The sequence below is a fragment of the Triticum aestivum genome, chromosome 4A (assembly GCF_018294505.1).
Source record: "Triticum aestivum cultivar Chinese Spring chromosome 4A, IWGSC CS RefSeq v2.1, whole genome shotgun sequence".
NCBI classification, from domain to species: Eukaryota; Viridiplantae; Streptophyta; class Magnoliopsida; order Poales; family Poaceae; genus Triticum; species Triticum aestivum.
Window position 1 is genome coordinate 184,365,053 of NC_057803.1, and position 72,089 is coordinate 184,437,141.

The window sequence follows — 72,089 nt, forward strand, 5'->3', positions numbered from 1 at the left end:
GTTGCTACGGGCTTCTAGCAAGAACCGTTCTTACCTACGCATCAAAACCACAATGGTTTTTCATCAAGTGTGTTGTTTTAACCTTCAACAAGGACCTGGCGTAGTCACACTCGATTCAACAAAAGCTGGAGAAACAGACACCCACTAGCCACCTGTGTGCGAAGCACGGCGGAAGAACCAGTCTCATGAACACGGTCATGTAATGTCGGTTTGGGCCGCTTCATCCAACAATACCGCCAAATTAAAGTATGACATGCTGCTAAGCAGTATGGCTATTATCGCCCACAACTCTTTGTGTTCTACTCGTGCATATAACTTCTACGAATAGACCTGGCTCGGATGCCACTGTTGGGGAACGCAATATTTCAAAAAAATTCCTATGAACACGCAAGATCTATCTAGGAGATGCATAGCAACGAGAGGGGGAGAGTGTGTCTACGTACCCTCATAGATCGAAAGAGGAAGCGTTTAATAACGCGGTTGATGTAGTCGAATGTCTTTGTGATCCACCCGATCCAAGTACGGAACGCACAGCACCTCCGCGATCTGCACACGTTCAGCTCGGTGACGTCACTTGAACTCTTGATCCAGTTGAGGCTGAGGGAGAGTTTCGTCAGCACGATGGTGTGGTGATGGTGATGATGAAGTTACCGACGCAGGGCTTCGCCTAAGCACTACAACAATATGACCGAGGTGTAAAACTGTGGAGGGGGGGCACCACACACGGCTAAAAATCAACTTGTGTGTCTATGGGGTGCCCCCTCCCCCGTATATAAAGGAGGGGAGGAGGAGACCGGCCGGACCTAGAGGGCATGCCCAAGGGGGGAGTCCTACTCCAAGTAGGAATCGGCTCCCCCCGTTCCTAGTCCAAGTAGGAGAAGAAGGAAGGAGAGGGAGAAGGAAAGAGGGGTCGCGCCCCTCCCCTAGTCCTATTCAGACTCCCCTTGGGGGGAGGGGCGCCACCTCTTGGCTGCTGCCCTCTCTCTCCCTTGAGGACCACTAAGGCCCATTACTTCCCCGGGGGGTTCGGTAACCCTTCCGGCACTTCGGTTTTATCTGAAACTATCCGGAACACTTCCGGTGTCCGAATAACATTGTCCAATATATCAATCTTTATGTCTCGACCATTTTGAGGCTCCTCATCATGTTCGTGATCTCCTCTGGCACTCTGAACAACCTTTGGTACATCAAATCTCATAACTCATAATACAAATCATCATCAAACGTTAAGCGTGCGGACCCTACAGGTTCGAGAACTATGTAGACATAATCGAGACACATCTTCGGTCAATAACCAATAGCGGAACCCCGATGCTCATATTGGTTCCTACATATTCTACAAAGGTTTTTATCAATCAAACCGCATAACAACATATGTTGTTCCCTTTGTCATCGGTATGTTACTTGCCTGAGATTCGATCGTCGGTATCATCATACCTAGTTCAATCTCGTTACCGGCAATTCTCTTTACTCGTTCCGTAATGCATCATCATGCAACTAACTCATTAATCACTTTGCTTGCAAGGCTTATAGTGATGAGCGTTACCGAGAGGGCCCAGAGATACCTCTCCGAAACATGGAGTGACAAATCCTAATCTTGATCTATGCTAACTCAACAAACACCATCGGAGACACCTGTAGAGCATCTTTATATTCATCCACTTATGTTGTGATGTTTGATAGCACACAAGGTGTTCCTCTGGTATTCGGGAGTTGCATAATCTCATAGTCAGAGGAACATATATAAGTCATGAACAAAGCAATGGAAATAAACTAAACGATCAAAGTGCTAAGCTAACAGAGGGGTCTTGTCCATCACATCATTCTCTGATGTGATCCCATTCATAAAATGACAACACATGTCCATGGCTAGGAAACTTAACCATCTTTGATTAACGAGCTAGTCAAGTAAAGGCATACTAGGGACACTCTGTTTGTCTATGTATTCACACATGTACTAAGTTTCCGGTTAATACAATTCTAGAATGAATAATAAACATTTATCCTGATATACGGAAATATAAATAACAACTTTATTATTGCCTTTAGGGCATATTTCCTTCAGCCTCGAGCCTGGGAGGGCATCGCTCACCTCGCGAGCAAACTGTTTGAAGATACGCTGAGAGGCTGGGGCCTGAGCGTCACCCAAGATGCAAGTGATGGAGCGAGGCTCCTAGAAGCTGTAACATCCCAAAATAGCAATTTGGAATGTAATACATAGGTCATCCATGCATATCATATTTATTGCATTTTGTTATGCGATCCTCAAAATTCTAAGCAACTCAAGGACCCACAGAGAGAGTTGGGGATTTCACTGTTTTCATATTTGAATTTTTTCAAATATTGAAAAGTGGATCACTTTGGTTTTATTGTTTTTCCTCTCCAAAAATATTTCACACTAAGAAACTATATGAGAGGAGATAATATAACTTCTCCAAAATAAATGAAATATTGGAGGAAAACTATTAAAATCAAATAAATATTTTTTTTGGATTTTATTGCTATTTAATTTGAATTAGAAAAAGACATGCATTTTTCAAAATTGCATTTTTGGGCCAAGAAAATGTTCACTTTTTCTAAATATTCTATTTAGACGGTGAAAAATTTGTTTTGGCATTTTTAGATTTTTATTTTATTTTTTAGGATTTGTTTTCGGCGGAATCTGTTTAAAAAATCAACCGACCTAAACGGGTCGTGACCGACCTGGTCTCCTACCGGGCAGGCTTCATAAGCCGCCGCCCGAGGCCGCCGCACGCCACCCGCGCCGCCGCCGCCGCCTGCATCCTTTGCCTGCGCCGCTCGCCGCCGCGCCGCACGCCGGAGCCGCCGCCGCCGTTCGATGGATCTGCCGTTGTTTTTTTTCGGTTTAGGTAGAAACCGATTTTTTTACCCTAGATGCGTTTTTTTATCGGTTCGGTTTTCTCGGTTTAGTTATTTAGCGGACGTACGTCCGTTCGTTCGTTTTTACGAACGCTTTTCGCAGGTTAGGATCAGACAGCGAACGTTCATTCGTTAGTCTTTTGCTTTTATTTTATTTTCGGCCATGGACCTATCCGCGATTATTTTTATCGCAGATTAGCCCCTAATCTTCAAACGCTCGCTGTTTCTTAACTGTTTGTCCAAATCCAGTGAAACCAACGCCAAAATCTTCATCTTGAACCCCTATTTTCTGTTTAATTAATTTAAACAAGGCTTTTGACAACTGAAAATTTGGTTGCAAGTAGATTTTACTTCGAAGTTCTTTTGACTGTAGTTTCAGTTCCGTAGCTCCGATTCGATTGATTCTTTTTGTAGATCGAATCTCTTTAGTTGAGTTTTCAGATTCGGTCTTCTTATTTGAGTTTTACCAATGCATATTTGCTTGATTTCTTATGTATGCTATTGTTTGTTTGCCATAGAATTCCCGTAGTGCGCAGCGTGCTACTACGAGTCCCCAGGTTTTGCGGATCATCATCAAGGCAAGTAACACTTTGATCATACTCTTTTCTTACCCAGTTTTTATGCATTAGTTTCAACCCTAAACATTGCATGAGTAGGATCTCTTAACATGTGGGTTTTTGGGAAGTAGATGATGAGGTAGAACCTATTGCCCTTTTGTTATCAAACCATTGGGAGTTATTTCTATGTTATGCTTATATCGCCATGCTATGCTCGTAGACGTGGATTGGGTTTGAGAGTATCCATGACAGATGTGAGATTGTTCATTATTGGTTAACTTAAGGTGGCTACTTAGACACACATCTGGGTGGATTGGTTGTGGGCACATGGAGAATCCAGTGTTGTCCTAGGATATCCCGGAGTATCCGTGTGATCATCCTATGGTTCGCCACCCGGGCTCAAAGGGATCATAAGATTATTCATGCTAGAAACATCCATGTGCAACCACAAGCTATTATGTGCTCTAGCATAGTGCAGTGAGTTGCATGACCTCTTCTAGTGATAGGCTAACAGATGTAGGGGATGTAGGTTGGTACTGTCTACCCGGGGTTAGAGTTAATGCTTCTAAAAAACTGTGTCTCAGTCATCCGTTTCTCAAACACCATGTTGTGCGAGAAATCCAACGGAGGAGATCAATTCTTGTGGGGAAAAGTGCGCAAACCTCTGCAGAGTGTACAAACTAATCATGGTTAGCCGTGTCCCCGGTTATGGACATCTTGAGTATCAGGATCTTGGATTATCATATTGATCTCATCACTCTATTACTTAATTTGTTGGGTTGTTAATTACTTTCTAATTGGGATTGAGTTGGAGGAACCTTCTCAATGTTTAACAACTACCATGATAGTTAAATAAAATATATTCCTTTGTTGTAGGGAAAAATTGGCTTTTCGCAAAAACATTATAACATAGAGCCTCCACCAGCCATATATGCATGTAGTGATAGCATTTATCTGTTGATTGCTCTACTGTGTTATATTGCCAGCATATTCCATGTGCTGACCCATTTTCAGGCCGCAACATATCATGTTGTAGACTTTTCAGACGAAGAGTAAGGTGCGCTAGGTCATTTGTCGTGCACTCAGCTATGCCGTTGGAGTTGATGGACTCACTCTATCTTCCAAGTCTTCCGCTGTTATCTTATTTAGATGGCCTTAAGCCATATTTATTATAATAAGTTCTATTTTGAGACATTCGATGTAATAAGTGTGTGATTGCACTCTATTATAAATCCTTCGAGTATTGTGTGTGTCAGCATTACCGATCCAGGGATGACACTTATGCACAGAGACTTGACCATCTGAGGTCGGGTCACCACAAGATGGTATCAAAGCACATGGTGAATGTAGGACACGACCACTAAGGTGAGCCATAGGTCACTCTTCTCTACTCATTTCTGACTTATCTCCATCTTCTACTCTACAGGATGGCAGACACAAGGAATAAGTTTACATAGTCGGATGAAGACACACCTTTTGGACGACACTTGAAGGAAGTCACTAGGTACCTGAACATTGGAACGCCAAGCTTCACCGGGACCTACACTGCCACTTTACCAGAAGAGGAGCATTGGATGATTCGAGTTCAAGTTCCCGGAAGGACATTCACGCCAGTCACTGAGCCCATAGAGTTTTCCTTTGATGCACCAACCTGGAGTCTAGGCAAGAGCATGGCAGCCACATCGCCATGGGGTGCATCGGCGAAGTTTATCACAAGGAGCTTAAGGACACTATCTACCAGATATGTGGGCACTGAGATGAGCAATGGGAGATGATCAGCACCGGGAGGGACAGGTCCATTACAGCTTTCATCCAGGAGTGAAACCAGCACATTCGTCGACAGGAGAACCAAATGTGCGCAAACATGATAGATTTGAAGAAGGCGATGACCAGGAACACGGAGCTAGAAGAGGAACTCAAGTCTACACGCGATGGATATGAGGAGGAAATCGCAATACTAGTGGAGAAGAATGACGACCTGACAAGGAAGCTAGGAGTATTCATGGGAGACCCTGCGCTAGGAGGAGATGACGACCATCCCAAGGACTACATCATCATTGACGATACCGACTCCGACCCCAGTGATGATGATTATGAAGACGAAGCTGGAGCAGATATCATGGAGTCTTGCACCGATCAAAATTTCTAGATGACCCCCATATGATCAGTAGTATTCCCCTATGTAAATAGTATAGTCCCAGCACTGTAACGGCATATGGGTAGTGATTTCTCATTAGACCTCATTCTATTCTAATTTCTCCCCTCTAAACCCATCAGATGCCTCCGAGACGTGACCCCGGATTTGTCTTCCCACAGGAGCTCACTCAGTAGATCCAACAGCAGAATACACTAATGCAGTTGCTAGTTCAGAATCATGGTAACAACAACAATAACAACAACCCACCGCCACCCCCTCCAGTTGACAACTTAGCCCGCTTTCTAAGGTTACAGCCGCCGGTTGTCAGATCACGGGTTCCCGCAAATCCTTGAGGTTCAAACATTGGGGTGCGTGTGAAGGTTTTCTCCCTATCGATCCACGCCCTATCTCTCTAAGATCTCGCAGACGAACTCGACGAACTCACAACACAGAAAGACACAAGATTTATACTGGTTCGGGCCACCACTATGGTGTAATACCCTACTCTAGTGTGGTGGTGGATTACCTCTTGGGCTGAATGATCAATAGCACAAGGGGAGGAACAGCCTCCTAAGGTTGAGGTGTTCTTGTGATTGGTGAACTTGTGTGGGTGAGATGCCTCTCGATCTGTTCTCGCTCCGATTGTCTCTTCCACTTTGGTGGCTAGTTCTACTTATATAGGCCCTGGTCCTCTCCCCAAATATTGAGCGGGAAGGGAGCCAACAATGGCCAATTTGAAAGGGGACAGCTAGAACAGCTTATCCTGACAAAAGCGGTCTTTGCCTGCCAAAGGCTCTGGTGGTGACGCCGTCCTGGGCTCCATGGTGACCTCCGTCCTGCCATCCTTCTGGTCTTGGTCTCTTTGCACCAATATGGAAACCTTTGCTTGATGCCTCGGTACACCGCGCATGCGCTTGCCCCCTTGGCACCAAAGAGGAAGCAAGGACACTGCGCGCTCGCGCCCGCCTGGCGCCCGCCTGGCCTCGATCGTCATGGCTCACGTCACGAGGACCTCGTGAGGTTTGCCTTGCCTTGATCTCTCCGCCCCTCGTGAGCCTGCCTCATGAGGCCGCTCCTGAGGAGGTCTTGCGTCGTCCTCCTCGCGAGGCTTGGCCCCTTGCAAGGGTCTTGAATGCCTTGTCGATGAAGATGGGTCGTACAGACCTGCCAGCCTAGCCACACCGCGGGCCGCAGGCAGACAAGTCTAGGGACCCCCGTTCCCAGAACGCCGATAGTAGCCCCCAGGCCCATGGCGCGCTCGGGCTTGGCTTCAAGGCGAAGCCAAAGGTCAAGCGGGGAGCGCCGTGGGCCCCAAAAGCCCACGACCTCGGTTGACGCATGGCGGTTGATTGGATGTGGGCGTCTCTGCTTCTCCACGTTGCCTTGGCAATTGCCTGACTTGACAAGTCCCTGCGACATGCAAGGAGAGCCATCATTACCTGTGATCGTGGGGGGTGCTGGTTGGCCTTCTCCTACTATAAATGAGGAAGGGGCGGAGCCCCCGTCTCCCACTTCTTCCCATGTCGCCTGCTTCTTCTTCCTCTGCTCCACTTCTAGCAGCAACTTCAATGGCGCCAATCCGTAGGTTTTCAGTTGAGGAGAAGGGAAAGGTTCTCCTCGACGTGCCAGTGCTGCTCCCACCGAAGAAGAGGTCGGTCCACTGTCGCGACACCGCGGAGATATAGGTGGCGACGAGGCCTTGGTGCGACCGGCCTCCTCCTGGGTATCCACTGCCCTTGTACACCCAAGCCGGGGGCTCGGCAGGAAGGAGCAATGAGCGTCGGTGCACGCACCGCGGCCAGGGTCGACGCGCTGCGGCGACGAGTGCCGTCGCTCCTGGAGTCCATGCCACGGACTCCTCACGCGAGGTCGTGCTGTGGGCGGTGATGCCCCCAAGCTCCTGGATCCACTTCCCGCGCTTCTTCTTCGACGTGATGCCACCGAGGGGGCCTCTCGACCTCTGGTTGCAGCATGCCGACTGCGACACTCCAACGACTAGAGCAGAGGTTGAAATAGTCTCCACCGGCAAGATCTTCATGCCCCGTGGCTGGGGCGAGGTCGCGCGGGTTTGCCGTGCGGAGGGCGCCCTCGCGATCCACTTCAAGTACGACGGTGCCTCCACGCTGTTCTTCAAGTTCTTCAACACGGAGGGTCGCCGCTTGGAGTGTTGCCCCGAAGGGGAGCGCCGGGATGAGGCACGCCCCGTGTTGGGGAACGTAGTAATTTCAAAATTTTCATACGCACACGCAGGATCATGGTGATGCATAGCAACGAGAGGGAGAGTGTCGTCCACGTACCCTCGTAGACCGTTAAGTGGAAGCGTTATGACAACGCGGTTGATGTAGTCGTACGTCCTCACGATCGACCGATCCTCAATACCGAACATACGGCACCTCCGCGTTCAGCACACGTTCAGCTCGGTGACGTCCCGCAAACTCACGATCCAGTAGAGCTCGGGGAAGAGTTTCATCAGCACGATGGCGTGGTGACGATGTTGATGAAGCTACCGTGGCAGGGCTTCACCTAAGCACCGCTACAGTATGACCGATGTTGATTATGGTGGAGGGGGGCACCGCACATGGCTGGGAGAGATCTTTGTGATCAACTTGTGTGTCTAGAGGTGCCCCCTGCCCCTGTATATAAAGGAGCAAGGGGGAGTCCTGCCGGCCCTTGTTGGTGCGCCAGGAGGAGGAATCATCCTCCTAGTAGGAGTAGGATTCCCCTCTTTCCTACTCCTACTAGGAGGGGGAATGGAAGGGAGAGAAAGAGAAGGAAAGGGGGGCGCCGCCCCCCTCTCCTAATCCAATTCGGACCAGAGGGGAGGGGGCACGCTGCTTGCCCTAGGCTGGCCCCTCTCTCTTTCCCTTATGGCCCAACAAGGCCCATTAGCCCCCGTGGGGTTCTAGTAACCCCTCCGGTACTCCAGTAAAATCCATATTTTACCCAGAACCCTTCCGATGTCAAAATGTAGGCTTCCAATATATCAATCTTCATGTCTCAACCATTTCAAGACTCCTCGTCATGTCCGTGATCATATCCGGGACTTTGAACTACCTTCGGCACATCAAAACATATAAACTCATAAAACCGATTGTCACAGAACTTTAAGCGTGCGGACCCTACAGGTTCGAGAATTATGTAGACATGACCGAGACATACCTCTGGTCAATAAGCAATAGCAGAAACTAGATGCTCATATTGGTTCCTACATATTCTACGAAGATCTTTATCGGTCAAACCGCATAACACTATACGTTGTTCTCTTTCTCATCGGTATATTACTTGTCCGAGTTTCGATCGTTGGTATCCCAATACCTAGTTCAATCTCATTATCAGCAAGTCTCTTTACTCGTTTCGTAATGCACTATCCCGCAACTAACTCTTAGTTGCATTTCTTGCAAGGCTTATAGTGATGAGTATTACCGAGAGGGCCGAGAGATACCTCTCCGACAATTGGAGTGACAAATCCTAATCTTGATCTATGCCAACTCAACAAGTACCATCGAAGACACCTGTAGAGCACCTTTATAATCACCCAGTTATGTTGTGACGTTTGGTAGCACACAAAGTGTTCCTCTGGTATTCGGGAGTTGCATAATCTCATAGTCATAAGAACATGTATAAGTCATGAAGAAAGCAATAACAGTAAACAAAAACGATCAAGTGCTAAGCTAACGGAATGGGTCAAGTCAATCACTTCATTCTCCTAATGATGTGATCCCATTGATCAAATAACCACTCATGTCTATGGTTTGGAAACTTAACCATCTTTGATCAATGATCTAGTCAAGTAGAGGCATACTAGTGACACTATCTTTGTCTATGTATTCACACATGTATTGTGTTTCCGGTTAATACAATTCTAGCATGAATAATAAACATTTATCATGAAATAAGGAAATAAATAATAACTTTATTATTGCCTCTAGGGCATATTTCCTTCAGTCTCCGACTTGCACTAGAGTCAATAATCTAGATTACACAGTTATGATTTTAACACTCATGGAGCCTTGATGTTGATCATGTTTTGCTCGTGGAAGAGGCTTAGTCAACGGGTCTGCAACATTCAGATCTGTATATATCTTGCAAATCTCTTTGTCTCCCACCTGAACTTGATCTCGGATGGAGTTGAAGCGTCTCTTGATGTGCTTGGTTCTCTTGTGAAATCTGGATTCCTTTGCCAAGGCAATTGCACCAGTATTGTCACAAAAGATTTTCGTTGGACCCGATGCACTAGGTATGACACCTAGATCGGATATGAACTCCTTCATCCAGACTCCTTCATTCGCTGCTTCCGAAGCAGCAATGTACTCCGCTTCACATGTAGATCCCGCCACGATGCTTTGTTTAGAACTGCTCCAACTGACAGCTCCACTGTTCAATATAAACACGTATCCGGTTTGCGATTTAGAATCGTCCGGATCAGTGTCAAAGCTTGCATCAACGTAACCATTTACGATGAGCTCTTTGTCACCTCCATAAACGAGAAACATATCCTTGGTCCTTTTCAGGTACTTCAGGATGTTCTTGACCGCTGTCCAGTGATCCACTCCTGGATTACTTTGGTACCTCCCTGCAAGACTAATAGCAAGGCACACACCAGGTCTAGTACACAGCATTGCATACATGATGGAGCCTATGGCTGAAGCATATTGAACACTTTTCATTTTCTCTCTATCTTCTGCAGTGGTCGGGCATTGAGTCTTACTCAACTTCACACCTTGTAACACTGGCAAGAACCCTTTATTAGCTTGATCCATTTTGAACTTCTTCAAAACTTTATCAAGGTATGTGCTTTGTGAAAGTCCAATTAAGCGTATTGATCTATCTCTATAGATCTTGATGCCCAAAATATAAGCAGCCTCATCGAGGTCTTTCATTGAAAAACTCTTATACAAGTATCCTTTTATGCTATCCAGAAATTCAATATCATTTCCAATCAACAATATGTCATCCACATATAATATTAGAAATGCTACAGAGCTCCCACTCACTTTCTTGTAAATACAGGCTTCTCGAAAAGTCTGTATAAAACCATATGTTTTGATCACACTATCAGAACATTTATTACAACTCCGAGAGGCTTGCACTAGTCCATAAATGGATCGCTGGAGCTTGCACACTTTGTTAGTACCCTTTGGATCGATAAAACCTTCAGGTCGCATCATATACAACTCTTCTTCTAGAAATCCATTCAGGAATGCAGTCTTTACATCCATTTGCCAAATTTCATAATCATAAAATGCGGCAATTGCTAACATGATTCGAACGGACTTAAGCATCGCTACAGGTGAGAAGGTCTCATCGTAGTCAACTCCTTGAACTTGTCGAAAACCTTTCGCAACAAGTTGAGCTTTATAGACAGTATGATTACTGTCAGCGTCAGTCTTCTTCTTGAAGATCCATTTATTCTCAATGGCTTACCGATCATCGGTCAAGTCAACCAAAGTCCAGATTTGTTCTCATACATGGATCCCATCTCAGATTTCATGGCCTCAAGCCATTTTGCGGAATCTGGGCTCATCATCGCTACCTCATAGTTTGTAGGTTCGTCATGGTCAAGTAGCATGACCTCCAGAACAGGATTACCGTACCACTCTGGTGCGGATCTTGCTCTGCTTGACCTACGAGGTTCGGTAGTAACTTGATCTGAAGTTTCATGATCATCATCATTAGCTTCCTCACTAATTGGTGTAGGTGTCACAGGAACCGGTTTCTGTGACGAACTACTTTTCAATAAGGGAGCAGGTACAGTTACCTCATCAAGTTCTACTTTTCTCGCACTCACTTGTTTCGAGACAAACTCCTTCTCTAGAAAGGATCCATTCTTAGCACCGAATGTCTTCCCTTCGGATCTATGATAGAAGGTGTACCCAACAGTTTCATTTGGGTATCCTATGAAGACATGTTTCTCCGATTTGGGTTCGAGCTTATCAGGTTGAAGCTTTTTCACATAAGCATCGCAGCCCCAAACTTTAAGAAATGACAACTTTGGTTTCTTGCGAAACCATAGTTCATAAGGCGTCGTCTCAACAGATTTTGATGGTGCCCTATTTAACGTGAATGCAACCATCTCTAAAGCATAACCCCAAAAAGATAGAGGTAAATTAGTAGGAGACATCATAGATCGCACCATATCTAGTAAAATACGATTACGACGTTCGGACACACCATTACGCTGTGGTGTTCCAGGTGGTGTGAGTTGCGAAACTATTTCGCATTGTTTCAAATGTAGACCAAACTCATAACTCAAATACTCTCCTCCACGATCAGATCATAGAAACTTTATTTTCTTGTTATGATGATTTTCCACTTCACTCTCAAATTGTTTGAACTTTTTAAATATTTCAAACTTATGTTTCATTAAGTAGATATACCCATATCTGCTCAAATCATCTGTGAAGGTGAGAAAATAACGATACCCACCGCGAGCTTCAATATTCATCGGACCACATACATCAGTATGTATGATTTCCAACAAGTCTGTTGCTCGCTCCATTGTTCCGGAGAATGGTGTTTTAGTCATCTTGCCCATAAGGCATGGTTCACAAGTACCAAGTGATTCATAATCAAGTGATTCCAAAAGTCCATCAGTATGGAGTTTCTTCATGCGCTTTACACCAATATGACCCAAACGGTAGTGCCACTAATAAGTTGCACTATCATTATCAACTCTGCATCTTTTGGCTTCAGCATTATGAATATGTGTATCACTACTATCGAGATTCAACAAAAATAGACCACTATTCAAGGGTGCATGACCATAAAAGATATTACTAATATAAATAGAACAACCATTATTCTCAGATTTAAATGAATAACCGTCTCGCATCAAAGAAGATCCAGATATAATGTTCATTCTTAACACTGGCACCAAATAACAATTATTTAGGTCTAAAACTAATCCCGAAGGTAGATGTAGAGGTAGCATGCCGACGGTGATCACATCGACTTTGGAACCATTTCCCACGCGCATCGTCACCTTGTCCTTAGCCAGTCTTCGCTTAATCCGTAGTCCCTGTTTCGAGTTGCAAATATTAGCAACAGATTTAATATCAAATACCCAGGTGCTACTGCGAGCTCTAGTAAGGTACACATCAATAACATGTATATCACATATACCTTTGTTCACCTTGCCATCCTTCTTATCCGCCAAATACTAGGGGCAGTTTCGCTTCCAGTGACCAAACTGTTTGCAGTAGAAGCACTCAGTCTCAGGCTTAGGTCCGGATTTGGGTTTCTTCTCTTGAGAAACAACTTGTTTGCCATTGTTCTTGAAGTTCCCCTTCTTCCCTTTACCCTTTTTCTTGAAACTGGTGGTTTTCTTAACCATCAACACTTGATGCTCCTTTTTGATTTCTACCTCCACAGCCTTTAGCATCGCGAAGAGATCGGGAATTGTCTTATTCATCCCTTGCATATTATAGTTCATCATGAAGCTTTTGTAGCTTGGTGGCAGTGATTGAAGAACTCTGTCAATGACACTATCAACAGGAAGATTAACTCCCAGTTGAGTTAAGTGATTATGATACCCAGACATTTTGAGTATATGCTCACTAACAGAACTATTCTCCTCCATCTTGCAGCTATAGAACTTATTGGAGACTTCATATCTCTCAATCCAGGCATTTGCTTGAAATATGAACTTCAACTCCTAGAATATCTCATATGTTGCATGACGTCCAAAATGTCGTTGAAGTCACGGTTCTAAGCTGTAAAGCATGGCACACTGAACTATCGAGTAGTCATCAGCTTTACTCTGCCAGACGTTGTTAATGTCATCAGCAGCATCTGCAGTAGGCTGGCACCCAGTCGTGCTTCCAGGATGTAATTCTTCTGTGAAGCAATGGGATAATCCTCAAGTTACATACCCAGTCCGTGTAATTGCTACCATCATCTTTCAACTTTCCTTTCTCAAGGAACGCATTAAAATTCAACGGAACAACAGCACGGGCCGTCTATCTACAAAAACATAGATAAGCAAAATACTATCAGCTACTAAGTTCATGATAAATATAAGTTCAATTAATCATATTACTTAAGAACTCCCACTTAGATAGACATCCCTCTAATCATCTAAGTGATCACGTGATCCATATCAACTAAACCATAACCGATCATCACGTGAAATGGAGTAGTTTTCAATGGTGAACATCACTATGTTGATCATATCTACTATATGATTCACGCTCGACCTTTCAGTCTCAGTGTTCCGAGGCCATATCTGCATATGCTAGGCTCGTCAAGTTTAACCTAAGTATTTTGCATGTGCAAAACTGGCCTGCGCCCGATGTAGATGGACATAGAGCTTATCACACCCGATCATCACGTGGTGTCTCGGCAGATGAACTTTGGCAATGGTGCATACTCAGGGAGAACACTTTTATCTTAAAAGTTAGTGAGAGATCATCTTATAATGCCACCGTTAAGCAAAGTAAAATAAGATGAATAAAGGATAAACATAACATGCAATCAATATAAGTGATATGATATGGCCATCATCATCTTGTGCTTGTGATCTCCATCTTCGAAGCACCGTCATGATCACCATCGTCCCCGATGCGACACCTTGATCTCCATCGTAGCATCGTTGTCGTCTCGCCAACTATTGCTTCTATGACTATTGCTATCGCTTAGTGATAAAGTAAAGCAATTATAGGGCGATTGCATTGCATACAATAAAGCGACAACCATATGGCTCTTGCCAGTTGCCGATAACTCCGTTACAAAACATGATCATCTCATACAATAAATATAGCATCATGTCTTGACCATATCACATCACAACATGCCCTGCAAAAACAAGTTAGAGGTCCTCTACTTTGTTGTTGCAAGTTTTACGTGGCTGCTACGGGCTGAGCAAGAACCGTTCTTACCTACGCATCAAAACCACAACGATAGTTCGTCAAGTTAGTGCTGTTTTAACCTTCAACAAGGACCAGGCATAGTCACACTCAGTTCAACTAAACTTGGAGAAACTAACACCCGCGAGCCACCTGTGTGCAAAGGACGTCGGTAGAACCAGTCTCCCGTAAGCGTACACGTAATGTCGGTCCAGGCCGCTTCATCCAACAATATCGCTGAACCAAAGTATGACATGCTGGTAAGCAGTATGATTTGTATCGTCCACAACTCACATGTGTTCTAGTCGTGCATATAACATCTACACATAAAACCAGGATCGGATGCCACTGTTGGGGAACGTAGTAATTTCAAAATTTTCCTACGCACATGCAGGATCATGGTGATGCATACCAACGAGAGGGGAGAGTGTCGTCCACATACCCTCGTAGACCGTTAAGCAGAAGCATTATGAAAACACAGTTGATGTAGTCGTACGTCTTCACGATTGACCGATCCTCAGTACCGAACATACGGCACCTCCACGTTCAGCACACGTTCAGCTCGGTGACGTCCCACGAACTCATGATCCAGTAGAGCTCGGGGAAGAGTTTCATCAGCACGACGGCATGGTGACAATGTTGATGAAGCTACTGTGGCAGGGATTCGCCTAAGCACAGCCACAACATGATCGAGGTGGATTATGGTGGAGGGGGGCACCGCACACGGCCGGGAGACATCTTTGTGATCAACTTGTGTGTCTAGAGGTGCCCCCTGCCCCTGTATATAAAGGAGCAAGGGGGAGGCCTGCTGGCCCTTGTTGGTGCGCCAAGAGGAGGAATCCTCCTCCTAGTAGGAGTAGGATTCCCCTGTTTCCTACTCCTACTAGGAGGGGGAAATGATGGGAGAGAAAGATAAGGAAAGGGGGGCGCCGCCCCCCTTATCCTAGTCTAATTCGGACCAGAGGGGAGGGCGTGCGCTGCCTACCCTAGGCCGGCCCCTCTCTCTTTCCCTTATGGCCCAACAAGGCCCATTAGCCCCCGGGGGGTTCCGGTAACCCCTCCGATACTCCAGTAAAATCCCGATTTTACCCGGAACTCTTCATATGTCCAAATGTAGGCTTCCAATATATCAATCTTCATGTCTCGACCACTTCGAGACTCCTCGTCATGTCCGTGATCATATTCGGGGCTCTGAACTACCTTAGGTACATATAAACTCATAAAATCGATTGTCACATAACTTTAAGCGTGCGGACCCTACGGGTTCGAGAACTATGTAGACATGACCGAGACATGTCTCCTGTCAATAACCAATAGCGGAACCTGGATGCTCATATTGGTTCCTACATATTCTATGAAAATCTTTATCAGTCAAACCGCATAACACTATACGTTGTTCTCTTTGTCATTGGTATATTACTTGCCCGAGATTCGATCATCGGTATCCCAATACCTAGTTCAATCTCGTTATCGGAAAGTCTCTTTACTCGTTTCGTAATGCACTATCCCGCCACTAACTCATTAGTTGCATTGCTTGCAAGGCTTATAGTGATGTGTATTACCGAGAGGGCCCAAAGATACCTCTCCGACAATCAGAGTGACAAATCCTAATCTTGATCTATGCCAACTCAACAAGTACCATCGGAGACACCTGTAGAGCACCTTTATAATCACCCAGTTATGTTGTGACGTTTGGTAGCACACAAAGTGTTCCTCCGGTATTTGGGAGTTGCATAATATCATAGTCATAAGAACATGTATAAGTCATGAAGAAAGCAATAGCAGTAAACAAAAATGATCAAGTGCTAAGCTAACGGAATGGGTCAAGTCAATCACATCATTCTCCTAATGATGTGATCCCATTGAACAAATAACAACTCATGTCTATGGTTCGGAAACTTAACCATCTTTGATCAATGAGCTAGTCAAGTAGAGGCATACTAGTGACACTATGTTTGTCTACGTATTCACACATGTATTATGTTCCCGGTTAATACAATTATAGAATGAATAATAAACATTTATCTTGAAATAAGGAAATAAATAATAACTTTATTATTGCCTCTAGGGCATATTTCCTTCACCCCGCTGCGGCTGCTCCAGCAGCAGCGGCTCTCCCGAGCTATAAGAGACTCTGGAGACGAGCGACGACATCTACATGCCCTGAGCTCTCGCCGCTCTTGGAGCAGGGCCACAACGTCCGGGCACCGTCGTCGCTGATCTAGATGGGGTTGGCGCCGGCCTCCCGCGGCCCACTATTGATGATGGCGTCGGTCGCGGGGGTATGTAGATAGGATTCTCCTAGGTTCTCGTCCTTTGTTCCCTGTGAGGAATCGAGAAGTACCCCGTGGGGGAGTGTAAAGAGTCTGCAATGTATTTTATTGATGTTATCCCAATTAAGGAAGCCTTGTGAGCGCAAGTCCTGTTTAGGCTCTGTCTTCCCTTTCAAATCTCGCGACAGCTTGTTGCTCTACGCTGATAGGTCCCGGTCCCCAGGCAAGCTTCAGCCGTCGCTGGTATGCCAGGTCGCGTGCCATGGTCAAGGCCAGGAGGTGAGTGGCCCGAGGTCCAGTAAGAGCTCCTGAGGCACGATGCTCAGGGGGTCCCCTTTAGTGCTCAAGTAGCCGTGGTAAGATAAGAAAAGGTAGCAACATTGCCGCAACAGGGCTGTCGTGAGCGTGTCCCCTAGGTCCCAACGATTAGTTGATCTGAGCTTGTGACTTATCTTGGCGGTCCGGGGTCGATTCTTCGTGATGCGCCAGGCCTGTGCGCGAACATCCGTAGCGTAGCTAGGTCAGGCCCATACGAGTCGTCCCCCTTCATATGCTCTCCTTTGTGCTCTACGTCCTCAGGCCCCGGCCCTCGAGCGAGCCCAGCCACCGCTGGTATACCAGGCCGCATGTCGTAGTCAAGCCCAGGGTGTGCGGGCTGGAGAGCCAGTAAGAGCTCCTGAGTAGCGATGCTCAGGAGCCCCCTTTTAACGTGCAAGTGGATTACTTGGAAGAGGTGGGAGCTCATGGTGCCGCCTGGTGTTATCCTTGTGAGATTCCTGCGAGCCAGCACAAGGAAGAACATGATCTGCCGTTATGGTTACCAGCCTGCCGCTGGTTGCTCCGTGAGGGGGTGAAGGCACTGAGGTCCTGGTGAGGTGACGTGCACGGGGCGTGCTGCGAGCTAGAGCTCGACCACTCAGGTTTATCGACGTGGTAGGGACGGACGTGTACACCAGCGTCGTGCCGGCATGAGGAGTCCTCGTGGGAGGCGACAATTGAGCAGGTAGTAATCATAGGTCGATCAAACATGAGAATAGCAGGCTTAAGTAAGTGCACGAGGGATACGTGCCACTGGGTCAGGCCCGAGCGGCTTGGGGGTGATGCAGCCCGAGGGGCGCTCCCAACAAGGTAAGCTAAAGACATAAAAAGAGATACATGCCACAGGGATGGACCCACGCGGCCTGGGAATGATGCAGCCCGAGGGGCGCTCCCAGCTATATGAACTTGGAAATATGTCACCTGGTTATGTTGACAAAGGAGAGTTGGGGCAGCTGAAGGTGCACGGCGAAGGGGTTGCTCCTCACGAGCCTCCGAAGCTCTGAGCCTCGGGAGGCTCTGGGGGCTCAGGTGGTTCCTTGAGGACCGTCTCCTTCTCCACCAGGACGGCGTGGTGCATGGCCTCCTAAGCCGCTAGGATGCGCTGCAAGTTGCGCTGGTAGGCGGATGATACACTTGGCAGGCCAAAGGGCATGCGAACGTAGCTGTGCGGTGGGCCCTCGCAGCGTCCCACGCGTGAAGGCTAGAAAAACCTCCTGAGAAGTGGCCCTATTGAGCACTGGAACGTCGATGCAGACACGCAGCCCGGCATCCTCGCCTAGATGGGAAGCTGCATCTCGTGAGCGTCGGTCAGTGTGCATGGCCCTTGCGTCTTGCAATTCCTGGGTGGTCTTGGTGATGAACTCCTGAACGGTGGGCAATCCTTGCCCTGTGCCATCCTGAGGGAAACGTGCCGCGAAGCACGCCTCTAGGTGGTGCCCAAGCACCTCCCTCATGATGTGAGCAATGTCCGAGGCCTTCTAGAAGAAAGCCCCTGAGCCCTTCCCGAGAAGGGCGTCGGGCACGCCTTCCTATGCGATGGAGGGAGGCGCCCCTGGAGAGGGCGCTGATCCTGACGAGGCTCTGGCTGTGATGCCACCCTCCTGAGGTCCTGCACGTCACAGCTGCTTCTTCTTCTTGGGGATGGCCTCGGGAGGGCCCTCGCCCTTGCTATCAGTGTCGTCGATTGCTGCAGCTTGGAAGGCACGCTCGAGGGAGCACACCACATCTCTTTCTTCACATGGGACCGTGATGATACCGTTGCTTCCCGGCATCTTGAGGACATTGTAGCCGTGATTGGTCACCGCCATGAACTTGGCCAGGGCTGGATACCCGAGGATGGCATTGTACGGCAGACGATTGTGCACGACGTCGAAGTTGATGAGCTTGGTGCGGTTGTTCTTGCGTTCCACGAAGGTGACAGGGAGGCGGACTTGCCCTATTGGTGTGGTGGAACCATCGGTCACTCCTGAGAAAGGCTTGGTGGGCTGAAGCTGGTCATACAACACTTGGAGGCTGTCGAACGTGTCGACGGACAGGACGTTGAGCCCTGCGCCGTCGTCGATGAGGGTCTTGGTAACTTGCACATTGCTGATGACTGGGGAGCAAAGCATTGGGAGGTCGCCAGCGGTAGCTGCTCACTTGAACTGGTCTGCTGAGTTGAACGTGATGGGGCACTGGGACCATCTGAGCGGGCATGTGGCCTCGAGCTTGGGGAGGACTGCACTCACTTCACGAGCAAACTGCTTGAAGATACACTGCGAGGCAGGGGCCTGGGCTCCGCCCAAGATGCAGGCGATAACACGCGGTTCCTAGAACCCCCAGCCCCCCAGTCCTAATGGTGTTCGTCATTCCTTCTTGGCGGTGGCGGCAGCGGAGGGAGTCCGGCGTTCCCTTGAGGACGATCCTCGCGAGGCTGATCCCTCCAGGCACCCTCGCGAGGCTAATCCTGCCAGTGGTCCTCGCGAGGCCGGTCACGCCACTCCTGGCATGGGCCACAATCGTCCCAGCGTCCGCCACCACATCCTCCTCCTCGACCGTAGCCCCAGTCGTCGCGCTTAGGGCGCCGACCGAAGCATCCTTCGCAAATGGCTCTAAGCTCTTGACAGTTGTTGGTGTTGTGGGTGTTCAGGTTGTGGAAGGCGCAGAATGGACGGCTGCTCTTGGATGACTCCGGTTGGTCTCTGCCACGCTTGGTATCTGGTTCCACTGCGAGCACGGCTGCTCCCTTGCGCTTCACGTCCTTGGCCTTGGTAATCTTCTCCTCTGAGTCTGCAACAGGGAGCTCGATGAGGGAGAGGTGCCCCTCCTCAGCTCTAGCACACTTGGTCGCGATGTTGAACAGCTCCAGGGTCGTGCTCAACTCTTCATGGATGGTGAGCTCCTCCTTCATCTTGAAGTCGCGGACACCGTCGGAGAATGCTGAGATGATGGCCTCGTCGGTCACCTTGGGGATCTTGATCCATGCGCTGTTGAAGCGCTGAATGTACTTCTGCGGGGTCTCTCCTAGTTGTTGCTTGATGCGGCGCAGGTCGCCCACGACCCGGGGGGTGGTCGCGACTGCCCTGGAAGTTGGCAATGAAGCAGGTGCGCATTTCGTCCCAGGAGGAAATTGAGATTGGAGGCAGGTTCAGAAGCCAGGAGCGGGCGCCCTCCTTGAGAGCCATGGGAAACCTGTTCGCAATGACTTTCTCGTCGCTATTGGCCGCTTCGATTCTTAGCTCGTAGAGCTGCAAGAACTCCTCGGGGTCGGGGCTGTCATCATAGCAAGGAGGAAGATCCGGCTTGAACTTGCCCGGCCAGGCGACGCTATGCAGCTCGGGGGTGAAAGCACGGCAGCCAGCTGTGGTCTCCGGGACCCGCCTTGGGGTGGAACTTGGTCTTGATGGGGTCCACGCCCTGCCGCTACGGGTGGCGCGCGATCTTGCCTCAGCAGCCGGTCCCGGTGTTGTGGCGCGAGGAGCGGCGGAGCATTTTCTTGCGGTTGAGGGACTTCTTGATAGCTTCTTTCTTCACGCGCAGGCGCAGGGCGTGGCGGGTCGCGCCATGGAGTCGTGCACCTTGGCACCAGGGCGCCGTCTTGGGGCAGAGGTGGTAGTGGCGCTCCGTGAGCTACGTTGCCCGTAGCTGGCGGAGGGCGAGGCGGAGAGAGGGACGGCGCAGGGGAGCCCCCTACGACGTGGACAAGCTCGGCGATGCGGTCGAGCCAGTCCTCGTAGAGGTCGTCGACCGGGCAGTAGCGCAGGAGATCATGCGCCATGAGGAGCGCAGCCCATGCATCCATGGGAGGGCGACGTGCATGGGAAGAAGAACCGGCCGAGGTCAGCGATGGAGTGGTGGTGCGGCCGTCCCACCGCATCGAGGGGTGCAGTGAGGATGCTTGCTGCTCATACCCCGCCGGGCTGGTGGCGGCATTGGCGGCAGGTGATGGGGAACGACGAGGCGGCCTGCCAACGGGAGACGTCTAAGCGATGTGGGCGGCGAGGGCAGCCCGGCGCTCAGCACGAGTGCGGCGCGTGACTACCATGGAGACGATGAAGCAACGGGGCGCGGAGCGATGGAAGGAAGCTTCAGCGCACCCCTACCTGGAGCGACAAATGTCAGATCACGGGTTCCGGCAAACCCTTGAGGTTCGAACACTGGGGTGCGCGTGAAGGTTTTCTCCCTATCAATCCACGCCCTAGCTCTCTAAGATCTCACAGACGAACTCGACGAACTCACAACACAGAAAGACACAAGATTTATACTGGTTCGGGGCACCGTTGCGGTGTAATACCCTACTCCAGTGTGGTGGTGGATTACCTCTTGGGCTGAATGATGAACAGTACAAGGTGAAGAACAGCATCCTGAGGTTGAGGTATTCTTGTGCTTGGTGAACTTGTGTGGGTGAGATGCCTCTCGATCTGTTCTCGATCCAATTGTCTCGTCCACTGTGGTGGCTAGTTCTACTTATATAGGCCCTGGTCCTCTCCCCAAATATTGAGCGGGAAGGGAGCCAACAATGACCAATTTGAAAGGGGACAACTAGTACAACTTATCCTGACAAAAAGCGGTCTTCGCCTGCCAAAGGCTCTGGTGGTGACGCCGTCCTGGGCTCCATGGTGACCTCCGTCCTACCGTCCTTCTGGTCTTGGTCTCGTTGCACCAACATGGAAACCTTTGCTTGATGCCTCGGTACTCCTCGCCTGCGCTTGCCCCTTGGCACCAAAGAGGAAGCAAGGACACTGCACACGCTGGTTCCCGCCTGGCCTCAATCATCGTGGCTCACGTCACGAGGACCTCGCGAGGTTTGCCTTGCCTTGATCTCTCTGCCCCTCGTGAGCCTGCCTAGCGAGGCCACTCCTGAGGAGGTCTTGCATCGTCTGCCTCGTGAGGCTTGGCCCCTCGTGAGGGTCTTGAATGCCTTGTCGATTAAGATGGGCCGTACAGACCTGCCAGCCCAGCTACGCCGCGGGCCGCAGGCAGGCAAGTCTGGGGACCCCCGTTCCCAGAACATCGACACCGTTGTTTTCCAGTAGCACCGAGCCGATAGTTGCTGATGATTGGCTACGCATGATAGGAAGAGAGTTGACCACTTTAGGTTGCACAGATGCTGAGAAGGTGCGATTTGCCGCACACCAATTGGATGGACCTGCAGCCTCATGGTGGGAGAATTACACAGCCACTTTTCCTATAGCCAATGTCACATGGGAGCAGTTTCAGCAAGCATTCCGCACTGCTCATGTTTCAACTGGAGCTATGTGCATGAAGAAGCGTGAGTTTAGCAACTTATGCCAGGGCAACCGTATTGTGGGGCAGTACGTGGGTGAGTTTAGCAAGTTAGCTCGATATGCCCCAGATGACGTGGCCATCGATGGCGCGAAATGGGAGAAGTTTATGGAAGGGCTAAATGATGAGATGAGTATGCAGTTAATGGTGGCAACATTTAACAACTACCAGGAGTTGGTAGATAAGGCTCTTATGATTGAAGGGAAGCAGTAGCAGATTGAGAGCCACAAAAGGAAGAATGGACAAGGGAGGTGCAATTCAGGAGCTCAGCAGAAACCTCGTTTCACCCCGAACTCGGGAGGATATACCCGTAACCATGGAGGACATAACCACAATGGAGGAAGTTCGCATAACCACAGTGACCCCAAGAATGGAAACGGGAATGGATCAGGCAGTAATCAGAATCGCTCTAACCCAGCCACACCCCCCAAGAGGGATCTATGTCATGTTACTTGCTTCAAGTGTGGGAAGACTGGACATTACGCTACCGGATGTCCTGAAGCAAAGAATGGAAATGGCAATGGAAGCTTTGGGAAGAAGCCCAACCCTTTCAACAAGGGACAAGTGAACCACGTGAACATGGAGGAGGTTGAAGAGCAGCCAGATGCAGTTATCGGTAAGTTTTTGGTTAAGTCATTTACCGCTCTCGTTCTTTTTGATACTGGTGCATCACATTCATACATTTCAAGGGGATTTGTGGACAAGTTTAAGTTACCCACCTTAGCCCTTAGGACACCCTTGTTAGTAAGCTCACCGGGAGCAGAATATATGGCCAGCCGATGGTGTGAACGGTTACCCCTAAACATTGGCAGCCATGTTTTCCCCTCAGACCTAATAATTCTGGAGTCACAAGGATCAGACGTGATAATTGGTATGTATTGGCTATCGAAGTATGGAGGACACATTGATTGTCCTAGTAGGTCAATTCTGCTCACCACCCTGGAGGGTAAAAGGATTAAGTATGTATCCAGGCATACACCAAAGAGGACTCACGTAAACTTCCTCACGGGCGTTGTTCAAGATGAGGTGCCTATAGTGAAGGATTACCCGAATGTATTTCCAGAGGAACTACCAGACATGCCACCGGATCGATACATTGAGTTTTTGATAGAGCTATTGCCAGGCACTGGACCAATATCAAAGAGACCATACCGGATCCCCGCAAATGATCCAGAGGAGATTAAGAAACAGATTAAGTAGTTATTGGAGAAAGGTTACATTCGATGAAGCTCGTCACCATGGGGAGCCCCAGTGCTCTTGGTTGAGAAGAAGGATAAATCTCTGAGAATGGTGGTTGACTATCGTGCATTGAATGAAGTGATGATCAAGAACAAGTACCCACTGCCGATGATCAATTATTTGTTTTACCAACTACAAGGAGCGAAAGTATTTTCCAAGATCGATCTACAATCAGGGTGCCACTAGCTAAAGATCCGAGAACACGATATACCTAAGACAGCTTTCACCACAAGGTACGGGCTATACGAGTACACGGTTATGTCATTTGGATTGACTAACGCCCCTTCCTATTTCATGAGTATGATGAATAAGGTGTTCATGGAGTTCTTGGATAAGTTTGTCGTGGTATTCATTGATGATATTATGGTATACTCGAAGAATGAAGAGGAACACAAGGAGCACTTGCATTTAGTTCTCGAGAAGCTCAAAGAACATCAGTTATATGCCAAGTTCAGCAAATGTGAGTTTTGGTTGAAGGAAGTTGGATTCCTTGGACATGTTATATTAGGAGAAGGTATAGCAGTAGACCCTACAAAGGTTCAGTCAGTCACTAAGTAGTTGGCACCCACTTCAGTTGGAGAGATCTGCAATTTTCTGGGACTCGCGGGATATTATAGGAGATTCATTGAGAATTTCTCAAAGATTGCGAAGCTCATGACAGAGTTGTTGAAGAAGGACACCAAGTTCAAATGGACGGAAGAATCTGAGGCTAGTTTTCAGGAGTTGAAGAAACGTTTGACTACAGCCCCAGTGCTGATTCTGGCAGATATACGCAAGGATTTCCATGTGTATTGCGACGCGTCTCTCTTAGGACTTGGAGGTGTACTTATGCAAGATAAAAGAGTTGTTTCGTATCCCTCATGTCAGCTTCGACCACATGAGTTGAATTATGCCACGCATGATTTGGAGTTAGCAGCAGTAGTGCATGCGCTCAAGACCTGGAGGAATTTTTTATTGGAAATCATTGTGACGTGTACACGGATCATAAGAGTTTGAAGTACATTTTCACACAGAACGAGTTGAATCTCAGGCAAAGGAGATGGTTGGAGCTTATAAAGGATTATGATATGAAGTTGCACTATCATCCAGGAAAGGCCAATGTCGTAGGAGATGCTTTGAGCCGGAAGAGTTATGCCAATACCCTCGTAAACGGAGGATTACCAGGGGAGTTAGCTGAGGATCTCCGGGAACTTCATTTGGAGATAGTTCCTAGAGGTTTTATTGCAGCATTGGAGGTTCAGTCAACATTATTGGGAAAGATTCGAGAAGCTCAGAAGGACGACAAAGAAATTGCCGAGATAAAGAAGAAAATGAGCAAGGGAAAGGCCAAAGGTTTTCGTGAGGATGAGCACGACACCTTGTGGTTTGAGGACCGTGTTTATGTACCCAATAATGCAGAGATCAGGAAGTTGATACTTCAGGAGGCTCATGACTCGCCATACTCGATACACCCCGGAAACACCAAGATGTATTTGGATTTGAAGGAGCGTTTCTGGTGGACTGGTATGAAGAAGGATATTGCCGAGTATGTAGCCGTATGTGATGAATGTCAGAGAGTGAAGGCAGAACATCAGAAGCCAGCAGGACTACTGCAACCTATGTCGATACCTGAATGGAAGTCGGATAAGCTTGGCACGGATTTTATCACCGGATTACCTAGGACTCGATCGGGATATGACTCTATCTGGGTAATAGTTGATCGGTTGACCAAAGTGGCTCACTTTGTCCCAGTGAAAACCACCTATACAATCGCGAAGTTGGCCAAGATATATATGACTAGGATCGTATGTCTACGTGGAGTTCCGAGGACTATCGTATCAGATAGAGGAACACAGTTTACTTCAAAGTTTTGGCACCAGCTGCACTAGACTTTGGGAACCACGCTAGAGTTTAGTACTGCCTTTCATCCACAGATAGATGGACAGATCGAGAGAGTCAATCAGATTCTGGAGGACATGCTGAGAGCTTGTGCGCTTGATTATGGATCTAGTTGGGATGAAAATTTGCCTTACGCGGAGTTCTCATACAACAATAGCTACCAGGCCAGTTTGAAGATGGCACCTTTCGAAGCTTTATATGGACAGAGGTGCAGGACACCGTTGATGCGGAATGAAGTTGGAGACTGTCAGTTGTTTGGACCAGATTTAATTAAAGAGTCAGAAGAGAAGGTTAAACTGATTCGAGACAGATTGAAGGTAGCTCAGTCCAGTCACTGAGTGGTTGGCACCCACTTTACTTGGAGAGATCCGCAGTTTTCTGGGACTCGTGGGATATTATAGGATATTCATTGAGAATTTCTCAATGATTGCGAAACCCATGATGGAGTTGTTGAAGAAGGACACCAAGTTCAAATGGACGGAAGAATGTGAGGCTAGTTTTCAGGAGTTGAAGAAACGTTTGACTACAGCCCCAGTGTTGATTCTGCCAGATATACGCAAGGACTTCCAAGTGTATTGTGACGCGTCTCTCTTAGGACTTGGAGGTGTACTTATTCAAGACAAAAGAGTTGTTTCGTATCCCTCACGTCAGCTTCGGCCGCATGAGTTGTGTTATGCCACGCATCATTTGGAGTTAGCAGCAGTAGTGCATGCGCTCAAGACCTGGAGGCATTTTTTATTGGAAATCATTGTGACGTGTACACGGATCATAAGAGTTTGGAGTACATTTTCACACAGAAGGAGTTGAATCTCAGGCAAAGGAGATGGTTGGAGCTTATAAATAATTATGATATGAAGTTGCACTATCATCCAGGCAATTCCAATGTCATAGCAGACGCTTTGAGCCGGAAGAGTTATGCCAATACCCTCGTAAACAGAGGATTACCAGAGGAGTTAGCTGAGGATCTCCGGGAACTTTGTTTGGAGATAGTTCCTAGAGGTTTTGTTGCAGCATTGGAGGTTCAGTCAGCATTATTGGGGAAGATTTGAGAAGCTCAGAAGGATGACAAAGAAATTGCCGAGATAAAGTAGAAAATGAGCAAGGGAAAGGCCAAAGGTTTTCGTGAGGATGAGCACGACACCTTGTGGTTTGAGGACCGTGTTTATGTACCCAATAATGCAGAGATCAGGAAGTTGATACTTCAGGAGGCTCATGACTCGCCATACTCGATACACCCCGGAAACACCAAGATGTATTTGGATTTGAAGGAGCATTTCTGGTGGACTGGTATGAAGAAGGATATTGCCGAGTATGTAGCCATATGTGATGTATGTCAGAGAGTGAAGGCAGAACATCAGCAGCTAGTAGGACTACTGCAGCCTATGCCGATACCTGAATGGAAGTCGGATAAGCTTGGCACGGATTTTGTCACCGGATTACCTAGGACCCAATCGGGATATGACTCTATCTGGGTAGTAGTTGATCGGTTGACCAAAGTGGCTCACTTTATCCCAGTGAAAACCACCTATACAAGTGCGAAGTTGGCCAAGATATTATATGACTAGGATTGTATGTCTGTGTGGAGTTCCGAGGACTATCACATCAGATAGAGGAACATAGTTTACTTCAATGTTTTGGCACCAGCTGCACTAGACTTTGGGAACCAGGCTAGAGTTTAGTACTGCCTTTCATCCACAGACAGATGGACAGACCGAGAGAGTCAATCAGATTCTGGAGGACATGCTGAGAGCTTGTGCACTTGATTATGGAATTAATCGGGATGAAAATTTGCCTTACGTGGAGTTCTCATACAACAATAGCTACCAGGCCAGTTTCAAGATGGCACCTTTCGAAGCTTTATATGGACAGAGGTGCAGGACACCATTGATGTGGGATGAAGTTGGAGACTGTCAGTTGTTTGGACCAGATTTAATTAAAGAGTCAGAAGAGAAGGTTAAACTGATTGGAGATAGACTGAAGGTAGCTCAGTCCAGGAAGAAAAGTTATGCAGACTGAAAACGTAAGGAGGTAGTTTATGAAATCGGAGATATAGCCTATCTTCGTGTGTCACCTCAGCGAGGAGTTAAACGTTTTGGAGTCAAGGGAAAGTTAGCCCCAAGATTTGTAGGACCATACCGAGTTTTGGGACGTATGGGAGAAGTAGCCTACAAGTTGGAGTTACCCGAAGGACTGTCAGGAGTTCATGATGTGTTTCACATTTCCCAGTTGAAGAAGTGCCATGCAGAGATGGCTGATATTCCTCTGAGAGATACAGTGCCCCTGGAAGCAATTCAGCTGGATAGTGATCTAACCTATGAGGAGAAACCTGTCAAGATTCTTGAGTTTGCCAGCCGGATCACACGCAGTAAGGTTATCAAGTTTTGCAAAGTTCAGTGGAGCCACCATACCGAGGATGAAGCCACCTAGGAATGAGAGGATGATCTATGGAAAGACCACCCACACCTATTTCCTAGCCAACCCAAATCTCGAGGGCGAGATTCATCTTAAGGGGGGTAGGTTTGTACCATCCCAAATTTCCAATTTGGAATGTTATACATAGGTCATCCATGCATATCATATTTTATTGCCTTTGTTTTGCGATCCTCGAAATTCCAAGCAACTCAAGGACCCACGGAGGAAGATGGGGATTTCACTGTTTTCATATTTGAATTTTCTCAAATATTGAAAAGTGGAACACTTTGGTTTTATTGTTTTTCCTCTCCAAAAATATTTCATCTTAAAAAACTATATGAGAGGAGATAATATGACTTCCAAAATAAATGAAACATTGGAGGAAAAATATTAAAATCAAATAATTTTTTTTGGATTTTATTGCTATTTTATTTGAATTAGAAAAAAACATGCATTTTTCAAAATTGCATTTTTAGGCCAAGAAAATGTTCACTTTGTTCTAAATATTCTATTTAGACGGTGAAAATTTTGTTTTGGCATTTTTAGATTTTTATTTTAATTTTTAGGATTCTTTTCGGTGAAATCTGTTTTTTTAAGACAACCGACCTGGCCTCCTGCCGGGCAGGCTTTATAAGCCGCCGCCCGAGGCCGCCCCAACCCACCAAGCCGCCCCGCCCCGCAAACCCTAACCCTAGCGCCGCCGCCGCCGCGCACGCCGCCTGCGCCGCCCCCCGTGCCGCACGCCACCCGCGCAGCCACGCCGCATGTCGGAGCCGCCGCCGCCATTCGCCACACCCGCCATTGGTTTTTTTCCTGTTTAGGTAAATATCGACCAGTTTTTTTAAAACTGTAGATGCGTTTTTTTATTGGTTCGGTTTTCTCGGTTTACTTATTTAGCGGACGTCCGTCCATTCGCTCGTTTTTATGAACGCTTTACGCCGGTTAGGATCAGACAGCGAACGTTCATTCGTTAGTCTTTTCCTTTTATTTCATTTTCGGCCAGGGACCTATCTGCGATTATTTTTATGGCAGATTAGCCCCTGATCTTCAAACGCTCGCTGTTTCTTAACCGTTTGTCCAAATCCAGTGAAACCAACGCCAAAATTTTCGTCTCGAACCCCTCTTTCTGTTTAATCAACATGAACAACGTTTTTGACAACTTAAAATTTGGTTGCAAGCAGTTTCGATTTCGAAGTTCTTTTGACCATAGTTTCAGTTCCGTAGCTCCGACTCGATTGATTCTTTTTGCAGATCGAATCTCTTTAGTTGAGTTTTTAGATTCGGTCTTATTATTTGAGTTTTACCCGTGCATCTTTGCTTGATTGCCTATGTATGCTATTGTTTGTTTGCGATAGAATTCTCGGAGTGCGTAGCATGCTACTACGAGTCCCTAGGTTTTGCGGATCATCAGCAAGGCAAGTAACACTTTGATCATACTCTTTTCTTACCCAGTTTTTATGCATTAGTTTCAACCCCAAACATTGCATGAGTAGGATCTCTTAACATGTCGGTTTTTGGGAAGTAGATGATGAGGTAGAACCTATTTCCCTTTTATTATCAAACCCTTGGGAGTTACTTCTATGTTATGCTTATATCGCCATGCTATGCTCGTAGACGTGTATTGGGTTTGAGAGTATCCATGACAGATGTGAGATTGTTAATTAATGGTTAACTTAAGGTGGCTACTTAAACACACATCTGGGTGGATTGGTTGCGGGCACCTGGAGAATCCAGTGTTGTCCTAGGATATCTCGGAGTGCCAGTGTGATCATCATATGGTTCTCCACCAAGGCTCAAAGAGATCATAAGATTATTCATGCTAGAAACATCTGTGTGAAGCCACAAGCTATTATGGGCTCTAGCATAGTGGAGTAAGTTGCATGACCTCTTCCAGTGGTAGGCTAGCAGATGTAGGGGATGTAGGTTGGTACTGTCTACCCAGTGTTAGAGTTAATGCTTCTGAAAAACTGTGTCTCGGTCATCCATTTCTCAAACACCATGTAGTGCGAGAAATCCAACGGAGGAGATCGAGTCTTGTGGGGAAAAGTGCGCAAACCTCTGCAGAGTGTACAAACTAATCATGGTTAGCCGTGTCCCTGGTTATGGACATCTTGAGTATCAGGATCTTGGATTATCATATTGATCTCATCACTCTATTACTTAATTTGTTGGGTTGTTAATTACTTTCTAATTGGGGTTGAGTTGGAGGAACCTTCTCAATGTTTAACAACTACCATGATAGTTAAATAAAATATATTCCTTTGTTGTAGGAAAAAATTGGCTTTTCGCAAAAACATTATAACCATAGAGCCTCCACCAACCATATATGCATGTAGTGATAGCCTTTATCTGTTGATTGCTCTACTGTGTTATATTGCCAGCATATTCCATGTGCTGACCCGTTTTCGGGCTGCAACATATCATGTCGCAGACTTTTCAGACGAAGAGTAAGGTGCGCTAGGTTGTTTGTCATGCACTTAGCTATGCCGTTGGAGTTGATGGACTCACTCTATCTTCCAAGTCTTCTGCTGTTATCTTATTTAGATGACCTTAAGCCATATTTATTGTAATAAGTTCTCTTTTGAGACATTGGATGTAATAAGTGTGTGATTGCACTCTGTTATAAATCCTTCGAGTACTGTGTGTGTCAGCATTACCGATCGAGGGATGACACTTATGCACAGAGACTTGACCATCTGAGGTCGGGTCGCCACAGAAGCCCCCAGCCCCATCGTCCTGATGATGGTCATCATTCCTTCTTGGTGGTGGCATCAGCGGAGGGAGGTGAGCGTTGCCCTGAGGGCGGTCCTCATGAGGCTGGTCTCTCCAGGCGCCCTCGCGAGGCTGGTCCTGCCAGTGATCCTCACGAGGCCGGTCATGCCACTCCTGACGGGGGCCGCGGTCGTCCCAGCGTCCTCCACTTCGTCCTCCTCCTCGGTCGTTGCCTCGGTCATTGCGCTCGGGGCATCGGCCAAAGCGCCCATCGCGGATGGCCCCGAGCTCTTGACAATCGTTGGTGTTGTGGATGTGCACGTTGTGGAAGGCGTAGAATGGGAGGTTGGCCTTGGATGACTCGGGATGATCACAGCCACGCTTCATCTCCAGCTCCACCGCGAGCACAGCAGCCCCCTTGCGCTTCACGTCCTTGGTCTTGGTCTTCTTGTCTTCTGGGTCGGCTGCTGGAAGCTCTAGGAGGGAGAGGCGTCCCTCCTCAGCCCTTGTGCACTAGGTTGCCATGTTGACATCTGCAGAGCTATGCACATGTCTTCGTGTATGGCGACCTCCTCCTTCATCTTGACATTGTGGACGCCATCGGAGAACGCCGAGATGATGGCCTCATTCGTCACCTTGGGAATCTTGAGGCGAACACTGTTGAAAAGCTAGACGTACTTCTGCAGGGTCTCCCTTGGCTGCTGCTTGATGCGTCGCAGGTCACCAGCGGTAGGCAGGCGGTCGCGTGTGCCTTGGAAGTTGGCGATGAAGTGCTCACGCATCTCGCCCCAGGAGGAGATCGATACCTTAGGCAGGTTCATGAGCCACGAGCGCGCGCCATCCTTGAGAGCCATGGGGAACCAGTTCACAATGACCTTCTCGTCGCCATTGGCCGCCTCAATGCTCAGATCATAGAGCTGCAAGAACTCAACAGGGTCGGGGGTGCCATCATAGCGCGGAGGCAGGTCGGGCTTGAACTTGTCGGGCCAGACGATGCTGCGCAGCTCGGGGGTGAAGGCACGTCAACCCGCCGTTGAGGCGGAGCCCGGTCTTGGTACCCAGGCACCACCACCGCAAGCGGCGCACGATCCTGACATGGTGGTGCAGGGAGTGTAGGAGCATCTTCTTGCGGCCGAGGGATCTCTTGGCAGCTTCTCTCTTCATGTGCGGGGGCCCTGCACGGCGGGTCGCGCCGCAGGGCCGCGTGTCTCGGGGCAAGGGCGACATCTTGATGTTGAGGTGGTGGAGGCGCTCCATGGGCTACATCGCACGCAGATGGAGGTGGGTGAGACAGCGAGAGATACGGTGCAGGGGAGCCTCCAGCGGCGCTGACGAGCTCGGCGATGTGGTCCAGCCAGTCTTCGTAGAGGTCGTCGACTGGGGGGTAACGCAGGAGCTCGCGTGCCATGAGCATGGGACGACGAGCCGGCCGGAGTCAGCGACGGGGTGGCGGTGTGTCCATCCCGCCTGATATGTCTCCATCGTATCTATAATTTTTGATTGTTTCATGCCAATATTATACAAGTTTTACATACTTTTGACAACTATTTATATGATTTCTTGTACTAACCTATTGATCCACCACCAAGTGCCAGTTCCTATTTTCCGCATGTTTTTTGTGTCGCAGAGTATCCATATCAAACGAAGTCCAAATGCAAGAAAACTTTACAGAGAATTATTTTGGAATATATGTGATTTTTGGGAGTCGGAATCACCGCAAACGGAGGCCCACACAGACCACAAGGCACCAGGGCACGCCAGAGGCACCTGGCGCGCGGTGGTGGGTTGTGCCCACCTCGTACGTCGGTTGGACCTCTACTTCGGGTGCAAGGAAGCTTATATCCGGAAAACAAATCATGTTAAAATCTCAGCGCAATCAGAGTTACGGATCTCCAGGAATATAAGAAACCGTTTTTGGCCAGATCTGAGAACGCGAAACAGAAGAGAACAGAGAGGGAAATCCAATCTCGGAGGGGCTCCCTCCCCTCCTCCGCCATGGAGACCAAGGACTAGAGGGTGAACTCTCCTCCCCATCTGGGGGGGCAAGGATTAATAAGACGTAGGGGGGCTCTCTCCCCCTCGCTTTCGATGGCGCCGGAGTGTCACCAGGGCAACGATCGGGACGGCGATCTACATCAACAATCTTGCTACCATCAACACCAACTCTCTCCCCCTCATTGCAGCGGTGTAACACCTCTTCCCCCCACTGTAATCTCTACTAAAACATGGTGCTCAACTCCATATATTATTTCCCAATGATCTATGGTTATCCTGTGATGTTTGAGTAGATCTGTTTTGTCCTATGGGTTAATCGTGATCTTGGTTGGTATTATTGTATATTTTATTTATGGTGCTATCCTACGGTGCCCTCCATTCTTGAGCAAATGTGAGGGCCCCGCGCTGTAGGGTGTTGCAATATGTTGATGGTTTGCTTACGGTGGGTTGCGAGAGTGACAGAAACTTAAACCTGAGTAGGTGGGGTATGACGTATGGGAATAAAGAGGACTTGATACTTAATGCCATGGTTGGGTTTCATGACCTTAATGATCTTTAGTAGTTATGGATGCTTGCTAGAGTTCCAATCATAAGTGCATATGATCCAAGTAGAGAAAGTATGTTAGCTCATGCATATCCCTCTTGTAAAATTGCAAGAATGATTACCAGTACTTGTCATCGATTACCTAGGGACAAATGACTTTCTTGTTGACAAAAGCTATCCACTTTTATTACCTTGCAATTTATTCGTAGTTTTATTCCCGCAAAGTACTCATAGATTTATTCTTGCCAAATAGTGTCCTACTTGTTTCCGGTAAATCAAACATCAAGTGTGCATAGAGTTGTACCGGTGGTCGACAGAACTTGAGGGAATATTTGTTCTTCCTTTAGGTCCTCATTGGGCTTGACACTCTTATTTATCGAAGAAGGCTACGAACGATACCCTATACTTGTGGGTTATTAAGACCTTTTCTGGCGCTGTTGCCGGGGAGCAATATCATGGGGTGAATATTCTCGTGCGTGCTTGTTTGCTTTATCACTAAGTAGTTTTTATTTCCTGTTCTAAGTTGTTCGCTATCTTTAGTTATGGATATGGAACACGAAACACCAAAAAAATTAGTGGTACTTGCTGCTCATGGAGATGGGGAACCTCCTAAAACCCTCGATGCTTGTTATGTGAAAAATATTATGCACTATTTTGATAATCCTAAGAAAACCCCATTCAACTTGATAATGGGAGTAATGTTGGATCAACGTGAATACTTTAGGGATTATCGCTTGACTCAAAAGGGAAAACGTTTATGGGATCAAATTGAAATGTTGAAATGGTATGCTTGGGATTTATGCTAGAGATATGATTATACTTGTTGCTCTAGGATGAATGCTCCACATCTTCCCTTTTCATGTGAATTTAATAATAATGAAACCTTGGCTTCTTATGCTAGAGGTATATATGAATGCTCCACATCTTCCCTTTCCCTTTTCAGAACGAATAGAAGAATTTGTTGCTTTTAAGGGTGCATGTGAAATTGAATCTTTGCTTAAAAAGTTTGAAGATTTTGATAATTCAGTTTATAGACCTGAAAATCTTGCTATCCTTAAATATTGCTATGGTAATTATAAATACAATCCGATATTGATGCATTTATTGAGAAAGTCTCCGCTGTGCGAGAAGAGACTAATATTTTGCAGGAGTCTATGGAAGAAGGAATTGATGAAACTGTGAGCTCATTGGATGAAAAAGATAATGAGGAGAGCGAAGAACCAGCGAAGGAAGAGCGGATTGATCACCTGTGTCTACCTTCTAATGAGAGTAACCCTCCAACTCATACATTGTTTAATGTTCCTTCGTTCTTACCGAAGGATGAATGCTATGATAATTGCTATGATCCCGTTGATTCATTTGAAATATCCCTTTTTGATGATTGCTATGCTTGTGGCCAAGATACCAATATAAATGATGCTTATGGAGATGAACTTGCTATAGTTCCTTATGTTAAGAATGAAATTGTTTCTATTGCACCCACAAATGATAGTCCTATTATCTTTTTGAATTCTCCAAACTACACTATATTGGAGAAGTTTGCTCTTGTTAAGGATTATATTGATGGGTTGCCTTTTACCGTTGCACATGATGATTTTGATGAATATAATATGCATGCGCTTGCTGCTCCTACTTGCACTTATTATGAGAGAGGAACTATGTGTCCACCTCTCTATGGTTCCAACACAATAAAATTGCAAGAAACTGCTTATGCTATGTATTGGCCTTTACTTGATGTGCATGAATTGTTCTTGTATGACAAGCCGATGCATACAAAGAGAGTTAGACTTCGTCATTGCTTGATATATGTTGCTTTGTGCTCACTACTAAATGCCAAATCATTTCTAATTAAAATTGGCTTTGATAGACCTTGGGATCTGGGTGGATCCATTACTTGAGCACTTTATGCCTAGCTTAATGGATTTAAAGAAAGCACTATCAGGGAGACAAACCGAAAGTTTTAGAGAGTCACTTATTTCTGTTGAGTGATTTTATAAAGTTCAAAAACAAAAAATATAGTGGGGAACACAAAACGTTTCAAAAAGGAATGTGAAAGTGAAAGAGACAAGCATTGTTGAAGTGGGGGAGCTCCTTGAACTTTGTTCATGCTCACGGAAACTTTGTGAATCTTAATTACAGAAACTTTTCAACAAAAATAATTATCCCCTTGTAAAATTCCATTGTATTATAAAAATAATGTGCCAAGATTTGCCTTTAGGATGTATACATTGCTTGTTGGTTTGTGTGGTGCAAAATAGAAACTTTAGCTGGAGTGCGCGATTTTACATTTTTTACTGGAACGTGAAATGGTTCTGAAACTTTTTTCACTGTCTTTATATACAAATTTTTTGTTTTTCCTATTTTTTAGAATTTTTGGAGTACTATGGGTATGGTGAATGTTCAGATTACTACAGACTGTCCTGTTTAAGACAGATTATGTTTTTGATGCATTGTTTTGCTCGTTTTGATGGAACTATCGATTTTTATCAGTAGTATATGAAGGAAATATGCCTTAGAAGAAATAATAAAGTTGTTATTTATATTTCCTTATATCATGATAAATTTTTATTATTCATGCTAGAAGCCTAGAATTGTATTAACCGGAAACATAATACATGTGTGAATACATAGACAAACGAGTGTCACTAGTATGCCCCTACTTGACTAGCTCGTTGATCAAAGATGGTTATGTTTCCTAACAATAGACGTGAGTTGTCATTTGATAAACGGGACCACATAATTAGGAGAATGATGTGATTGACTTGACCCATTCCGTTAGCTTAGCACTTGATCGTCTTAGTTTACTGCTATTCCATTCTTCATGACTTATACATGTTCCTATGACTATGAGATTATGCAACTCCCGATTACCGGAGGAACACTTTTTGTGCTACCAAATGGCACAACGTAACTGGGTGATTATAAAGGCGCTCTACAGGTGTCTCCAATGGTACTTGTTGAGTTGGCATAGATCGAGATTAGGATTTGTCACTCCGATTGTCGGAGAGGTTCTCTGGGCCCTCTCGGTAATGCACATCACTATAAGCCTTGCAAGCATTGTGACTAATGAGTTAGTTGCGGGATGATGCATTACGGAACGAGTAAAGAGACTTGCCGGTAATGAGATTGAACTAGGTATTGAGATACGACGGTCGAATCTCCGGCAAGTAACATACCGATGACAAAGGGAACAACGTATGTTGTTATGTGGTTTGACCGATAAAGATGTTCGTAGAATATGTAGGAGCCAATATGGGCATCTAGGTTCCTCTATTGGTTACTGACCAGAGAAGTGTCTCGGTCATGTCCACATAGTTCTCAAACCCGTAGGGTTTGCACGCTTAATGTTCGTTGACGATATAGTATTTATGAGTTATGTATGTTGGTAAACGAATGTTGTTCGGAGTTCCAGATAAGATCACGGAAATGAAAAGGAACTCCGGAATGGTCCAGAGATAAAGTTTGATATATGGGATAATAGTGTTTGGTCTCCGCAAGGGTTCCGGAATTCACCAGAAGGGGTTCCGGATGTTTCCCGAAATGTTTGGGTACGAGAACACTTTATTTTGGCCAAAGGGGAAAGCCCAAAAGGTTTTTGGAAAGCGCAAAAGGAAGTTTTGTGCGTCTGGGTCTAGATGCCGGGAACCCTGGCGTCTGGCCCTGGAGTCCGAGAAGGACTCTTGCCTTTTGGGTGAAACCGACTTTCTGGAGGCTTTTACTCCAAGTTTCGACCCCAAGGCTCAACATATAAATAGAGGGGTAGGGTTAGCACCCAAGACACATCAAGAAACACCAAGCCATGTGCCGGCAACCCTGTCCCCTCTAGTTTATCCTCCGTAATAGTTTTCATAGTGCTTAGGCGAAGCCCTGCGGAGATTGTTCTTCACCAACACCGTCACCACGCCGTCGTGCTACCGGAACTAATCTACTACTTCGCCCCTCTTGCTGGATCAAGAAGGCGAGGACGTCATCGAGCTGAATGTGGAGGTGTCGTATGTTTGGTACTTGATCGGGACGGATCGTGAAGGTGTACAACTACATCAACCGCGTTGACAAATGCTTCCGCTTACGGTCTACGAGGGTACGTAGACGATACTCTCCCCTCTCGTTGCTATGCATCACCATGATCTTATGTGTGCGTAGGGAAAATTTGAAATTACTGCGTTCCCCAACAATATAAGCTGTGGAAAAGTTATATTACAGTAGCTACAATGCGAAATCAAAATATGAATTGGTTTGCAATAGTACTTAGAGTAGTGATTTGCTTTATTATACTAACAGATCTTACCGAGTTTTCTGTTGAGTTTTGTGTGAATGAAGTGATCAAAGATCGAGGAGGTCTCGATATGAGGAGAAGGAGGAGAGGCAAGAGCTCAAGCTTGGGGATGCCCAAGGCACCCCAAGTAAATATTCAAGGAGACTCAAGCGTCTAAGCTTGGGGATGCCCCGGAAGGCATCCCATCTTTCTTCAACAAGTATCGCTATGTTTTCGGTTTCGTTTCATTCGCGTGACATGTGCACATCTTGGAGCGTCTTTTTTGCTTATTTTTCATTTTTCTTTTATGCACCATGCTGGTATGAGATAGTCCATGGTTGACTTATAGAATTCTCATTGCACTTCACTTATATATTTTGAGTGTGGCTTTATAGAATGCTTCATGTGCTTCACTTATATCATTTGACGTTTGGATTGCCTGTTTCTCTTCACATAAAAAAACAATTGTTTGAAGAATGCTCTTTCTCTTCACTTATATTTGTTAGAGCATGGTATTTTATAGAAAGAATTAAACTCTCGTGATTCACTTATATCTATTTAGAGAATCAGCAGGAATTGGTCAATTTCATGGTTAGTCATAAAATCCTACATAGAACTTGTGGATCACTGAATATGATATGTTTGATTTCTTGCAATAGTTTTGCGATATAGAGATGGAATATGTGGGAGGTACAAGTAAATGGTTATGTTTAGTAAGAATATTGGTGTTAAGGTTTGTGATTCCCGAAGCATGCACGTATAGTCTCTCTTTATGCTATGATGTTGGAGCATGATTTATTATTGATTGTCCTCCTTGTGAGTGGCGTTCGGGGACGAGCGATGGTCTTTTCCTACCAATATATCCCCCTAGGGGCATGCATAGTAGTACTTTTCTTCCAGGGCTAATAAACTTTTGTAATAAGTATATGAGTTCTTTATGATGTGAGTCCATGGATTATACACACTCTTACCTTTCCGCAATTTGCTAGCCTCTACGGTACCGTGCATTGCCCTTTCTCACATCGAGACGTGGTGCAAACTTCGTAGGTGCATCCAAACCCCGTGATATGATACACTCTATCACACATAAGACTTATTATATCTTCCTCAAAACAGCCACCATACCTACCTATTATGGCTTTTCCATGGCCATTCCGAGATATATTGCCATGCAATTTCCACCGCTTCCGTTTGATGACTTGAGCATTCATTGTCATATTGCTTTGCATGATCATATAGCTGACATAGTAGTTGTGGCTCAGCCACCGTTCATCATTTTTCATACATGTTACGCTAGAGCATTGCCAAAGGCATTCATATAGAGTCATACTTTGTCATAGGTATCGAGTTGTAATTTTTATTTTCTTTTGAGTTATAAGTAAATAGAAGTGTGATGATCATCATTATTCATTCTTACAGCAGTGCCCCAGTGAGGAAAGGATGATGGAGACTAGGATTCCCAAAACAAGTCGTGATGAGACTCCGGACAATGAGAGAGAAAATAGAAAAGAAAAAAAAACAAAAAAAGAAATAGCAAAAGAAGAAAGAAAAAAAGGAAAAGAAAAAAAGAAAAAAATAAATAAAAAGAGAGAAGGGGCATTGTTAGTATCCTTTACCACACTCGTGCTTCAAAGTAGCACCAAGTTTTTCATTTGGAGAGTCTCCTATGTTGTCACTTTCATATACTAGTGGGAATATTTCATTATAGGATTATATGCACACCCACTTAGTTTTCATACTGACCTTTCATACACTTATAGCTCTTAGTGCATTCATTGCATGGCAATCCCTACTCCTCAAGTTGATATCAATTGATGGGCATCTCCATAGCCCGTTGGTTAGCCGCATCGATGTGAGACTTTCTACTTTTTTGTCTTCTCTATATTTACCCCTATCATTATACTCTATTCCACCCATAGTGCTATATCCATGGATTACGCTCATGTATTGCGTGAGAGTTGAAAAAGCTGAAGCGCGTTAAAAAGTATGAACCAATTTCTCGGCTTGTCATTGGGGTTGTGCATGATAAATACTTTGTGTTAAGAAGACAGAGCATGACAAATATGATTTTGTAGGGATAGCTTCCTTTAGCATTGATATTTTGAAAGACATGATTGTTTGTTGGGATGCCTGAGTATTGATATCTTTATGTCAAATTATAGATTATTGCTTCGAATCACTTATCTCTTAATATTCATGCCACTATTAGATATATTATCAAGTTTATGCTAGGTAGCATTCCACATCAAAAATTATCTTTTTTACCATTTACCTGCTCGAGGACGAGCAGGAATTAAGCTTGGGGATGCTGATACGTCTCTGTCGTATCTATAATTTTTATTGTTTCATGCCAATACTGTACAAGTTTAACATACTTTTGGCAACTTTTTATATGATTTATTGGACTAACCTATTGATCCAGTGCCAAGTGCCAGTTCCTGTTTTCTACATGTTTTTTGTATCACAGAGTATCTATATCAAACGAAGTCCAAATGCAATAAAATTTCATGGAGAATTATTTTGGAATATATGTGATTTTTGGGACTTGGAGTCACCGCAAACGGAGGCCCACACAAACCACAAGCCACCAGGGCGCGCCAGAGGCCCCTGGCGCGTGGTGGTGGATTGTGCCCACCTCGTACGTCAGTTGGACCTCTACTTCAGGCGCAAGGAAGCTTATATCTGAAAAAAACGTGTTCACATCTCAGCGCAATCGGAGTTACGGATCTCCGGGAATATAAGAAACAGTTTTCGGCCGGATCTGAGAACACAACATAGAAGAGAACAAAGAGGGAGATCCAATCTCGGAGGGGCTCCCGCCCCTCCTCTGCCATAGAGACCAAGGACCAGAGGGGGAACTCTCCTCCCCATCTAGGGGGAGGCCAAGGATGAAGAAGATGTAGGGGGGCTCTCTCCCCCTCGCTTCCGGTGGCGCCGGAGTGCCACCAGGGAAACGATCGGGACGACAATCTACATCAACAATCTTGCTACCATCAACACCAACTCTCTCCCCCTCATTGCAGCGGTGTAACACCTCTTCCCCCTACTGTAATCTCTAATTAAACATGGTGCTCAACTCCATATATTATTTCCCAATGATCTATGGTTATCCTACGATGTTTGAGTAGATCCGTTTTGTCCTATTGGTTAATCGTGATCTTCGTTGGTATGATTGTATATTTTATTTATGGTGTTGTCCTACGGTGCCCTCCGTTCTCGTGCAAACGTGAGGGTCCCCCACTGTAGGGTGTTGCAATATGTTCATGGTTTGCTTACGGTGGGTTGCAAGAGTGACAGAAACTTAAACCCGAGTAGGTGGGGTATGACGTATGGGAATAAAGAGGACATGATACTTAATTCTATGGTTGGGTTTCATGACCTTAATGATCTTTATTACTTGTGGATGCTTGCTAGAGTTCCAATCATATGTGCATATGATCCAAGTAGAAGTATGTTAGCTCATGCCTCTCCCTCATGTAAAATTGCAAGAATGATTACCGGTACTTGTTATCGTTTACCTAGGGACAAATGACTTTCTTGTTGACACAAGCTATCCACTTTTATTACCGTGCAATTTATTCGTAGTTTTATTCCCGCAAAGTACTTATAGATTTACTCTTGTCAAATAGTGTCATACTTGTTTCCGGTAAAGCAAACATCAAGTGTGCGTAGAGTTGTATCGGTGGTCGATAGAACTTGAGGGAATATTTGTTCTACCTTTAGGTCCTCGTTGGGTTCGACACTCTTATTTATTGAAGAAGGCTACAAATGATCCCCTATACTTGTGGGTTATCACCGCCGCACAGAGGGGTGCAGCGGCGAAGCTTGCTACTCGTTTCCCGCCGAGCCGGTGGCGGCGTTGGCAGCGGGTGATGGAGAACGGCTGGGAGGTCCACCAATGGGTGTCGTATGAGCGACATGACCGGCGAGGGCAGCCCGGCGCTCAGCATGGGCTCGGCGAGCTTCGGCCATGGATGCGGCGGAGCAGTGGTATGTCAATCGACGGAAGAAAGGCTTCAGCGCACCCCTACCTGGTGCGCCAAATGTCCGATTGTGGGTTCCGGCTAAACCCTTGAGGTTTGAACTCTGGGGTGCACATGAAGAACACTCTCTCCCTAGTTCGCTCGCTCAACGATCTCACGGCCTAGCTCGACGAACCCAAGGAACAAGAGACACAAGGGTTTATACTGGTTCGGGCCACCTTGCGGTGTAATACCCTACTCCAGTGTGGTGTTGGTGGATTGCCTCCGAGCAAAGGATGAACTAGTACAGTGGGTGAACAGCCTCAGGAGGAGAGGTGTTCTTGAGCTCGGCGAGCTGGTGGATGTGAGGACGGAATTGATCCGATCCAACATGAGTCCCTCCCCTATGGTGGTGGCTAGTCCTATTTATAGAGTCCCTGGTCCTCTTCCCAAATGTTAGGCGGGAAGGGATCCCACAACGGGCAAGTTTGAATGCAGACAACTAGTACAAGCTGTCCTGACAAAAGGTGGTCTTCGCCTTCCAAAGACTCTAGTGGTGACGCTGTTGTGGGCTCCATGGTGACCTCCGTGCTGCCGTCCTACTGGTCTTGGTCTTGTTGCACCGATATGGAAACATTTGCCTGATATCTTGGGACTCCCCACCTGCGCCTGCCTCTTAAGCACGAAAGAGGAAACTGGTACACTGTGCCCACTGGCGCCCGCCTAGCCTTGGTCGTCACGGCTCACGTCACGTGAACCTCACGAGGTGCCCCTTGCATAGAGATCTCCGCTCCTCGGGAGCCAGCCTAGTGAGGCCGCTCCACGGGAGGCCTTGGTGTCGTCCGCCTTGCCAGGCTTGGCCCCTCGCGAGGGTCTTGAGTAGTTGCTGCTGAAGATGGGCCGTACTAGGCCATTGGTGGAGCCATGCACAAGCCCGCAAGTAGGCAAGTCTGGGGACCCCCGGTCCTAGAACGCCGACACTCCGAATACCATCAGCTTAAAATGAAGGAGTCTGACCAGGATGCAACGGTGTTCATTACCCCGCATGGGCCTTTCTATTTCAACACCATGCCTTTTGGGCTAAAAAATGCTAGTGCCACTTACCAACGCATGATTCAAACATGCTTGGAAAAACCAATCGGCAAGGCGGTTGAAGCATATGTGGACGACGTGGTCATCAAGACTAAACATGTCGAATCGTTGGTGGATGATCTCCGCCTCACATTTGACAACCTCGGAACATACGACATACAGCTCAATCTAAAAATATGCATTTTTGGCATCCCAGCCGGAAAGCTACTAGGGTTCATCGTCTCCAATAGAGGACTTGAAGCAAACCCAGCCAAAATCCGAGCCTTGTTGCAACTAGCCATACCTACAGACTTAAAACAGGTCCAAAAACTAGCAGGGTGCGTGGCAGCTTTGAGCCGCTTCATCTCCAGATTAGGAGAAAAAACACTACCACTTTATAGAATGCTCAGACGCACCAACAACTTCAAGTGGACGGATGCGGTTATAGCCGGATTGGAAGAAATAAAAACCTTAATAGCAGGCATACCAATCCTAGCCGCCCCAAGTGCTGGCAAGCCCATGTTGCTTTATATATCCGCAACTCATCAGGTAGTGAGCGATGTACTCGTCATTGAGCGAGGGGAAGAGGGACATAAATTCCTCATCCAGAAAGCAGTGTATTACGTATCCGACGTCCTCACACCATGCAAATCCCGATACCCTATGTAACACCAACAATGCGGCTATATCTCCCACGTGTCAGGGCACGACTTAGAGGCATAGCCGCATGGTAGGCATGTCGCAAGAGGGGTAATGTTTACACATCCCATGTACTGAATAAGAAAGGGATAAAGAGTTCACTTCCAATCGCCACTTCACACAATACATGAATATATCATCCAGAATACAATCAAGGTCCGACTACGGAACCAAATAAAGAAGGACAACCCCAAATGCTAGATCCCCGATTGTTCCAACTAGGCTCCACTACTGATCAAAAGGAAACTAAACAACACAACGAACAAGATCTTCATCGAGCTCCCACTTGAGCTCAGTTGCGTCATCTGCACTGGTATCATCGACACCAGCAACTGTTTGGAAGTATCTATGAGTCACGAGGACTCAGCAATCTCACACCCGCGAGATCAAGACTATATAAGCTTATGGGTAGGAAATGGTAGTAAGGTGGAGCTGCAGCAAGCACTAAGCATATATGGTGGCTAACATACGCAAATAAGAGCGAGAAGAGAAGCAATGAAACGGTCGTGAACTAGAAGTGATCAAGAAGTGATCCTGAAACTACTTACGTTCAAACATAACTCCAAAGCCGTGTTAACTTCCCGGACTCCGCCAGAAAGAGACCATCACGGCTACACACGCAGTTGATGCTTTTTAATTAAGTTAAGTGTCAAGTTCTCTACAACCGGATATTAACAAATTCCCATGTGCGCATAACCGCGGGTATGGCTTTTGAAAGTTCAAATCCCTGCAGGGGTGTCCCAACTTAGCCCATCACAAGCTCTCACGATCAATGATGGATATTCCTTCTCCCAAGACGACCTGATCAGACTGGGAATCCCGGTTACAAGACATTTCGACAATGGTAAAACAAGACCAGCAAAGCCGCCCGATGCGCCGACATCCCAATAGGAGCTGCACATATCTCGTTCTCAGGGCAACACCGGATAGGTCAAGCTACGAGTAAAATCAGCCCTCGAGTTTCCTCGAGGTGGCCCTGCAGGCTGCCCGGTTCAGACCAACACTTAGACAAGCACTGGCCTGCGGAGGTTAAAATAAAGATGACCCTTGGGAGTGCGATTCCCAAGGGAAAAGTAGGTGGTGGTGAGGCAAATGGTAAAACCAAGGTTGGGCCTTGCTGGAGGAGTTTTATTCAAAGCGAACTATCAAGGGGTTCCCATAACACCCAACCGCGTAAGGAACGCAAAATCAAGGAACATAACACCGGTATGACAGAAACTAGGGCGGCATGAGTGGAACAAAACACCAGGCATAAGGCCGAGCCTTGCACCCTTTACCAAATATATAGATGCATTAATTAAATAAGAGGTATTGTGATATCCCAACATATCCATGTTCCAACATGGAACAAACTTCATCTAGCACCTGCAACATAGCCAAACAACTGTTTGCTAGGAAAGGTGGGTTAGAGGCTAGACATGGCAATATGGGAGGCATGATATAGCCAGTGGTAGGTATCGCGGCATAGCAATAGAGCGAACAACTAGCAAGCAAAGATAGAAGTGATTTCAAGGGTATGGTCATCTTGCCTGAGATCCCGCAAGGAAGAAGAACGAGTCCATGAAGAAGACAAACGGACGTAGTCGAATGGATCCTTACACACGCGACGTTGTCGGAACAAACAAGAAGAAGCAACACCGGAAAGGAGCAAACAACATGGTGAACAACCCTCACATGAACATGGTATGATGCACAACCAAGTATGATGCATGTCCGTTTTCAATATGCATGGCATGGCAAAGTGCAACAAACAACACTACAAATTAAGTGGAGCTCAATATGCAACGAGTTGCATATTGACGAAACACCACGTGACTTATTTAGTTCTGTCCTGTTTATGTACCCAACAAGGTTAAATGTTATTAAACATGGCAAGAGGAGAAGCATAAAGAAATTATCTATTTAGGCAAGTTTAAATGAGGCCGGAACGCCAAACAGCAACTCCGGTAAAACCCCATATGAATTTAGCAATTTAAGGCAAACAACAACTTTAAACATTTTAAATGTTATTATCATGATGCGGATGACATGTGCAAGTTTTATGCAAGTTTATGAAAATGTTGATAAGAGCATGTTATGAAGCATTTGTCATCATGGCGGAAACGAAAGGGCTGCCACGGCAACGATAACGGGAATGGTGCCACGGCGGCGAAACGGAAATGATGCCACGACAACATTCCGATGATCCGGTAGCTCACGGGGATACCAGTGCAAAAGGAAATGAGTGTGACGGGAGCGCGTCATGTAAGATGGTGGGGTGATCCCAATAACCGTGTTCCCACGGGTTAGCGGCAAGCGAGGAGGACCGAGCAAGTGACAACTTGGACACGGTGCAAACATAGGGTGCAACTCATACATCACACAACATGCATTCATTCCGCGGGTCATCGTCTCGGCGGTTATACCTTCGAAGCGTGTAATCAGGATGGTTCAGGTTCGTCGAGGGAAGTAGAGGAAGTAGTGGTACTCTCGGCCCTCGACGGTAGTTGTACGCAGTTTGTGGTTGTTCGAGTCGCCGGTAGAGGTACTTGGCATAGCGTTACAAGGTCGGTCTCGCTGGTCTCGGTCTCGGCAGCGTAGTTGTACAAGCGCGACATCGGACTTGTCGAATCCGAACTCTTCGGGGGGGCGTCATGGTACTTGGCGAATCCCGTAGTTGTGCATGTTCCAACATCAAACTTGGAGGGGCACCGACGGTGTTGTACTTGGCGAATCCTGGACGGTCTTGGCGGTGTAGTCGAACTTGACGAATCCGAAGGGGTACTCAGCGAATCTGCATAGTTGTACACACGTTGAAGTAGTGGTACTCCGATGTCGATGGTTCTTGAATTTGGAGGGACATCGGTAGTTTCCTGACTTGGATCTCCGTGTGCACGTCTTGACGGGTCCGGGGGGTCTCGGTGGTGGCCATGGTCTCCATGATGGCACCGTGGTGGTCTAGCAGCAACAGCAACAAGGGCGTCGAGGCCCATGGGCGCAAAGGAGATGGCGAGGAGGTGGTCCAGAGGTGAGCAACCATGGCGGGGGCGAGCGAGCGCCTCGTCCTCTGCTCGCACGTAGCAAAGGCGTGGCTGGAGGAGGAGGCAGCAGGGGCGCCGGGGTTGGCGCCGTCGGAGGCCAGGGCCACGAGGCAGAGCAGCGGGCTTCGTCCTCCTTGCTCCCCTGCGTGATGCAGGAGCAGGCGCCGACGAGACTTGGGGTGCCGGAGAAGGGCGCCGGCGGCGGAGAAGCTCCAGGGCGGTGGCTTGGACCAAGGCGACGGGGACAGCGTGAGATAAGAAGACGCGGGAGACGTGGCCCTCGAGCTCGAGCGGCGAGACGGTGAAGGCGGCCGAGCGGGAGCCAGGCGTCGCTTGGCGGTAGGGCCAGCGCTGGTCGCGGCTGCTAGAGGGAGATGGGGCGCGGGCATGGACGGAAGGAGCGGCGCTGTGGGATCGGGATCGAGCACGGGGGCTCCTGCGTGTGTGCGAGAGAGAAGGTGAGGGAGAGAGCAAGGGGGATCGAGGAGATGGGGGTTCGAACGGGGCTCTCTGGTGGCGGCGCTAGGAGGAGAGCAAGGTGCGGGCTAGGGTTTAGGATTAGATGGGCTGGGGGAATGGATGGGCCGGCCTGGGCTGCAGGATTCCGGCTGGGCTGTCTCTCTCCTCTCTCTCTCTCTCTCTCATACTTTCTTTAACAGAAAAGAATTAGAGAGAAGAAAAGAAAGAGAGGGTTAGGGAAAGAAGTTGGACATGGGGATTATTTTCTCGGACTCACAACAATGCAAGGAATTTGAAAAAATAGACTAAGGATTTTAGAGGAAGTAAAATCCACACCTGTTGGATTTAACTCAGACAAGTTTGACTTTCAAAACCCATTTGAATGGACTCTAAATGGGTTGAGATTATAGGGGGTGACCCTACACACCAAATGTGATTTATGGGCAGATTTGGAACATTTATGGAGAAGTAAAATTTGCAACTCAAATTTACTAAATGGTCAAAAAGGAAGGATAGAAAATTGAGTCAGATAAAGGAAGAGTCGAAGAATAATGCAAATGTGTTATGGGTGATCTCTAGTTAATGGAATATTTATTATAGCTCCCTAATAATATTGGGACTGTAAGTTCTAAAGAGAAATCACCATTGTGAATATCCCTCGATTTAAATGGACCGAAAATCCATACGGTTTATTTAGTAGAGTTTTACAAAATTAAATGGCATGATAACATGATGCAATGCAAAATATGCAAAGAGGAATGCAACAAGCAAAACAAAAACACACGACGAAACCCGGAAAACATGGAAGGCATCTGAAACTCCGGTCTTGGGGTGTCACAACACTCCACCACTACGAGAGGATCTCATCCCGAGATCTAGAATGGCACCGGAGAGAAACAGAAAAGGAAGAGGAGAGGTAAACTAAGTTGCTTCTTGGACAAACGAGTGAAACCACTAACCTTGAGAGGTTGAACAATTGAAAGAAAGAATACAACAGAGATGAACGAAGTAGAAAACACTCCGTTAGAAAAAAGAGGAAAAAGGAACATTACTAGAACCTTGTAGGCTGAAAGACATAAGAAAAAGGTTGCAATGGACAAGACGTACATGCAAGCACTCCGGTAGAAACGAGATGCACAAGGAATGATAAGGATCAATTACGACAACACTCGGTTAAAACAAGATAGAGAGGGAAAAAAGAATGATATAAATTGGGCAGCACTCCGAATGTAAATGGAAAGAATACAACATGAACTTGGGAAGATTGGATGATACTTGATGAAATCAACAACACACTGCCTCCGGAACAAATGTAAGAATAGAATCAACAGAATGGAGGAGAAAACAACATATTCTACCTCAAATGAGCTTGAAAAAAGCATCTTTAGGAGAAGGGTCGAATGGAGTTATTGAAAACCAACAACGAAAAGAGTAAGCTTGTAGTGGGCTTGTGGAAAACTTCTGAAAACTATGAGGTGAAATTCTGCCACTAACGGAAACAATAGATTGGATTGATATGAACAAGGAGACGAGAAGCTTATCTCACCGGGAGGATAAATGAAGAACTTGGGTCATTTAACCACCATAAATAGCAACAATCCTTAGGGAAAGCTTTAGGTGAAATATAACTCAAGATAACTCCAATGAAGAGATTGATGGATTGAAGAGATGTCTTGAGCGAATAGAAAATGATGTATTTAGATATGTCACTCTTGAGAACTAGTGAATCATGAGCATGAAGGGAAATTGTCAAGAATGACATAACACCACCTAAAAAGATAAGATAGAAAGAATTGCACTTCGGAAGGCAAGCTGAAGAATGCTTGAACTCCTCAAACAAAACATGTGTTGGGCACCATGTTAATTTTAGAGTATATCTTGGCAGATCTTAGCTCCGAGAGAAATCTTGAAGAACAATTGAAGAATGAAAAATATCCTTGCAAACCATCATGTTGTGCTTTCGTGAAGAACTCCGATAATAAAAGAATGATCAAAAGGAAGTGAAGGATGAAAAGAATAAAATTGAAGCCTTGCAATGATTGGATGGAGCTTTGCGATGAGATAAAGTGGAAACTTGGAACTCCGGAAGAAAAGAATTGAATCACCTCAAGGAAACAAAAATAAGATTAACTGTATGTTTATCCTTCAGCAATTAAATTGATGACGAGCAACGGATTTGACCTACTACTTATTCTCGTAGAAAGGATTAAGAGAGATATAGCGCAAACTTGAGAAAAGACTTCAACAAACCACCGGTAGGATTTGGAAACAACGAATGAATCGGTATGATACCAAGATAAGAGGAATCTTGAATGAACCACTGTAAGAATTGAAAATGAAAGAAGAAAAGATAAAGAAACACCAGGAAGAATTAGAAAATGAATGAAGGTACTTGAGGGAATTTGATACATGAGAACGAATAGATCACGAACTGATTAGAGAACATTTGAATGATGCACCGGTAAGATTTGGAGAATGAGAGCTGAAAGCTAGAATCAATAAATATGAGATGATGGGCTCCGAAGAATCAAACTAAAAAGACTCCTGAATTGCTTCGGATCAATGAAGAGAATTCTCACAATCGGAAATAATTATGAGAGGATGGCAGAGCATGGAGCAAGATTTAAGAGAAACTCTTCTTCGGTCTTCACAAACCCAAGAATGACGATGAGAAACACCACCATGAATTTTGAGGCACTCCAAAATGAAAAATAGAAAGGTTGAACCAACGATGAAAAGAATTTGAAAGATCTGGGAGAAAGGCATCTGACTAATGATAACTCATTGTTATGTCAAACTTGGAAAAGAATTTTAGAGTAACTCCGTAAAAAAATAGAAGAGTCTGGTAAGATCTTTGGAAAAGACCTGTGGGTTAGGGCCCACTCGAAGATACACCGTTGAACGATTGCTTGAAAAGAGAGATTGTACCGGTTGAATTAAATGGCTTGAATGAGATAACAACCTCGAAATAGGATGAACGGATCTTGAATGAAAAGACGAGCCTTCTGAGATATCTTCAGCACTCCGAAACAAATGAACAGTGAGAGATGAATGATTAAAAGGTGCACCGATATGAGAAAGCATTGTGAAAAAAAGGGAAAGGGATAAGATTAACACCGAAATCTTGGATTGAATCCACCGGTGAAGAAAAAGAACGAAGAATGATAAAATCGTAGAGCATCTTCATGAGAACCACCGGGTAAAAACATTGAGGAAAAGAATGAAAAAACTTCAGCTCTGTAAGATGGATACTTGATTCAGAAATCTGAGTCCTTGAAGAAAAAGAAAGGGTGGGAGGGCCGGAAAACAAAAGACGGCTTGGGAAGGATGAAACGAACACCATTGAGAAAGCTGAGATTGGATCTTGCAAATGGGAAAATGATAGGATCAACTTGAAGAGGAACGCACCAGTTGGAAATAGAAATGAGATGACAATCTCGATAAGTAAGAAGGGTTAGTATTCACATAGGAATATGAGAACACCGCTTAGGAAAGGTATGGAATCAACACTTGACATTGAAGCAACTTGAATACCACAACTAAAAACAAAAACAAACGATTGGCTTGCAAAATAAGCCGGAAACAAACATATGATAGATCCCATATCGTATCATGTGTCTGTTGGAAAGATATCCTATGAGCTACTTGAATTCCCACTTATAAACTCCCGAAACTTTTTGGTTATGCAATCAGGTGTTGGGGATACAGGGGAAGTGTCAAGACCCCGACTCGATGTCACATCGATCTAGCTTGTAACACCTCATATCACTTTGCGGCCTCACGCACGGTATACCCACGGGTGTCGCCTTACCTTTGCCCGGGACCGTTTGCGCCTTTTGGCTCGCGTATATGATAGTGTCGCTAGCATCCATATGATAAGGAGCCCGGGCTGACATGACTAGTCGTAAACCCAAAGTGGCACAGACCTACAGGGACAGGCATCCATGACCCAGCTTCGAACGTGTCGGTCATCAGCAAGTGGGTCCGGGCTGTAGCACTGGGCTAGCAGGACTCCGGTAAACCGGGCTGTAGCGGGCTAACAGGACTCCGGTACTCAATGCGTGACATTTCCCCGAAGGGACAGACACAGGAATGAAGAAGGACACATGCCGGCCAGCCTAAGTGTTCCAGAGCAGTAGCAAGCTACCATGGCTCAGCGGAAACACTAGGAGACATTTCCCGGTAAGAGAGGCTACTAAAGATAAACAACTAGATAGTCAGATCCCACACATACCAAGCATTTCAATAACATACACACAATATGCTCGATATGTGCAAATACAACATGGCATCACAACATGACTCTACGACACAAGTACTTTATTTAAGGCTCAGAGAGCCATACATAGCATACACATAGATACGGGTCACACGACCCAGCATTCAAGTCATACAGCCATACAAACCAGCAGCGGAAGTAGCTTGTCTGGGTACAGACAACTAGTAAAATAAAAGAGGCTTGGAAAGCCTAGCTATACTACGTGGTCCTTCACAAGCTCGGGATCACCACCTGGGCCTTAGCCTACTCATTGATGTCAACGTCTACGAAGAACCCATCAGAAGGGGTTGCAGCGTCTTCTGTAAAAATGTAAATTATAGCAACATGAGTACAAAGGTACTCAGCAAGACTTACATCAAATCCTACATACATGCACATTATCAAGAAGGGTTGGTGGAGTTATTGCAGCAAGCCAGCTTTGACTCTTGGCTAGACTATCCTACGAGACTTCAACTTGAAATGGTTTTGCGTACACGAGTCCACTACTCACCACTTCAATACACTACCGAGGATCCACCTCCGTCTTCCTACGGAAGAGCCATCCTCGGCACTCACACTTATCTTGAGGCTTTTAGTAGTTTCCATTTACTTGTCTATGAACTGTATAGGCAACCAAGTAGTCCTTTACCGCGGACGCGGCTATTCGAATAGATCATGATAACCCTGCAGGGGTGTACTTCTTCATACACGCTCTCACCACTTACCATCGTTTACACGACATGTACTCGGCAACCTTCAAGCGGAATCCCAACGTGGGTGTCGGCCACGACCTACCTAATCACCTAAGTTTCCAATCCAGGTTTATCGCCTATCCAGGTTCCATCCGCAGGGAGTCCAGCCGAGGTTTCCCATACGGCCCCGAACGATGTGTATAGGGGACCGTGACACCTAACGGGTGCCCGGTATCCCCGGCCACGTACCTACCGCATCACAGCCCACCCCTCCGGTCAGCGCTGTCCACTGCCTCCAGTAGGCTACAAACACCAGAAACTACTTGCAACTCCTGGACGGAGAACTAGGGTGAATAAGAAGCCGAGAGGGTCCATTGGTTTCGGGCCCAATGCATGGTAGTAGCTGATTCTTAAATCACACATACAGATCTCAGTGCTTAAGGTCGGCTTCAATGAAACAACCCACCATGTACTCCTACATGGCCTCTCATCGATACCTTTACCAAATCGTGTTCACCACACTACTCTCATTACTGACATAATCATTTCACTCTAGCCCATCACCCAGATGAACCAGACCTGACACGACTCTAAGCATAGCAGGCATAGCAAGGTAGGAACAACACATACATATGGGTCAATCAACTCCTACACATGCTAGTGGGTTTCATCTAGTTACTGTGGCAAGGACAGGTCATGCAGAGGAAGTGGGTTCAACTACTGTAGCACACAGCAGTTTGAACGCGTTGTCTTAATGCAGTAAAAGAGAGCAGGAGCGAGATCATGGGATTGTATCGATATGATCAAATGGTTGGTTGCTTGCCTGATGGTTCGATGCACTGATACGGTTCTTCGTTAGGGTAATCACGGTACTCCTCGGAGACAGAACCTGCCGTAAAGAACACCGATACACAACCATCACCAAACAATGTGCAACAATATGATGCATGCATGAAACATGGCAATATGAGTGTGTTGGGCTAATGCAACTATGACCAGAAGGGTTTGAACCAATTTGAATCAAAGATTCAAATTTCAAACTCAAACATGGCCCTTTAAAGTGTTTTTCCTCATTCTGCATTAAACATCAAGTTAACTTGTTTAATCATGCATGAAAACAGTACAGATGGATAGATTGAATTTTTCTGATCATTTTTCATATATAATTTGTCTGATTTGGAGTTACAGAATAAAAGTTATGAATTTTTGAAGTTTAAATTATATTCTGGAATTTCCTATATTAGATTAAATCCAGAAAATCAATTACTGCATCAGCCTGACGTCAGTGTGACGTCAGCAGGTCAACGGGGCACGTCCGGGTCAAACCTGACAGTGGGTCCCGCGTGTCAGTGTGATTAATTAAACTAAAATTAATTTAAACTAATCCTAATTAGTTAGCAGGGCTGGGCCCCACCTGTCATAGACTCAGGGGAGTCAACCAGGGCCCACCCGTGGTCAAACCTGGGTCGGCTGCACCGGCGTTTAGCCGCCGGCGAGCCTGACGCGGCGGCGGAAGTGGTTTTGGCCGTTTCGGCCACCAAATGGGTCGCGGAGACCACCGGAGTGGAGCTGAGGACGAGCCGCAGCTCTTGGTGGAGTCCGTTGGGGTCGGGGTGGCCGGAGTTGGCGCCGGCGATGACTTTGGCGGCCACCGGAGTTCGGCCGAAGTCGAACTTGTCGCTAGGGGGGTCAGTGAGGTGCGGGGAGTAACTAGTTAGGTGCTACGTGACGCGGTGAGCATGATGGACACCGTGGAGTGGCCGGAGGGCGACCGGGAGCACGTCGGCGACGAGCTCCATGGTGGTGGGTGCGGTTGAGCTCCGGGAGGTCGCTACACGGCTCGGGAGCAAGAAAAGGAGGGAGGGGAAGATGGCTAAGCTCACAGGGAGTTCGACGAAGCCCTTGGTGCGGCCGGGGACGGACCGGAGCGACGACGGCGTTGAAGGGGATCTCCGGCGATGGCGGTTCGGGTGAGGTTGTTGCGGTGGACTCGGGCGTTGCGAGCGCTCGGGGCTCGGCTTGCTCGATGAAGTGGACAGCGGCGGAGCTCCTGGACACGACGAGAGGATGCACGGGCGGCGGGGAGCGCGGCTACGACGTAGGCACGGCGGCGGTAGCGTCGGCCATGGCTGGGGGGTGCGAGGGGGAGGAGCTGGAGAGGAGAGGGGGTGTCTGGGGGGTTCGGGGGAGAGAGGGGGAGCGATCCACGACGTCACCGGGCGAGGGGAGCGGCGAGGCGGCGAGCAGGTGCGTGGCGCGCGCTGCGGTCGCCGTCGGGCACCTGCCTGCCTACCTGGCCGGCAAGCAGCTCGCTGGAGCGGCGCTGGGCTGGGTCGGTAGGTGGGCCGGGTGCTGGCGCCAGGTAAGTTTTTCCATTTTTCTCTGTTTTCTGTATTTTTAATACTTCTGCAACTTTGTTGAATTATTAAAAATACTTAGGCAACTCCTAAAATCACCAAACTACTCCTGGTCCATAGTTGGATTATTTCCAACATGAAACATTTTAGTTTGGAGATATTTGAGCATTTAAATATTTTATATAATTTTAAATGCCCAAATTCAAATATTTATGATTTAATTCACAAACCCTAAGATGGCCTAGGAAAATGTGCATCACTTTTGGCAGAGGTTCTGAACCAAGACAAAAATGATGGGCATTTTAGAAGGGCATTTCAGGTTCATTGAAAAAGTTTTTAGTAAACCCTAGTTGGTTTCAAAGGGGGCTGGGGGTTCTGTCATCCCCATTTCAGGTTTCTGATGAAAGAGTAAATATGATGCAACACTCTAATGCATGAACTAGCTAGGGTGTGACAACTCACCCCCACTCAAAAGAATCTCGTCCCGAGATTTAGGTTCTTCCGGAAAGAGGGCGGGATACTCGAGTCGAAGACGATCCTCCCTTTCCCAAGTTGCTTCATCCTCAGAATGGTGCGACCATTGAACTTTGAGAAACTTGATATTATGACGTCGAGTGGTACGCTCGGCCTGATCGAGGATACGAATGGGGTACTCTCGATATGTGAGATTATCTTGGAGATCAAGCATTTCGTGGTCCACTCCACGGATAGGATCCGAGAAGCAACGCCTGAGTTGAGAAACGTGGAAGACATCGTGGACTTTGGAGAGATGCGGAGGTAGTTCCAACTGGTAGGCAACTTCTCCTCGTTTAGCGAGAATGCGAAAAGGTCCAATGTAACGAGGAGCCAATTTGCCTTTGATACCGAAACGATGGGTTCCCTTCAGAGGAGTAACCCGAAGGTAAGCCTTCTCGTCAACCTCGAAAGTCATAGCCTTATGTTTTCGGTCATATTGACTCTTTTGACGAGATTGGGCTGTTTTCAACTTTTCACGAACGATGCGAACTTGCTCTTCTGCTTCCTGAATCATATCCGGGCCAAAGAATTGTCTTTCCCCAGTTTCTGACCAGTTAAGGGGTGTTCGACAACGTCGTCCATAGAGAACTTCGAAAGGGGCTTTACCCAAGCTAGATTGATAGCTGTTGTTATAAGCAAATTCGGCAAATGGAAGGCATTTCTCCCATTCCATTCCGAATGAGATAACAGAGGCTCGAAGCATGTCTTCTAGGATCTGGTTGACGCGTTCTACCTGACCACTCGATTGAGGGTGAAAAGCGGTGCTAAAAGAGAGACGGGTTCCCATAGCATTTTGGAAACTTTCCCAAAATCGAGAGGTGAACAGACTTCCTCGATCCGAGTTAATTTCCAAAGGAACACCATGGAGAGACACTATTCGGGAGATGTATAAGTCTGCCAACTGACTAGCAGTTATACTCTCACGAACAGGTAAGAAATTGGCCACTTTGGAAAGACGATCGACAACGACGAAGATAGCATTATTCCCTCTCTTGGTCCTGGGAAAACCGGTAATGAAATCCATACCAATTTTATCCCATTTCCATTCAGGAATAACTAAGGGTTGAAGGGTGCCAGCAGGCCGTTGATGCTCTGCTTTTACACGACGGCAGACGTCGCAATTAGCAATGTACTGAGCAATTTCTCTTTTCATCCTAGTCCACCAGAACCTCTGGCGTAGGTCCTGATACATCTTAGTACTACCCGGATGAATGGTGAGAGGAGATTCATGAGCTTCCTTAAGGATCAATCATCTCAGGTTTCGCACCTTGGGAACCACTAGTCGATTCCCAAAGTATACGACTCCTTGATCATCAATGGAGAAGCAATTTGCAACTCCTTTCTTGATGTTTCTCTTGATGCGGGAAATTCCCGGATCTACCTTCTGTGCTTTGATGATCTGATCCGTAAGGGTAGGTTTTGCCACCAAGGTGGAAAGAAAACCTTGAGGAACAATGTGAAGGTTAAGCTTCCGAAATTCCTCATGGAGAAGCGGTTGACTTTGTTGTAACATCAGGTTGTTACAATAAGATTTACGACTTAGCGCATCAGCCATGACGTTGGCTTTCCCTGGGGTGTAAGTTATTCCTAAGTCGAAATCTGTGATCAACTCGACCCAACGTCTTTGCCTGAGATTCAAATCCGGTTGGGTGAAGATGTATTTCAGACTTTGGTGATCAGTGAATATTTCGCAACGATTACCGAGGAGGTAATGTCGCCAGGTCTTAAGTGCATAGACTACGGCTGCAAGCTCTAGATCATGAGTAGGATAATTCTCCTCATGTGGGTGCAATTGCCGTGAGGCGTAAGCAATTACGTGTCGATCTTGCATGAGAATGCAACCTAGTCCTTGTCGCGAGGCGTCGCAGTAGATAACAAAGTCCTTAAAGAAATCTGGCGGTACCAGTACGGGAGCAGAAGTCAGGCGTCTTTTCAGTTCCTGAAAGCTGTGCTCACATTGTGGAGTCCATTCGAACTTCTTATCTTTCTTGAGGAGTTCGGTTAGAGGTTTAGCAACTTTAGAGAAATTTTCGGCAAAGCGACGGCAATAGCTCGCTAAGCCCAGAAAACTCCGAACTTGCTTGACCGATTCAGGTGGAGTCCAATCAAGGACGGCTTGAACTCGCTCAGGGTTAACAGCAATACCTTTACCAGATATTACATGACCCAGATAGGTCACTTCTGACAACCAAAATTCACATTTAGAAAACTTGGCATAAAGGCGATGCTCTCGAAGTTTCTTCAACACTAGCCTTAGATGTTCGGCATGTTCTTCCTCATTCTTGGAGTAGATGAGTATATCATCGAGGTAAACAACGACGAATTTATCCAAATACTCCATGAAGATTGAGTTCATTAACCGAGAAAAGGTGGCTGGAGCGTTAGTTAAACCGAAGGACATGGCGGTGTACTCGTATTGGCCATAACGAGTAACAAAGGCCGTTTTAGGGATGTCCCCGTTTCTGATTTTGATTTGATGGTAGCCCAACCTCGGATCCATTTTGGAGAAGACTGAGGATCCAGCGAGCTGATCATATAGGTCGTTGATCCTGGGGAGCAGATATTTGTTCTTGATTGTGACCAAATTGACAGGTCGATAATCTACAACCATCCGGTCCGTACCATCCTTCTTCTTGACGAAGAGGACGGGGCAAGCCCACGGAGATGAACTAGGTCGGATGAAACCCTTTTTCAAGGACTCATCGAGTTGTTTCTTAAGCTCGGCTAGTTCTAGTGGTGCCATCTTATAGGGTCTTCTAGCAATCGGAACGGTTCCTGGAATGAGGTCTATTACGAACTCAACATCCCTGTCAGGTGGTACACCTGGCAATTCCTCTGGGAAGACATCCGGGAAGTCACGGACTACCGGAACGTCCTCAAGGTCGGGCAAAGGGCTGGTGTAAGAGAATATAACTGTCGCTTGGCTATTCGGGTCAAGACATTGACTATCTTCCCCGAAGGATGAGTGAGTTGAACAGTCCTAGAGAAGCAATCAATTTTGGCATGATGAGCTGACATCCAGTCCATACCCAAAATGATATTAATATCTGAAAATTTGAGAGCTATCAAAGATGCAAGGAAAACAAGTCTGTCGACTTGGATTTCATTTCCATAACTTACCCTGGAGGTTTGCCATCTAGAACCGGGAGTAGAAATTTCCATAGTGGATGGCATGTCACAGAATGCGGTGTTATGCAAACGAGCATAGTTCTCGGATATAAATGAATGAGATGCTCCTATATCGAAAAGAACAGATGCCGGGTGGCAATTAACAAGGAGCGTACTGAGAACGACGTTGGGATCCTCTTGAGCTTCTTCGGCAGAGATACAGTTGACATGGCCACGTGTAGCAGTGGCCGGCTTGGCGTGGAACACTTTCCCTGTCGGCTTGCCACGGCCAACAGCTTTAGCAGGTTGGTTTGGGTTGGTCTGGGGACACTCACGCATATAGTGGCCAGATTCCCCACACTTGAAACAAGTCATGGAACTAGTACGTGGAGGAGCACTGTTGGTTGGACCACCGTAGGGCTTGGCTGGTGCAGACTGTTGAACGGGGCGAGGCGCCTGGAAGGATGGCCTCGGTGTGAACCTGGGTGGCAGGGCAGTGTTGGGCACCCACACGCAGCGCTTCTGAGGACCAGCACCGGAAGAGGAACCCACGTCACGGCCATGCTTGCGTGTTGCGTCATAATCAGTCTGACCAGTCTCAGCACTGATGGCCTTGTTAACAAGCTTCTGAAAAGATGTGCACTCATGCAGACGGAGGTCGCGGCGAAGCTCAGGACTAAGTCCCTTACGGAACCTTGCTTGCTTCTTAGCATCAGTAGAAACTCCCTCAGTTGCATATCGTGCGAGGTTACCAAACTCCCTGCTGTAAGCATCCACAGAGAGTCGGCCTTGGGTGAAATTGCAAAATTCCTCACGTTTACGGTCCATGAGACCCTCCAGAATGTGATGTTCACGGAAAGCCTCACTGAATTCAGCCCAAGTAGTGACATGGCCCGCTGGGCGCATAGCTCCATATTTCTCCCACCATAGACTGGCGGGGCCTTCAAGATGATATGCAGCAAAGGTGACCTTGTCAGCCTCAGCTACTAACGCGGAACGCAGTTTGTGAGAGATACTGCGAAGCCAGTCATCAGCGTCGAGAGGCTCGACGGAGTGGTGGAACGTGGGTGGATGTAACTTGATGAAATCACTGAGTGACACCACGTTAGTCCTCTGATGGTGTGCTGTGTTCTGTTCAATACGCTCCAACAAACGGTTGGTCTCCCGCTTGTTTCTCTCAGCTTCCATCATAACCTCGACTAGGGAAGGAGGATGAGGCAGATTTGCATTCCTGACTTCACTGCCTTCGGCCTGCTCTTGAGGAGCAGGGTTAGTGCGCGTGTTGACCATCCTAGGTAAACAAGACAATGATTTAGTCAGAATGATAAAATTCCGACATAGGATACAGAATGTAAGGAATAACTCGGAATGCAAGATGATCATCCGTATGACATGGTAGATACAGAAACTGCTTCTTTATTCCATCGTCATACACACCATACAGGGTTTAGTACAAGACCAAACAAAGTACTATTACGGTGATAAGAGGATTACATCTCATCGGAGGCATCCCAAGCTCCTATACATTATTTTTCTACACCTCCGGAAGTGGTACAAACTAGGTCATAACCCACGAGTCACGCAGGACGATAAACGACACAACTGGTACGAACTAGTGATACTACCACTAACTCAGACCGATCCGTAGTAGTCCTCGTAGAAGTCACCTCCATAGCCTGGAAGCTCAACATGATCATCCGGAAACAGACGATCTCGCGGAGCTTGTGGACCATAGGGGCTAGGATGAGGTCTTGGACCAACAGACGGTGGCCTGCGGGGACCGCGAGGTGGGGTGATGCCTCCTACATCACGCCAACTCATCACGTCTGGCAGAGTAGATCTCACAGGATAGAGATCGCGCATATCCGAATATCCAGCTTGCACCGCCGGTGCAAACCGAGTCAACGTGGCCCAATGGTCAGCACGGGTATTGAAAAGCTCTAGCCTCAAGGCCCGATTTTCACGGTCCTTATCCTCGAGCATCTCAGCAGTGGTGCGAGTCCGTGATTCCTCCTGAGTGGGGTCAGCATAGATAGCCTGGAGATACCCTTGTGCTCCCGGAAGTGATCCTGGCATATACCGGAAATCAGAGTCCCGAAATAGGCCAGACCTGACTCGCATGATGGTCATCATAGAGTAGGCGGCGTCCTGCACAGCCATCTCAATAGTAACCCCGAGTCCATAGGAGCAGTGAAGGGGCTCGGTGGATCCAGAATAAGATGGAAATATCCTGACAGTGCAGAGATACTGGCTTTGATTAAAGTCTTGAAATTGCTCTTCGACCGTGTACTCAGGATACCAACGGTATCCAGCCTCAGTCATTACCCTGACCAACATGGTGGTATGACCGGGTACATCTAGGCATCGAGTCAGGTGAACCACTTGATTGAGGTCGCGAGTGGCCATCTGAAAGCACAATCATAATGCAAAGGCATTAGAATTCCTAGCAAAATTTCGGCAGCATAACAGCTGTAAATGCTCAAGAAGGCTTTTGAGACATTTGACAAAGGATTTCATACACACTCAACATCATCATATCAAAGTTCTGAGTCCATCCTAACAACATAATGTGGTAGTAGAACTGAACTAGGCTTGTATCCATCAAACCTATAAGGTACTACTGATTAGTAACATGTGATCCTGATAGAGAGTATAGATCCTAATTCCTTAACCCCCGGTGGAAGAATAGACTGACTCAGATCAGAATGTCATAAGATAAAGAAGTAAAAAGAGCCTTACGTTCCAACCCACAAACAATTCCCCTACATATAACTAAAGAATTTCTAGACTCAACATCGACCAGTTTGGCTTGGAGAACCTACAGGCAGTCCGGCTCTGATGCCAACGCTGTCAGGACCCCGACTCGATGTCACATCGATCTAGCTTGTAACACCTCATATCACTTTGCGGCCTCACGCACGGTATACCCACGGGTGTCGCCTTACCTTTGCCCGGGACCGTTTGCGCCTTTTGGCTCGCGTATATGATAGTGTCGCTAGCATCCATATGATAAGGAGCCCGGGCTGACATGACTAGTCGTAAACCCAAAGTGGCACAGACCTACAGGGACAGGCATCCATGACCCAGCTTCGAACGTGTCGGTCATCAGCAAGTGGGTCCGGGCTGTAGCACTGGGCTAGCAGGACTCCGGTAAACCGGGCTGTAGCGGGCTAGCAGGACTCTGGTACTCAATGTGTGACATTTCCCCGAAGGGACAGACACAGGAACGAAGAAGGACACATGCCGGCCAGCCTAAGTGTTCCAGAGTAGTAGCAAGCTACCATGGCTCAGCGGAAACACTAGGAGACATTTCCCGGTAAGAGAGGCTACTAAAGATAAACAACTAGATAGTCAGATCCCACACATACCAAGCATTTCAATAACATACACACAATATGCTCGATATGTGCAAATACAACATGGCATCACAACATGACTCTACGACACAAGTACTTTATTTAAGGCTCAGAGAGCCATACATAGCATACACATAGATACGGGTCAAATGACCCAGCATTCAAGTCATACAGCCATACAAACCAGTAGCGGAAGTAGCTTGTCTGGGTACAGACAACTCGTAAAATAAAAGAGGCTTGGAAAGCCTAGCTATACTACGTGGTCCTTCACAAGCTCAGGATCACCACCTGGGCCTTAGCCTACTCATTGATGTCAACGTCTACGAAGAACCCATCAGAAGGGGTTGCAGCGTCTTCTGTAAAAATGTAAATTATAGCAACATGAGTACAAAGGTACTCAGCAAGACTTACATCAGATCCTACATACATGCACATTATCAAGAAGGGTTGGTGGAGTTATTGCAGCAAGCCAGCTTTGACTCTTGGCTAGACTATCCTACGAGACTTCAACTTGAAATGGTTTTGCGTACACGAGTCCACTACTCACCACTTCAATACACTACCGAGGATCCACCTCCGTCTTCCTACGGAAGAGCCATCCTCGGCACTCACACTTATCTTGAGGCTTTTAGTAGTTTCCATTTACTTGTCTATGAACTGTATAGGCAACCAAGTAGTCCTTTACCGCGGACGCGGCTATTCGAATAGATCATGATAACCCTGCAGGGGTGTACTTCTTCATACACGCTCTCACCACTTACCGTCGTTTACACGACATGTACTCAGCAACCTTCAAGCGGAAGCCCAACGTGGGTGTCGGCCACGACCTACCTAATCACCTAAGTTTCCAATCCAGGTTTATCGCCTATCCAGGTTCCATCCGCAGGGAGTCCGGCCGAGGTTTCCCATACGGCCCCGAACGATGTGTACAGGGGACCATGACACCTAACGGGTGCCCGGTATCCCCGGCCACGTACCTACCGCATCACAGCCCACCCCTCCGGTCAGCGCTGTCCACGGCCTCCAGTAGGCTACAAACACCAGAAACTACTTGCAACTCCTGGACGGAGAACTAGGGTGAATAAGAAGCCGAGAGGGTCCATTGGTTTCGGGCCCAATGCATGGTAGTAGCTGATTCTTAAATCACACATACAGATCTCAGTGCTTAAGGTCGGCTTCAATGAAACAACCCACCATGTACTCCTACATGGCCTCTCATCGATACCTTTACCAAATCGTGTTCACCACACCACTCTCATTACTGACATAATCATTTCACTCTAGCCCATCACCCAGATGAACCAGACCTGACACGACTCTAAGCATAGCAGGCATAGCAAGGTAGGAACAACACATACATATGGGTCAATCAACTCCTACACATGCTAGTGGGTTTCATCTAGTTACTGTGGCAAGGACAGGTCATGCAGAGGAAGTGGGTTCAACTACCGTAGCACACAGCAGTTTGAACGCGTTGTCTTAATGCAGTAAAAGAGAGCAGGAGCGAGATCATGGGATTGTATCGATATGATCAAATGGTTGGTTGCTTGCCTGATGGTTCGATGCACTGATACGGTTCTTCGTTAGGGTAATCACGGTACTCCTCGGAGACAGAACCTGCCGTAAAGAACACCGATACACAACCATCACCAAACAATGTGCAACAATATGATGCATGCATGAAACATGGCAATATGAGTGTGTTGGGCTAATGCAACTAAGACCAGAAGGGTTTGAACCAATTTGAATCAAAGATTCAAATTTCAAACTCAAACATGGCCCTTTAAAGTGTTTTTCCTTGTTCTGCATTAAACATCAAGTTAACTTGTTTAATCATGCATGAAAACAGTACAGATGGATAGATTGAATTTTTCTGATCATTTTTCATATATAATTTGTCTGATTTGGAGTTACAGAATAAAAGTTATGAAATTTTTGAAGTTTAAATTATATTCTGGAATTTCCTATATTAGATTAAATCCAGAAAATCAATTACTGCGTCAGCCTGACGTCAGTGTGACGTCAGCAGGTCAACGGGGCACGTCCGGGTCAAACCTGACAGTGGGTCCCGCGTGTCAGTGTGATTAATTAAACTAAAATTAATTTAAACTAATCCTAATTAGTTAGCAGGGCTGGGCCCCACCTGTCATAGACTCAGGGGAGTCAACCAGGGCCCACCCGTGGTCAAACCCGGGTCGGCTGCACCGGTGTTTAGCCGCCGGTGAGCCCGACGCGGCGGCGGAAGTGGTTTTGGCCGTTTCGGCCGCCAAATGGGTCGCGGAGACCACCGGAGTGGAGCTGAGGACGAGCCGCAGCTCTTGGTGGAGTCCGTTGGGGTCGGGGTGGCCGGAGTTGGCGCCGGCGACGACTTTGGCGGCCACCGGAGTTCGGCCGAAGTCGAACTTGTCGCTAGGGGGGTCAGTGAGGTGCAGGGAGTAACTAGTTAGGTGCTACGTGACGCGGTGAGCATGATGGACACCGTGGAGTGGCCGGAGGGCGACCGGGAGCACGTCGGCGACGAGCTCCACGGTGGTGGGTGCAGTTGAGCTCTGGGAGGTCGCTACACGGCTCGGGAGCAAGAAAAGGAGGGAGGCGAAGATGGCTAAGCTCACAGGGAGTTCGACGAAGCCCTTGGTGCGGCCGGGGACGGACCGGGGCGACGACGGCGTTGAAGGGGATCTCCGGCGACGGCGGTTCGGGCGAGGTTGTTGCGGTGGACTCGGGCGTTGCGAGCGCTCGGGGCTCGGCTTGCTCGATGAAGTGGACAGAGGCGGAGCTCCTGGACACGACGAGAGGACGCACAGGCGGCGGGGAGCGCGGCTACGACGTAGGCACGGCGGCGGTAGCGTCGGCCATGGCTAGGGGGCGCGAGGGGGAGGAGCTGGAGAGGAGAGGGGGTGTCTAGGGGGTTCGGGGAAGAGAGGGGGAGCGATCCACGACGTCACCGGGCGAGGGGAGCGGCGAGGCGGCGAGCAGGTGCGTGGCGCGCGCTGCGGTCGCCGTCGGGCACCTGCCTGCCTGCCTGGCCAGCAAGCAGCTCGCTGGAGCGGCGCTGGGCTGGGCCGGCAGGTGGGCCGGGTGCTGGCGCCAGGTAAGTTTTTCCATTTTTCTCTGTTTTCTGTATTTTTAATACTTCTGCAACTTTGTTGAATTATTAAAAATACTTAGGCAACTCCTAAAATCACCAAACTACTCCTGGTCCATAGTTGGATTATTTCCAACATGAAACATTTTAGTTTGGAGATATTTGAGCATTTAAATATTTTATATAATTTTAAATGCCCAAATTCAAATATTTATGATTTAATTCACAAACCCTAAGATGGCCTAGGAAAATGTGCATCACTTTTGGCAGAGGTTCTGAACCAAGACAAAAATGATGGGCATTTTAGAAGGGCATTTCAGATTCATTGAAAACGTTTTTAGTAAACCCTAGTTGGTTTCAGAGGGGGCTGGGGGTTCTGTCATCCCCATTTCAGGTTTCTGATGAAAGAGTAAATATGATGCAACACTCTAATTCATGAACTAGCTAGGGTGTGACAGGAAGCATAATATCTCACCCAAACTAACAATACCTACATCCAGCTGTATCCATCCTTCAACACATAACCAAGAAACCTTCGGAAATCATGTACCTCAACCTTCGAAAAGCATCCACTATATGAGTTATGGCAATACTCCCGAACTCCCGCCCCAGTACTGGGTGGCGTCGAGGTTATCTCACCAATAACTGCATAAAAGAGATTTTCGATGTTGGCGAACTCAGGTATTCCAGAACTGCAACGATAAAATTGTGACGACAACACCTCGGAGCTCAACTCCCCGGGACACTGCCACAACCCCTAAATGTCAGGAGGCACCAAGAACAATGTTCTCGTCACAAAAACATCGGAACGATTCCAAGATACCCGCATGATCCTATTTTTTTGCGTGAAATTTGAGGAGCAAAGAGTCAAAACTCTACGTCAAGAGGCCTCACTAGAGGGATGAAGGGACTAAGGAGTAAAAAGAATCCTACTCTCTGATATATATATAATCCTAAGACTCAAAACATTTTGTTCTAGACTCAACAACGTCAGCGATTCCATCAAGCAGGGGCTCCTAAGTCGGGGAAGGCTCTGATACCAACTTGTAACACCCATAATGCGGCTATATATCCCACGTGTCAGGGCATGACTTAGAGGCATAGCCGCATGGTAGGCATGTCGCAAGAGGGGTAATCTTTACACATCCCATGTACTGAATAAGAAAGGGATAAAGAGTTGGCTTACAACCGCCACTTCACACAATCCATGAATATATCATCCAGAATATAATCAAGGTCCGACTACGGAACCAAATAAAGAAGGACAACCCCAAATGCTAGATCCCGATCATCCCAACTGGGCTCCAAACTGATTAAAAGGAAACTAAACAACACAACGAACAAGATCTTCATCGAGCTCCCACTTGAGCTCAGTTGTGTTATCTACACTGGTATCATCGGCACCTGCAACTGTTTGGAAGTATCTATGAGTCACGAGGACTCAGCAATCTCACACCCACGAGATCAAGACTATATAAGCTTATGGGTAGGAAATGGTAGTGAGGTGGAGCTGCAGCAAGCACTAAGCATATATGGTGGCTAACATACGCAAATAAGAGCGAGAAGAGAAGCAATGCAACGGTCGTGAACTAGAAGTGATCAAGAAGTGATCCTGAAACTACTTACGTTCAAACATAACTCCAAAGCCATGTTCACTTCCCGGACTAAGCCGGAAAGAGACCATAATGGCTACACACACGGTTGATGATTTTTAATTAAGTTAAGTGTCAAGTTCTCTACAACCGGATATTAACAAATTCCCATCTGCCCATAACTGCGGGCACAACTTTTGAAAGTTCAAAACCCTGCAGGGGTGTCCCAACTTAGCCCATCACAAGCTCTCACGGTCAACAAAGGATATTCCTTCTCCCAGGACGACCCGATCAGACTCGGAATCCCGGTTACAAGACATTTTGACAATGGTAAAGCAGGACCAGCAAAGCCGCCCAATGCGCCGACATCTCGATAGGAGCTGCAAATATCTCATTCTCAGGGCAACACCGGATAGGTCAAGCTACGAGTAAAACCATCCCTCGAGTTTCCCCAAGGTGGCCCCACAGGCTGCCCAGTTTAGACCAACACTTAGACAAGCACTGGCCCGGGGGGGTTAAAATAAAGAAGACCCTTGGGAGCACGACTCCCAAGGGAAAAGTAGGTGGTGGTGAGGCAAATGGTAAAACCAAGGTTGGGCCTTACTGGAGGAGTTTTATTCAAAGCGAACTGTCAAGGGGTTACCATAACACCCAACCGCGTAAGGAACGCAAAATCAAGGAACATAACACCAGTATGACGGAAACTAGGACGGCAAGAGTGGAACAAAACACCAGGTATAAGGTCGAGCCTTCCACCCTTTACCAAATATATAGATGCATTAATTAAATAAAAGGTATTGTGATATCCCAACATATCCATGTTCCAACATGGAACAAACTTCATCTGCACCTGCAACTAGCAACACTATAAGAGGGGCTGAGAAAAAGCGGCAACATAGCCAAACAACGGTTTGCTAGGAAATGTGGGTTAGAGGCTTGACATGGCAATATTGGAGGCATGATATAGCAAGTGGTAGGTATCGCAGCATAGCAATAGAGCGAACAACTAGCAAGCAAAGATAGAAGTGATTTCGAGGGTATGGTCATCTTGCCTGAGATCCCGCAAGGAAGAAGAACGAGTCCATGAAGAAGACAAACGGACATAGTCGAACGGATCCTCACACACGCGACGTTACCGGAACTAACAAGAAGAAGCAACACCGGAAAGGAGCAAACAACATGGTGAACAACCCTCACATAAACATGGCATGATGCACAACCAAGTATGATGCATGTCCGGTTTAAATATGCATGCCATGGCAAAGTGCAACAAACAACACTACAAATTAATTGGAGCTCAATATGCAACGAGTTGCATATTGATGAAACACCACGTGACTTATTCAGTTCTCTCCTGTTTATGTACCCAACAAGGTTAAATGTTATTAAACATGGCAAGAGGAGAAGCATAAATAAATTATCTATTTAGGCAATTTTAAATGAGGCCAGAATGCCAAACAACAATTCCGGTAAAACCCCATATGAATTTAGCAATTTAAGGAAAACAACAATTTTAAACATTTTAAATGTTATTATCATGATGCGGATGACATGTGCAAGTTTTATGCAAGTTTATGAAAATGTTAATAAGAGCATGTTATGAAGCATTTGTCATCGTGGCGGAAACGAAAGGGGTGCCATGGCAACGATAACGGGAATGGTGCCACGGCGGCGAAACAGAAATGATGCTACGGCAACATTCCGATGATCCGGTAGCTCACGGGGATACCGGTGCAAAAAAAATGGGTGTGACGGGAGCGCGTCATGTAAGATGGTGGGGTGATCCCGGTAACCGGGTTCCCACGGGTTAGCGGCAAACGAGGAGGACCGAGCAAGTGACAACTTGGACATGGTGCAAACATAGTGTGCAACTCATACATCACACAACATGCATTCGTTCCGCGGGTCATCGTCTCGGCGGTTATACCTTCGAAGCGTGTAATCAGGATGGTTCGGGTTCGTCGAGGGAAGTAGAGGAAGTAGTGGTACTATCGTCCCTCGACGGTAGTTGTACATGGTTCGTGGATGTTCAAGTCGCCGGTAGAGGTACTTGGCATAGCGTTACAAGGTCGGTCTCGCCGGTCTCGGTCTCGGCAGCGTAGTTGTACAAGCGCGACATCGGACTTGTCGAACCCGAACTCTTAGGGGGGGTCGTCGTGGTACTTGGCGAATCCCATAGTAGTGCATGTTCCAACATCAAACTTGGAGGGGCACCGACGGCGTTGTACTTGGCGAATCCTGGACGGTCTTGGCGGTGTAGTCGAACTTGACGAATCCGAAGGGGTACTTAGCGAATCCGCATAGTTGTACACACATTGAAGTAGTGGTACTCCTATGTCGACGGTTGTTGAACTTGGAGGGCCATCGGTAGTTTGCTGACTTGGGTCTCCATGTCCATGTCTTGACGGGTCCGGGTGGCCATAGTCTCCATGATGGTGCCATGGTGGTCTAGCAGCAGCAACAACAAGGGCATCGAGGCCCATGGGCGCAGAGGAGATGGCGGGGAGGTGGGTCCAGAGGTGAGCAACCATGGCAGGGGCGAGCGAGTGCCTCGTCCTTTGCACGCACGTAGCAGACGCGTGGCTGGAGGAGGAGGCAGCAGGGGCGCCGAGGTTGGCGCGTTTGGAGGCCAGGGCCGTGGGGCGGAGCAGCGGGCTTCGTCCTCCTTGCTCCCTTGCTCGATGCAGGAGCAGGCGCCGACGAGACTTGGGGCGCTGGAGAAGGGAGCCGGCGGCGGCTTGGACAAAGGCGACGGGGACAGCGCGAGACAGTGAGACGAGGGAGAGGTAGCCCTCGAGCTCGAGCGGTGAGACGGCGAAGGCGGCCAAGCGGGAGCCGGGCGTCGCTTGGCGGCAGGGCCGGCGCTCGTCGCGGCTGCCGGAGGGAGATGGGGTGCGGGCATGGATGGAAGGAGCGACGCTATGGGATCGGGATCGAGCACGGGGTCTCCTACGTGTGTGCGAGAGAAAAGGTGAGGGAGAGACCGAGGGGGATCGAGGAGATGGGTGTTCGAATGGGGCTCTCTGGTTGCGGCGCTAGGAGGAGAGCAATGTGCGGGCTAGGGTTTAGGTTTAGATGGGCTGGGGGTGTAACACCCCGTATGTAACTTGCCATATTTGTATTTCAACTCTTGCCATTTCCGGCACTAGGTTATGATATTTCCTCGTTGTCGAGTTTTTGTCTTCGTGTTCTTTTGTCTTTGTCATGCATCTCATATCATGTCATCATGTGCATGGCATTTGCATATGTACTCGTCTCATGCATCCGAGCATTTTCCCCGTTGTCCATTTTGCATTCCAGCGCTCCTATGTCCTCCGGTGTCCCCTTTTACCTCTTTTGTGTGCGGGTGTTAAACCTTTTTCGGATTGGACCAAGACTTGTCAAGAGGCCTTGGTTTACTACCCGGTAGACCGCCTGTCAAGTTTCGTGCCATTTGAACTTCGTTTGATACTCCAATGGTTAACCGAGGAACCGAAAAGGCCTCATGTGTGTTGCAGCCCAACGCCCCTCCAAAGTGGCCCAAAACCCACCTAAACCCCCACCATCATCTAGGTCGTTCGATCACGATCGCGTGGCTGCAAACCGTGCTCAATTTGGAGCCTCCTAGCTCCCTCTACCTATAAACATAGCCTCTCCCCCGAAATCCTAGATCTCTTCCTCCCAAACCCTAAAAAAATCCGCTCCCCTTGCTGTCGGACGTGTCCGATCAGGCCGGACACGTCCGCCCCGCTCCCCCTGACGAACCAGAGCACACCACGTGTCCCACCGGCGCCCACCGCCTGTTGGGGAACGTAGCAATAATTCAAAATTTTCCTACCTGTCACCAAGATCAATCTATGGAGTCATCTAGCAACGAGGGAGGAGTGGATCTACATACCCTTGTAGATCGCGCGCGGAAGCGTTCAAGAGAACGGGGTTGATGGAGTCGTACTCGTCGTGATCCAAATCACCGATGATCCTAGTGCCGAACGAACGGCACCTTCGCGTTCAACACACGTACGGAGCAGCGACGTCTCCTCCTTCTTGATCCAGCAAGGGGGAAGGAGAGGTTGATGGAGATCTAGCAGCACGACGGCGTGGTGGTGGAAGTAGCGGGATTCCAACAGGGCTTCGGCAAGCGCTGCGGGAGGAGGGAGATGTGTCATGGGAGGGAGAGGGAGGCGCCAGGGCTTAGGCATGGTTGCCCTCCCTTCTCCCCACTAAATATAGGTCCAAGGGAGAGGGGGGGCGCAGCCTTGGCCATTCCTCCAAGGAAGGGTGCGTCCAAGGGAGGAGTCCATCCCCCCCAAGGCACCTAGGAGGTGGCTTCCCCTTTTAGGACTCTTCCTTTCTTGCTCTCTTGGCGCATGGGCCTCTTGGGGCTGGTGCCCTTGGCCCATGTAGGCCAAGGCGCACACCCCTACAGCTCATGTGGCCCCCCCCGAGGCAGGTGGCCCCACCCGGTGGACCCCCGGGACCCTTCCGGTGGTCCCGGTACAATACCGGTGACCCCGAAACTTGTCCCGATGGCCGAAATAGCACTTCCTATATAAAATTCTTTACCTCCGGAACATTCCGGAACTCCTTGTGACGTCCGGGATCTCATCCGGGACTCCGAACAACTTTCGGGTTACCGCATACTAATATCTCTATAACCCTAGCGTCACCGAACCTTAAGTGTGTAGACCCTACGGGTTCGGGAGACATGCAGACATGACTGAGGTGACTCTCCGGTCAATAACCAACAGCGGGATCTGGATACCCATGTTGGCTCCCACATGTTCCACGATGATCTCATCGGATGAACCACGATGTCAAGGACTTAACCAATCCCGTATACAATTCCCTTTGTCTATCAGTACGATACTTGCCCGAGATTCGATCGTCGGTATCCCGATACCTTGTTCAATCTCGTTACCGGCAAGTCTCTTTACTCGTTCCATAACACATCATCACGTGATCAACTCCTTGGTCACATTGTGCACATTATGATGATGTCCTACCGAGTCGGCCCAGAGATACCTCTCCGTTTACACGGAGTGACAAATCCCAGTCTCGATTCGTGCCAACCCAACAGACACTTTCGGAGATACCTGTAGTGTACCTTTATAGCCACCCAGTTACGTTGTGACGTTTGGCACACTCAAAGCACTCCTACGGTATCCGGGAGTTGCACAATCTCATGGTCTAAGGAAATGATACTTGACATTACAAAAGCTTTAGCATACGAACTACATGATCTTGTGCTAGGCTTAGGATTGGGTCTTGTCCATCACATCATTCTCCTAATGATGTGATCCTGTTATCAACGACATCCAATGTCCATGGTCAGGAAACCGTAACCATCTATTGATCAACGAGCTAGTCAACTAGAGGCTTACTAGGGACATAGTGTTGTCTATGTATCCACACATGTATCTGAGTTTCCTATCAATACAATTCTAGCATGGATAATAAACGATTATCATGAACAAGGAAATATAATAATAACTAATTTATTATTGCCTCTAGGGCATATTTCCAACAGTCTCCCACTTGCACTAGAGTCAATAATCCAGTTCACATCGATATGTGATTAACACTCAAGGTCACATCCCGATGTGACTAACACCCAAAGAGTCTACTAGAGTCAATAATCTAGTTCACATTACCATGTGATTAATACTCAATGAGTTCTGGGTTTGATCATGTTATGCTTGTGAGAGATGTTATAGTCAACGGGGTCTGAATCTTTCAGATCCGTATGTACTTCGCAAATCTCTATGTCATCTTGTAGATGCAGCTACTACGCTATATTTGGAGCCATTTCAAATAACTGTTCTACTTGGAGCTATTCTAAATTGTTGCTCCATTATACGTATCCGGTATCTCTACTCAGAGCTATCCGGATAGGTGTTAAGCTTGCATTGACGTAACTCTTTACGTCGAACTCTTTATCACCTCCATAACCGAGAAACATATCCTTATTCCTCTAAGGATAATTTAGACCGCTATCTGGTGATCTACTCCTAGATTACCTTTGTACCCTCTTGCCAGATATGTGGCAACACACACATCAGGTGTGGTACACAGCATAGCATACTTTAGAGCCTACGTCTAAAGCATAGGGGACGACCTTCGTCCTTTCTCTCTATTCTGCCGCGGTCAGGTTTCGAGTCTTACTCAATGTTCACACCTTATAACACAGCCAAGAACTCCTTCTTTGCCGATCCATTTTGAACTCCTTCAAAATCTTGTCACGGTATGTATTCATTTGAAAGTACTATTAAGCGTTTTGATCTATCCTTATAGATCTTAATGCTCAATACTCAAGTAGCCTAATCCAGGTTTTCCATTGAAAAACACTTTCCAAATAACCCTATATGCTTTCCAGAAATTCTACATCATTTCTGATCCATAATATGTCAACAACATATACTCATCAGAAATTCTATAGTGCTCCCACTCACTTCTTTGGAAATACAAGTTTCTCATAAACTTTGTATAAACCCAAAATCTTTGATCATCATCAAAGCATACATTCCAACTCCGAGATGCTTACTCCAGTCCCTAGAAGGATTGCTGGAGCTTTGCATACTTATTAGCATCTTTCAGGATTGACAAAACCTTCCGGTTTGTATCACATAC